Genomic DNA, 72089 nt, shown 5'->3' on the forward strand with positions numbered 1-72089 from the left:
ACTCAGCTATAACAAAAAAGATGAACTCTCCCCATTTGTGACAACATGAAGTTAACTGGAGGGGATAATGTCAAAATAAGTTGGAAGAGAAAGATAAATACCAGATGGACCATGATCGAAGAATATGAGTGCCTTGATGGAGGGTGTGTTGTAGGGACATACATCTGAGGAGTATGTACCTCTAAATCACAAACAATGATGCAAATAAATATTACCTCAATTTAAAAATATTGAGAAAAAGATCACTAACCTCCTATGACACAGGAGAGTGATCAGAGTTAATAGAGACATAGCAATTGAGTCCATGAATTGAACAGGTCTAGAAGTCTAGAAAAGTTCATTTTTTTCTTTGTATCTCTGTACATTCCCAGGTTGATCTAGTAATGGACCTGCTTCTGGTCATCAGAACTGGTAATCTGGAAAGAGAGCTGGGAGGGGAGTGAGAGGGATAGAAAACAATCAGGACCTGTTATCACCTGTCTTTCAGCATCTTAATGACACCCCTCAGAACATATTGGCTGCCACCTCACTTCTGCCTCCAGAATCTATGCAATTTCACTACCCCTGAGCCACACAGGGAAGGGGATTTCTAATCCACTCATCTGTCCTAGGGCCTGTAGGTTGTTTCCATAACATGGCTATTACAAATAGTGCTGCAGGGAACATAAAAGTGTGTATGTCCCTTCAAGTACCATGACTTCTGAGTTAATATTTGTGTCTGTTGTACTTGTTAGTATACAGAGATATTGTCTTTAATGCTGAATATATAGCCTGTCCCCATACAACCACACACAAACACACTGGTGATTTTCCTTAATAGAAAGTGCCTGTTATTCTATTTTTTATATACTTGTTTGTTCATCGTTAGGTAGCAGGTACTACACTGTTATGTCCACCTGCTGTTACCAATGCAAATACTAATTAATGAGGAAGGTGATCAAGTGGCCTGCTTGCAGCAGAAGGTAGGACTTCAGAGGTAAATCCAGTGAAATTTTGGGAAACTGAGATGGCTGCTCACTCTGTGACAAGACTCAGAATTTATAATCAATAACCTGCCTCTTTCTATGACCTGATATCTTTTCTCCTTTTACTTTGTTTTTGTATTATTCCACACATGGGAGCTACTGTTATCTTTTGTAAACTGCAATCCTTTCTAACGATCATGAATGGATGTAGTGTCTAGAATCGGGTGAATTGTAGGCTTCCATGAATTCCCCATTTAACCATGAATTCCATGAAGTCAGGGACCATGCCTGATGTGTTCAAAGCCACCTTCCAAGCATTCATCACAATTCACAGTGCTGAGCACATGATAGATTGCTGAATGAATAAATTCCAAAATCTTATCCTCTTTCAAATCTTTAATGGCAGAGGAGATAATGACAAGCTCCATTGTCCCCCACCCATGAACATCTATTCTAAATACACATAAATACACAGACCTGCATAAACTTTAATATCTGCCCTAGATGTCCTTGGGTTGGTTTATTTTCTGTCTGTCCCACAACACTAAAATATGCTAGTGTATAAACTCTGTTTTACTTGACTTTTTACCTCCAGCATCTAGCCATGATCCTAGTACATAGCAGATATTCAATAAATATTTATGGAAAGAAGAAATATAGAAGCAAAGAAAGAGATATTTAAATATATAACTACATGGTATAGTTGGAATTGAGTTCATAAAGGTATGTCAGGGGAAGGTTTTTTAAATTAAGAAAGTTGGTATTTGTAGTTTATAAATGGGCCAGGATCACCTGAGAACTTTTGCATTTTTAGTGCTATACAAGAAGCTATTTCCAAAGGAATGACAAAGTGAGGAACCCTGAAAATCCAGTCATCCATAGAAACAGTAAAAATATAGGCCAAAAATTACAAAAATTAACTTTTTTAGAACTCTGGAAATTAACCTAAGTCTTGAAACAATCCAAAGACCTTCTATTCAGGAAACATGGCTGAACCTTCATAGATACAGAGCTTTATGACAATTTACTTATCCTCTTTTCTTCCCCTGCCCTCAACTTTGTGATAGCCTAGAATTCTGGAATTAGATAGCAGTGATGATTGCACAATTCCAGAAAAATGCCAAGAAACACTGAAATATATGTTCCAAATTGACCAGTTGTATATGTGAATCATACAGCAACAAAGGAAGCAAACCATTGTTTCCTAGCATCTCTGTGAATAGGGATTTGGTGAGACCCTAATGAGTATGGGGCTTCTTTTTAGGGTCACAGTGATGTTCTGGAGGTTAACGGTGGCAATAGCTGCACTGCTGTGTGGGTATACTAAAACCCAGTGAATTGTACACTTTAAAGTAGTGGCTCAATATCTTGTAAAGAATATTTCAATTAAATTATTATGAAGGGGCCTCCCTGGTGGCACAGGCGGTTGAGCGTAGTGCAGTGGGGCTGTCCACAGCCTCTGCAGTGCTGGTTCGATTCCCGCTGGCCTTGGAGCAACCCATATGGCACAGCAGACCTCTCCTGTCTCACTGCTCCCCTCAGCAGTGTATTTTGTCTGTCTACCTGTTCTGTTCCCCTCCGTCTCTGGTGAATCCTCTCACCTCCCACGCATCTGGCCTGTCCCCCAGCTCTTGTATAAATAAAATAGATCTTTAAAATAAATAGATAGATAGATAAAATTATTATGAAATAGGGAAGCTGTTTCCTTAGACATACCAGGAAAAATAATGAGTACCAAAATATCTTTGAAATACTACACTGTATTGTTTTGATGACCTCAAAAGCCTAAGAACCTAAGAGCTAACTATGTAATCAGAGGATCTTGATAGTATAAGATCTAAATGAAACAATGTCAATTTGACACTAAGTACCTGGCGCTTAGTAGGTTTTTTGTCATTAGAAAATTCTGTTCTCTGTCATGTACCCAAATTCTTATGAGATGGTATAATAATGGATTCCTATTTATTTCTACTTTCTTACCTATGCTCTGACCACTTCATGATAGGGACCTAACCTAACACATAATAAGGTGGGGTGAGCATAATGATAAAGTGATAAATTCACTACCTGGTTTTGAATTTTGACTCCTCCACTAAGTTCTTAGCTATATGAACATCTGCTACTTAGTCTTCGTACCTTATCTCCCTCACTGGCAAATGAAGATAATAATAGTCCAAAAGTCCCAGGATGGTGATGATGGCTCATGAGTTAATCCACATGAAGTAATTGGACAGAGTCTGGAACATGCAAATAGTCAATAGACATTAGCTCCCGTTCCCTGCACCTCACACAGTGTTTGGCACATAGCAGGTACTTAGTGGAATTTTAAGTGAGTGGGCTGCATTTGTTATTTATTTTAGAGGGTGCATGCTAGAAGCTGAAGTGTTTGCATCAGTTTTGTTTGGAAACCTGGAGACTAAGAGGCAAAGCTATAAACGTTTCTGGGTCATCTAACTAAAAGCAACTCAGCAATCTCCGTAGGGCTGGGGTAGGGGTTGAATCAGCTCCTTCCATTTTATTTGATTCCCCTTATTTCTGAATGGTCCTGCATTTGCTGGTAAAAACATCATCTCCTGTTTACAAAGTTGTCTCAGTATTCACTTCTACTCCCTTAAGTGGTATGGCATGTGTATCGACTGTGACACTGAATTTATGCTGGATTCAAATCAACAATAGTTGTCATTATTGAAGCATGAAAAACCTAAAATGAACCTAACTGATCATTTTTTGTAGAGTAATTAAACCCAGGCAGAAAAGCAAACAGAATGTTTGCTTGTGCTAAGAGATATGTGTAGCTGTATTACATGTCACCTCTAATTGAGCTTAAAATGTCATGGTACATTTCCTTTACTTACCATATATTGCAAAAGTAACTTGGAAAGGACTCTTAATGTTTGTGTCTAAAGATTATGAATGTGTTGTACATCATACATCTGATAAGAGAATGATATTAAAGATCTACAAAGAGCTTGTACAACTCAACAAAAACAAAGCAAACAATCCAATCAAAAATTAGCAGAAGAGCTAAATAGGCACTTCTCCAAAGAAGAAATGCAGATGGCAAGCATAAGAAAAAAGGTTCATCATCACTTATCAGGGAACTGAAAATCACAACCATGATGAGATACCACCTCACACCTGTCAGAATAGCCCATATTAAAAAACAAAGAACAGAAACAAGTGCTGGTGAGGATGTGGAGTAAAAGGAACCTTCTTATACTGTTGGCGGGAATGTAGACTGGTCCAGCCTTTATTGGGAAAACATGTGGAGATGTCTCAAAATAATAAAAATGGATCTACCATATGACCAAGGAATTCCACTCCTAGTGTCTATCCAAAGAGCACATAAACCCTAATTCAAAAGGAAGCCTGCACCCCTATGTTTATGGCTGCACTAGTTACAATAGCCAAGATATGGAAACAAACTAAATGCCCCAGAACAGAGGAATGCATCAAAAAGATGTGGTGTACATATACACATTGGAATACTACTCGGTGATCAAAAAATATAAGCTCATACCCTTTGTGGCAACAGGGATGGGGCTGGAAGGGATTATTTTAAGTGAAGTGAGCCAAAAGGAGAAAGAAAAATACCAGATGGTTTCCCTTAATACGTGGAATCTAGAGAAACCAAAGGCTCAGACAAAGACAAACTAAATGACCCTTGAAAGCAGACTGTAAATCTGAGACATTCAGGAGTGGAAGAGGGAGACGCTCAGGTGGAAGAGGGAGAGGGAACCAGTAGAAGACAGAAGACTGGGTGGGGGTGGAGGTGGGGGCAGGAGAGCACAATGAACTGTGGTAGAGGACTGGGGTGCTTTGGTGGTAGGGAAACCATGGTGACCACACTTGAGGGGAGAAATCCTATTTCATGAAGAAATAAACAAGGATTTTTTTTTTTTTTTAAGTAGGTGAAGTCTGCTCAAATGATGAGGTTTATTTATTTATTTATTTTTTTAGTAAAGAAATCAAGTTCTCTCTTTGTACAAAGAACATTCCAAGTCTGGGATTGAGTGCCTTCCAAAAAATGGCTCAACACCATGTGCATTGACATCTACTCCCACAGTCCCCATAATTTATGGACATCAATTAGATAATGGGCTGCTTTGCCTGTTTTTATGAAAATGCCAATTTGAAACCTTGGCATTGATGGCAAAATCCTCTTCTGCTGTGCATGGAAGGCAGCCAGCCAAATGGTCTGTATGGAATTCCTTCATCAATCTGGAATGGCAAGCAGTAAATGATTCATTTTAAAAACTGTAATCACCTGGTAGGGGCTCCCCCAGGAGGTGTGCAGTTATTTATTCACAATTTTGCAGTAAGGCAGAACGCTCAAGGCTGTGTCCTTATGACCAAACATGAGACCCAGAGGGTCAGGGTCATGTCAGACCCTAGAGGTCATCCTAAATGCTGACCTCCAAGTCCTCCTTCACCCCGCCAACAACCAAGACCTGGTTAGTGTAATAAGCTCACAGTGCTTACATCCTTTTCTTGCAGAACATTCTATCCTAGGAAGCTCCTCAATCAGACTCTTCCCACCCTCAAAATATTTCTCATCCTTCCGGTTCTAATGGGATTCTAGGTTTTTCTAGACATACCCTGCATCCTAGCGGTAGATAAAACTTCAGTTCAATCTCAACCTCCTTACTTCCCAATGAGCTCCTTAGTCTCACACCCAATTTCTGCCTCTATCTTAAGCACATTCCTGCAGCTCAGCTGAATCACTTGCAGTTTACAGAGCACACTTCATTTTCTCATGAAGTCCCCCATGACTAGAAACATACTAATTTTTAAAGATTTCTCAAGAAGCACTTATACTCAAAAATCATCTCTCTCCATCCCATCTCATGCTCACTGCTCAGCACATGTGTACATGCCCCTGCATGCAATGCACAGTGTGTGTTTCCTCCCAGCCTGCTTACAGAGACACTCTTGGGTTTTCCATATTGCTTTCTCAACTCATCCTGATCACCGTCCTATGAAGAGGTACTGATATCACCTCTATGTGACAGACCAGGGAAGCGGAGCATGGAGAGCTTAACTGACTCATTTGAGGTCATTCACAAATTAGCATGTCGTGGAGTCAGGGTTGGAAGTGCAGTGTGAAGGGAGTTTGCAGACATCATCACTACACTATGTGGAGAAACTCTATCAGACATGTACACACATTTGGCACAAGTGACTGGAACTGGTGTAGCTCTTGTGGGAAAACAGACATCAGCATTTGCATTAAGCTAACAAAAGAGAGATAATAAATTGCCCTTGGGGTGGCCCAAGTGACTATCTCACAGCAGAATTTGTCCTATGGGTTCCAAGCCATTAACCAGGTTTGTTCCATTACATAGTCCTTGCTGTAGCTTAAAACACCTTGCCTTTGAAGTGACCTTTTATGAAACCACAAATGTCAACCACCATAAAATTCATGACACAATTCTAATCAGAATCATTGTTTGTTGTGTACATTTTCTCACTAAAGTGTGGGAAGGTCAAACTCTAACAACTTGAATTTAGAAGAAATAAAACCAAATAGAAAAAAAATCAAAAAATAAGACTATTGCAAAGCAATATTGACATTTTTTTCCTTACTGATCAATTGCATTCTCATTATAGCATCAAAGTAGGTAGAATGTCAAAACTCTGCCTTAACCCTTTGGATTCTCTTTGATGAATACCGTGGGGTAGAATAAATAATATTTCAATTGGCTCCTTGAAGACTTAAGTTTGGGGGAAATTTGTTTTGTTCTTCTCTGTAATGTCTTGGTATGGAATATAACTTTCAGGTATCTCGGGGGTCTGAATATAGGGATATAGAGAACCATGCAGAAAGGAAGGAATAAGGTAAAAAGCTTGTATTTCATTCGTGACATTTCCCCCCACATTTTGGGGGGTATTTGTGTTCACATATTAATATAAACTGTATGTCCCAAATAACAATCTTTTAAAACGTGCCTCTGGTGCCTATGATGAAAAATTCATCTGGAAGTGGGTGTATATGTTTCTTTCCTCTTCTCTGCCTTCTTGTGACTATTTCAACCAAAAGCGAGCAGCGCATGGGGAGGAAGGTGGCAAGTGGGGCACATTCAGTGGAATTAAGTGAAGAAACAAATATATTAAGCTAATGGCATTCAGGTTTTTATTTGAAGGGAGTTACCTTCATGGACAGGGAGAAAAATTAGAATGAACCCTGTAGCAGAGCATTGGAATGGAATCAGGGTTACAAAGTTATGGTTTTCAATATATAGAAATGGTATGAAATACATAAAACTGTAAGGTTGTATATGTAAACACCTTGAATACATCTATCATGCAGATCTTGGTTTCTAAATATAAATCTACATTAAAAGGAGTCAGGGCTTCCTGGAGAAATATCTGATTTCAGGATTGAGCAGAAGAGACACATGAGCTGGGAGCATCTCCGTGTGCCAAGAAGAAAGGTAATGTTCAAAGAATAACGAGTGTAACATCAAAGGGAAATATTCATCTTAGGCACTCAAAGGACCAAGTCTTAGAAAGTTTGAACATAAAGTTTGGTGTGAGGACAGCAACACAGTGAAGGCAAAGTTCCTATGAAGGCCAGTCAGAGCTTTGCAACCCACCCATACCATGATCACATCCATGTCATTCAGCACAAAGATTAGTTAATCTCTTCATCTGAGTTTGTTCACTATATAATCAAGATATAAATACCTTTCAGCTGGTTGCAAAACCCAGCAATGATGATTACGTAAAGTGACCAGCAGAATTTTAGAGGCATTCAGTAAACAAAAACTACTAGTAGTAGTATAAAATAATAACACAAATAATGTTCAAATTGTCAATGGTGATGAGACATGATATTTTAGTATGATATAAAACATGCTAGAAGATCCATATTAGAACATATACTTCGGAGTTTGGATTTCTTTTTTTTTTTTTTTTAAGATTTATTTATTTATTTATTTATAACATGCACTGGGTACAGTCAGAAGCACGGAAGGGTGAGAGAATTCACCAGAGCCAGAGTGGGAAGCAGAGCAGGCAGAAGGACCAAAGTACACTGCTGAGGGGAGCAGTGGGCGGCAGGAGAGGTCTGCGCGCCATGTGGGACCCTCCTCTGGTGGCCGGGGGGCAGCCAGGGATCGAACTGGTGCTGCAGAGGCTGCGGGCAGCTTCGCAACCCAGCGCTCAACCGCTGCACTACTGGGGAGGCCCAAGATTTATTTTTTCGGAGTTTGAATTTCTTGTAGTAATCAATGGAATTGAAAATAGAGTGAAGATACAACCTCACTAAACTAGCATGCAATTTCCTTCTTATAAAAACATGCTTCACTTTTCTAGACAAATTAATTGATTATACAAATAAGCAACTGTCTTGTCAAATAAGAGGTCAGTGCCATATTTTCAAAGGGTTTGGGGGGGTATGTTTAGTATTCTGTAACTACTTAAAAAATACTTCTTCCAATAAGTGTTTATTAGAAAGATGACAGCAAAATTTTTCCAATATTATGTAATTTGATACCTTAATAATGTGTGCTTTTTCTGCTCAGTTAAAATGATACTACCAGATCATATAATGGTATGATTGCAATGGGACTCTTCACTACAAGGGGACTTATAACTATAGGTGGTTATCTTAAAACATAAAATATTGGACTAGAATAATAAAAATATGTAACATTAACTGAGGATTTATTAGGTACCAATAAACTCTTTTATTCCCTTTACATGAATTAATTCAATCCTCACAACCCTGTAAGGTTTTATAATCGCAAGTTCACAGATGAGGAGACCGAAGTATACAGTGATTAAGTGGGTCACTCAAAGTCACATAACTAATCAGTGGTAAAATCAAGGTGAAAATCCAGACAATTGGGTCCCAGAATCTGTACTATATGCACTGACTATGCTGTTCACATTAATGTTTAAAAAGAGTGCTTTTGAAAGATCTTATGGCTGCCATGTTAAGAGTTATATAAGAGGAGACTCCATTGTGTCATTTCAATTTTGGCCAATGTTTATAATTTTCTAAGCACTTTGATTGCTAAGTGTTTAAAAGTCAAAAGTATGGAGGCTGGGTTTCATAACACATAAGCTCTTGAGTGTAACAAATCTGCTTCAAGGTAGTGGTGTTTTATTCCCTTCCAATGTCATGGAAATTGCCAGAAACTGTTGGAACCTAGCCTGTTTTCCTAGCTTAGTTCATAGATCAAACAATATCATCTAATTCTTTGCCATATGCAAACAAAAGTTCTAATAGAAATACTGTTTTTATATGAATATATCTTATAAAGATTTTTTTTATTTAAAAATTCATATAAAGACATAAACTCATTTATTTCTAAATTTCCAATTTTGCATTTGGAGCTTCTGAATGAATTGATTAAGTAACTATTGATGGATAGTGACATTGACTTTTGGAATGTATCAGCAGAATGCTTCAGTCCCGGCCTTTTTCAGGTTTGAATACACTTATTGAAATTAAAGCTATTCATCACATTAATGCTCTACTGTCATTTATAGTTAAGAAATAGAACTTTCCATTTTCTTGGAAAAAGCAACAAGGTAAAACAGACACTGGTATTGAAATAAGGCATCAGTCTGCCGCACTAAAAAAAGGAGAGTTCCTTCAATAGTAGGGATGGTATAGAATAATTCCTCATTAAAATACATTGCATTTCAGAATCAGCATTTGTCATCACCACCCCAAGTGCATACATAGTCCTCTGTAAATATCATTTTATGGACAACGTGAGGTATAGAATTGAAATAGAATGTTGCTATAAAATGATTTTTTGTGCCTCCCCAAACTTCTTATGTTGAAAGGTAACGCCCAATGTAATGTCATTTGGAAGGTAGTCATGTCATGGGGGTAAAACACTGATGAATGGGATTAGTGTTTTTATAAAAGACACCCCAGCCAGTTCCCTCATCATTTCAACCACGTGTGAATGCTGCAAGAAGATAACTTCTTGCTGAAGAAGGAAGCAAGATCTCACCAGACACAGAAACTACCAGTGCCTTGATCTTGGAATTTTTAGCCTCCAAAACTGCAAAATTTCTGTTCTTTATAAACCAGCCCATCCATGATATTTTTATAGCAGCCCAAACTGACAGTCATATGTCAAACCAGAGATTCCTATAAATTCTTTATCTTGGCATCACTTCTTGCCGCACTACTACGTTTTCCAACTTTTTTCCAATTATAACGGTCTTCTAACAATTTCTAGAACAGGTCAGTTTTTCATTGGTCTCAATATGTTTTCACTTGCTGCTCCCTAGGCCTGGAATTATCTTCTTTTTAACCAAGGTTATTCTTTCTCTTTATAAATTTCACCTTGAACACACCTTTCAGAGAGACCTTCTGTGACCATCCTATTGGAAGTACCTCCAATTTTACTGTATTATATCATATAGAACTGTTTTTACTTTTTCCCTTCAAAATACTTATCACAAGCTTTCTTGTGTCCACACTACATTTCTTTACTCTCTTACTAAAATGCAAGTTCATGAAAAAAGAAAATGTTCTTGGAGTTCTTATTCACTGCTATACCCCGATGCCTGTCATTTAGAAGTTATTCAGTAAATATGTACGTAGCAAATAAACAAATTTCCAACCATTATCCAAATGACTGTTCTTAACCCCTGGGAACCAAATTGTTTAGCTCTGACTAAATGTCTCAGACAGTCAATAAATCTTCATATTCCTCTGAAAGGATGGACTTATTATAGTAAAAATATTAGGGAAAGAAGTAAAATTTACCGAAGAATTCATAGGTGAGATAGAAGAGGGCTTTGCTATTTGACTTACTTTCTCCACACACACTCCACTGATCTTGAGGTGTATTATCTCCACTCTTTCCTTATGTGGTGCTTAATGTCTGAATCCTTCCACCATCTTCCTTAGGATTTCAATCTGTGGCTAAATCTGCATGCAAACAAAGTCTTGCCCAAAACTTCTGAAGGCAATTTGATGACTATATTATTAATTAAGCTTGCTACGAGAACCCACCAAGGAGCTCTCCTGAGAGGTATTCCAATGTCTGCAGTTGCTTTTTTTAAGTCTCAGTTTCCACATACATTCAGTGGAAATACACCATTCTATCAACTTCATGGGAAATCCAAGGGCAAAATGTATATTAAATCTTTAGAGAACCAATTTAAGGGATTTTTAATGAGCTCTCTGAACCACAGTGTTTGTTGATATAACCTCCGATCACTCTTTACTGTCTCATCTTAAGTCACTTGTTTGCCCTCTTTCTACTGGGAGCACTGACAAGTAAAATCTTTACTTAAAAAAATCAGACATTCATTGGAGATTTGGTTCAAATATTTATTCAATGAAGAGGAGAAATGAGGTGTAAACCTATATCATAACCAATGTTACCTCAGTTTTTTTTAAGCTGAGAAAAAAATAATTACAAAAGGAATGCAATTTCTAAGTAATATTAAATTTCTTCACAGCATAAACAGTGTCAGACACCATGGGCAACACCACAGAAAACAGAGAAATGAGTTATATCTGCTCTTTACCCTCAAGGGAACACAAGTCAATGGAAAGGCATATCATTGTTAGCAAGAGATAAAACATACCAATAAAAGTGATGAGCCAAGTTTGATTAGCATTTCAGAGGGAATGATATGGGAGACAAGGAATTGAGAAGACAAACATTGAGAAGTCCTGGTTTAACATCCCAATCTGCCTCTTGTTGGCTGTGTGATCTTGGGCCAGTCACCTAACTTCCCTAGTCTTCAGATTTCTTTTCAGTAAATTGGGGATAATAATAGCTTCCTCCACTTTAAATTTTGTGAGAATAAAATTAAACAAACATGGAAAATTTGTGCTGAATGAATTTTGCTAGGCAGAAACCACGGTATGGGTCTTCAATGCAGAAACCTTAGCCATATTTTAAAACCCGTGTCCTCTTCATCTGCTGAGAGGGCACAGTGGAGAATCAGACACCCCTGTGTCATTAAAGAAAATCTAGATGGAGTGAAGGAGTCTTTCACAATCGCACAAACTTACAGACAACCTACATGTGAAGCTGGGTCCTGGGCTTGCAAAAAATGACTCCCTGAGCTGCGAGGGCCTCTGGGAGAGTTCAATACTCATGTGCAGTGCTAGGTACTTAATGGGTTGTCCAGAAAGGGTTCAAAGGAATCAAGGATTGGAAAAGTCCATGCTGGGTAAGGAATCCTAAAATGATTGTTTGGGCCAGCACTGCTTCGCATATTACAGCAGAGGACTGACGGCGGTGACTCATGATAAAAAACCAACAGTGGGAGCTCTGAGAGAACGCTTCATTCTTAACAGCAGGATACCTGTGCTATTAAAATCAAAATTACTTATTTCAGCTGCTGAAAAACATGGCGTGCACCTTCCATGCTTTCTGGTAATGGTTTCGTTCCGAGGAGGTGGCGTGAGGTGTCTTGGTCACAGCTGTTGGCAAGTAATACAAAATTAAGTATTCCTGCATCTTCTCATTTCTGCCAGTGACCATCGTGTAATCATTTCTTTTTCAAAACAATCAACCTGGCAGGTTACTAGAAAATCTCTTCACTGTGCCGTACGTGACTGTAAAAATGAAGCACACAGCTCACCGAAAGGCTCCGACAGGAGGGGCAACGTGATGAGCGTCATTTCTACCTTTTAAGGAGCAGCGCTCGGATGATCTACAAGAGACAAGAACAAAATATGAAGTTAGAATCAAAAGGCACATCCCTGTGGGTGTGAGCTGGTGGTGAGAGTGGCGACCCGTGTGGAATCCGTGACTCACTAGATTTAGGAATTCCAGCAAAGTCAACTCTCCAAACCCCAGTTTTCTTTCCTTTAAAATGTGAACATTTAATCAGTCATTGCATGTGAAGGCACCGGCATAAAGCTGCACATGTGCGCGCAAGACCTTCAGCTGCTATTGCCAGGAGAGGGGAGTAGTGTTATTAGCCTACTATTAGCATATCATCCTACCCATTTATTGTGACCTAATTATGGCCCTGGAATGTGATGATGATAATGTCGGGAAATGTATCCATCCTGACAATTGGGCGTTTTTATACCATGGTCGGTAACCCCCTGTTTGCATGTGGTTAAATGTGGGCTCAAAGTGAGGCCTAACTGCTCTCAGGCCTCCTCATAAGGAAATGAAGGGAAAGACCCACATGATTCAGCTCTGCTGTCAGCTGCCAAGCATTGGCAGAGTTCCAGGTTAGATCGACTCCGACATGGATCCAGGCTAAGGTCATTTATGAGGCTTGGCAGATAATTCAGGGGCTTTTCACTGATTGAAACAATGGACACCAGGAGCCGTAGCAAGGGAATCCATTGTCTTGCTTTCTAAACAGTGTTCATTTTGTCAATGAGAATAAACAAGCATAAAGTCATCATCCCTCCCTGCGTTTCCTGCTCATCTTGTTTTCCCACCTTCTGCGTCTGCCCCCAAGTGGCTGCCATCAAGGTCCCACAGGTGCCAATTATAGCAAGCTCTGAGTGACAAAAGCCCCACCTACCTGAGGCTGGCTCCAGGCACAGAGCACACCTGCAAATTCACAGTGCAGTTAAGTACTCCCAGGATTTGGGTTCACAGGGGGTCAACAGATGAAATCAGAGATGGATGGCAAGGAAACATGTAGCCAGCTGTGAAATGACTTCCTCTTCTAAAGCCATCCCAACCTCCATACTCTTGCCAGAATCACCATTTCCATCCACTGCTCAGCTAATCTGAGTTCCTGCTTATGAATATTGCACGGCTTCCTATTGCTTGCAAGGTAAAATACCACCTGGCCCTGTTATGCCTTCCCCTCTGCAGTGCCCATGGTACTGGTCATGCACCACACGGTGTGTTCTCTACTCATAGAGAATTACACAGCATTCCTTGACAGGATTTCAGATTTCCATGTCTTGCACATGCTATTCCCTCTTCTTATAGTGTTCTCCTTCTGTTCATCTGCTTGATGATTCCCTCTCTTTTTGGTAAGGTCGCTAGTCATGTCTCCCTCCCCAACCTGTTGGTTGCTCAGGCTTTGTGAACAACAAAGTAGCACTTAGTATTTAGCTTTTTAATTATTGTCCTTTATTGTCCTTTACTTGTCCTTCAATTCAATTACATGATAAGTCTATGTGAAAGGCATTTTTGTACTTAGCTCTGATGATGAAAGCAACATAAGATCAGCATCGAAAGGTTGTCTATTATAAAAAAAAAAAAAACATAGCAAGAAATATTTACCTGCATCTCTATCCTTCAGAGATAGTCAGTGTTAATAGTTGGGTATTTTCATGCCCACACATGTATAGAAACACACACAGGATGAAATAACACATAAGCAAACAGCCTGGTAGAAAGAGAATGGCACGTTTGAATGACTGAAAGATGTTCAAAAGGCTGAGGGGTGGGGCGGGGGAAGAAGGGAGTATACGTTGTCCCTGGAGCTTTCTTGGAGGATGCATGAAACACACACACCTATGGAGGTGTGAAAAGGTACCCCCAAAATGATACAGTTATATAAACAGTAGATAATAAAATTTGAGGGGAAATAAAGAAATTGTCAATGTCCATGGGATAGTTGTGCTTGTTCTAGTAAGAACAGTATAGGAAGTTCAGTCTTATATGCATTTATATTATTCTGTAAGCAGCTGTTCTAGTTTGATCCTGATGGGGTGTTTTGCAATCTGAAGCCATGCTCATCCAGAAAACCTTATAAAATCTTTAAAAGAAAAGAAAAGAAATGTTTTCAGGTTTTCTATAACAATAACACTTCAATAAAGTTGTTAAAAACAAAAGATATGCATTATTATTATGATCCAGTAGTACACATATATAACTGAAACAAAACTTTCATGAAGAGTACTCTTACTATCTGAGATGAACTCTAATATTCTCTATTGTATTCTGTTCATTTCTTTAAACCAGTATCATTTTTTATTGTGGTATCATTTGTTTACAGCACTGCATATGATTATTCAAATCTGACTCATTTAAAAGAAAATGCTAGTCACGACCAATTCAATTGATTTCTTGACCCTCCTAATGAGTTGCAGTCATTGTTTGAAAAACTATGCTGTAGAAATAGGCAAGGGACATGTTGAGAGGTATTTCTATGTCATAGGAATGATTTTGAACTTCATACTGAGAGTAAAGGGGAGAATTAATGAATTGTGACCATGTGACTTTTTCAGTCTATAGGCAGAACCCCTGCCTGCTCATAAGTGATGGTTTAGAGGTATTGCTGCTAAGAGGTTGGTGGCAACAAAAGACTCAAGATTTGCACTAGAATGATTGTAGAGACAGAAATGAAAGGGTTGCAGAAACGTCAGAAGATCACATCTTCTTGATCTGTAGGTGTTTATGTATAGTCACTCCCCCAAGAACAATCAAAATTCAAGAAAATTTTGGCAGTCACAGAGGCAAGAGTCAAGATTCCTTTTTACATCTCATGATTCTGTGATTGAGAGGATGTTAGTGAGATTTACTGATATATGGAACACTAGAGGAAGAGCAAACTTCTGCTTTTCCTTAAGGGCAGGAGTGATGTGGGACTGCACTGAATGTGAGATACCTGTGAGACATTTAAATGGTGACAGTCCACAGCAGTTGAATGTTCACTGGACCTGAAGAAACATGACAAGATTAAAGGTTGTTAAAAATGGAAAGTGGGTTCAATTTCATGTAACAGAACTGCCAAATAACAGCGGGTTAAGCAGGAGAGAGAAAATCTTTCACACTGAAGGGTGGGGGTAGGCAATCAAAGGTTGATGTGAGGACCTCAATTATCTAGGATCCAGAGAACTTTTAGATTTATCTTCCTCCAGCACTTTGGTGTGGATCATGTTTTTATACCCAGCATGGGGTTCATGCAACCAGTCATTTTCTAAGCATCAAGATGAAGCAGTTAAGGTTCTCCCTGGTGGTGCAAGGTCTTGAGCACAGCACTGTGAAGCTATCTGCAGCCTCTGCAGCACGAGTTCAGTCCAAGACCAGCCAGGGAGCTATCCACATGGCACAGCAGACCTCTCCTGTCTCGCCTGCTGCTCCCCTCAGCAATGCATTTCTGTAGATCTTCCTGTTCTGTTCCCCACTCTGTCTCTGGTGAATCCTCTTACCCCCCACACCTCTGGCCTGTACCCCCAGTTCTTGTATGTATAACTAAATAAAACTTAAAAAAAAAAAGATGAAGCAGTTAAGAAGGAACCATGTGCTTTCCCTTTAAAAGCATGTCTGAGGCAATACACATTATCACTAGTACTTATTGGCCAAAACAAGGTTAGTTGCCACATACCTCTGAAAGGAATCTGGAAATTAGTTCTTCATCTGGGTGCCCTTGTGTCCAGCTAAACAGTGGGCTTATATTTGTGAAGATGAAGGGCAGGATATATCATGTGAAAAGAGAAAGCCCTGGGCAAATATAAGAGCACATGGCCACTTAAAGGGACAGGGTAGAGGAAGAAGAGGAAGATATATATTTTTACAACAAATATTGATCAGACAACTAGAAATCCACATGCAGATGAGGAATCTAGACACAGGCCTAATAATCTTCAAAGGAATTAACTCAAAATGAGCACAGACAGGGCCTCCCTGGTGGCGCAAGGGGTTAAGCATCACACTATGAAGCAATCCACAGCCTCTGCAGCACAAGTTTGATCCCCAGCCGGCCACGGAGAGACACAAATGGAGGGGCAGACCTTTCCTGTCTTGCCCGCTGCTCCCCTCAGCAGTGTATTTCAGTCAGTCTGCCTGTTCTGTTCCCCACTCTGTCTCTGGTGGATCCTCTCATCCCCTGCATCTCTGGCCTGTACCCCAGCTCTTGTATGCATAAATAAATAAATCTAAAAAAATGAACAGAGACATAAATGCTAAATGTAATGCTATAAGCTCCAAGAAGGCAACACAAGAATAATACAGAAGATGTTGGCTTTGACAATGTCTTTTTAAGATATAGTACCAAAAGCATAATCTGTGAAATAAATAACTGATAACCTAGATTTTATTAAGATTATAAACTTCTGCTGTGAGAAAAACTGTCAAGAGAATGAAAAGATATGTCACAGACTGGAAGGAAATTATTTTTTAAAAGATATATCTGATAAAAGACTGTTATGCAAAATAAACAAATAACTCCTCAAATTCTACAAAAAGAAAACAAGCAACCCAATGAAAATCAAAGGAATAAGGCCTGAACCTCACACAGTTATTCTTCCCTTTTCCCTCTTGAATGTAATGCTACCAGTTAAAGTTCTGCTGAAGTTAGGGGAAGACTGACTCAAGAGATAAGCAAATCTGTACTCAAATTAATGGTGCTCATGAGGAAAGTCTGACTTGTTGCAATTCTTCATGGCTAGAAAGGATCTTACATGTCATTACTCTCTGGCAGTTGACCTTAGATGAGACCTTCCCTTATCTACTGCCCACATGTCTAAAATTTACTATTTTCTTCCATATTTCTTCAGTGAGTTTAGACTTGGACAAGATATGATCACAATTGGATGCTATCCATCTGTAACATTGTTGGTGGTTTGGAATACATGACCAATTTCTCCAGATGAAACATTTGACTAGTTTAACTGTAGTGTGCTTCTGATCTAATTGAAATAGAAAGTAATTCCAAGGATACTTTCAGTAAATCAAATGTATAAACTTATCAAAATAATTTTAATCACCAGGATAGTTTACAAGAACAACAATATTTTAAGTTAATGCAAAACATCTCAAAGAATACTGGAGCCTATGGCAAAAAAAAATCATTTGTAACAACAGCAATAGTTAGAAATAAATTGTTGTTGGGATGAGTAGATGGCTAAGAAGTATTTCAAAGAAACTACCATACATTCTGTCATGTAGAGAAATGGAATTTATAACAAAGTCTACATTCTCTCTCTCTCAAGCTATTTTAATATTACTTGAATTATTTCAGCTGATATCTATGGAACACTGAATTGCAGTGACTGAAATGATTTTTCAGACATGATTGGGCACATTAAAATGATGAATTAATAATATATTTCTAAAACATGTTTGTGAAATGCTATATTTTCTATACGTAGTAATTTGTAATGTTTTTCAAACTTTGGATGCCAAGGTGTATAATAGAACAGTGTCCAAATAGTACCTCCAGTTAGACAGTTGACTTGTTTTCATGGGTATAAAGAGAAAATTAGGACATTTTTACACCGTACTTGACATTAATCCTTTCCCACCTTGAAGATGAAATTAGCACTTATCCACTTTCAACGCTCTTTGAAGGCTCCAAAGTTGGAGAGAATTCTATATCCCATATATTTTTGTTTCAACAACAAATGTTAGCGAGGTTGTGGAGAAAAAGGAACTCTCCTGTACTGTTGGTGGGAGTGCAAACTGGATTTGCTAGTTTTTTATCTTGAAATGAACATACATGGAATATGAAATTCTCTCTAACTTTGGAGCCTACTTCAAAGAGCGTTGAAAGTGGATAAGTGCTAATTTCATCTTCAAGGTGGGAAAGGATTAATGTCAAGTACAGGGTAAAAATGTCCTAATTTTCTCTTTATACCCATGGAAATAAGTCAACTCTCTAACAGGAGGTACTATTTGGACGCTGTTCTATTATACACCTTGGCATCCAAAGTTTGAAAAACATTACAAATTACTACATATAGAAAATATAGCATTTCACAAAACTTTTGTTGGGGGTGCAAACTGGTCCAACCACTATGGAGAGCAATGTGGAGATTTCTTGACCTACTAAACATAGAGCTTCCATATGATCCAGCAATTCCACTCCTAGGTATTTACCCAAAGGACACAGAAACATCAATTCCAAAGAGCACCTGCACCCCTATGTTTATAGCAGCACTACAATAGCTAAGCTTTGGAAACAACCCAAATGCCTAAAAATAGATGACTAGATCAAGAACATGTGGTACATATACACCATGGAATATTACCCAGCATTCAAAAAAGATAAACACATGCAATTTGCAGCAACATGGATGGAGCTGGAAGAGATCACGCTCAGCGAAATAAGCCATAAAGAAAAAGAAAAATACCAGATGGTCTCACTCATAACAGGAATCTAGAAAACCTAAATAAGGGACCAGGAAAAAGAACAACTATAAGAAAGAAAATATCAAAATCAACAAACAACTATGAACCAGAGACATTCTATGGGGGGTGGGGGGTGGGGAAAGGAGGGATTGGGGTCAAAATAAGGGGGTTGTAATTGTATGGGAATATAAAAATAAAATTTAAATTAAAAAAACAAGCAAATCAACTACGCAAGAGAAAGCATTGAGATGTAGGTAAGCAAGTTAATGTAAGTTAATGTATATGTTAGACAACCTTGTTTAAAAATATTGTTTTGCTGCATAGTCATCATTTTACTTTACAATACCATTTTACTGATCATAAGTAATTCTCAAATTTGACCCTTAAGCTAACACTGTGAAGTAGGCATAACAAGTGTCATGAATTCTCTTTCACAGATAAGGAATCTTAGGCTGGGGAGTTCAACCAAATATCCAAGATTCTAGGCAGAAAAGGTGATGCAACTCAGTCCGATGCAACTCAGTCCGAAGCTTTGTGATTTCTAGGGTAGTTATCCTTTTACTATATTGCTTATATATAATTCAAGGTGAAAATATTTAAGCGAGGAGAAAGTCTTGTGGAAGATCTTTGACCTTGTGGGGGATTTAGCAGTGGTAACTGCATTTAAATTTTAGAGGGGTTGCTGGCCGGGGGTTTGATCCAAAATTTTAACATGGTGTCTTCCTTTAAAATACTAGATTTGATAAAAATTTTAAATCTATTCATATATTTATCAAGTAGCCAAAAGCACAAGCTGGAGTTAGAAAGATTTACAATAACATGTGTTAAGAATCTGGGAAATGGTAACTCCATGAAAGATTAAAAGCATGGGATTCTCAAAAAAGAGAATAGAAGGGAAGATTTAATGATAGTCCTCCCATACAGTCTGAGATATTATCAAGAAGAAAATAATCTTTTTTTTCCTATTATGTCAAGGATAAAATGGGAAAAGGTAAGAGAGCTTAAAAGAATGATGAACTTTCTGAATGAAACAGACTTGTCCTGGGAGCTTCCTTCACTGGAGATCTTTAACAATAAATTGAAAATTATTTCAAAAATTTTCTACATATCTTCTAGGGAATTCCATTATGAAACTCCTTGAGGTAATGGATCTGATTAAATCTAGTCATGCATAGACAGAATTCAAGAAAAATTACTGGCTGGGAATATGAGCATTATAGAAATAATCAAGATGCTCTGTGATGGAATTATTCTAAATTGAGCCAACTCCACATGGTTGACTTGATCAAGCTCTGATATGTTGATCATCAAGGAATCAGTCAAAGTGGCAGATAATATTTGTAAGTAAGGGTGAAATAATGAAATCAGTTATATTCTGGTCACTCTAGTGAGGAGGCTGGAGCTGAATATTATAGCAGTAAGAAAAAAAAATGGGGATGTGAATAAAAATAGAATTGATAATAGAGAGGAGCAGGTGAAAGTTTAAACATTTAGTTTTTAAATTATCCAAACCTATGGAAATGTTATAAAACCATTACAATGAGCATTCATATTCCCATGACTTAGATTCAGCAAGTGTTATCCATTTGTATTTTACCAATCCATTGCAAAATAAATTACAAATTTATTTACTGTGCTTAAGTCCTAAGTGTTTCAGCAGATACCCTAAAGGAAAGGATATTCTCCTACTTAACTAAATCTCATGGTATTACCTAAAAATTTAACATTAATTCCCACATAAGTGCCAATTCCATAATCTGATCTCTCCAATTGTTCTCTAAATATCATCTTTTTTTCTTTTAACTTTTTAATTTTGAAATTATTTCAGACACAGAATAGGTACAAAATTGTACAAAGTTCAATTGCCCTTCATCCAGTTTCTCTGAATGTTAAAACCTTGTACATTTGTGGCAACCAGAAAATAAACATCCATAGGATGTTAATCAATAATGAAGAAACTTAAGATAATTATCACAACAGCATTGTGATATAGGTATTATCATCACTTCTCAGATAAGGGAACTGAAAAGGCAAGGCTGAAATATCTATCCCAAGGTCATAGAGACAGTGAAAGATGAGTCTTACATAATTATTTGGCCATAAAGTTCAGAACTATTCACTATACAGTGTTGTTTTCCCATTAATGTCTATTATATAATGGGGTCAAATCTTTGAAAAAGGAAAGATTATGACAAATAGTTTATCATTTATAGGTTATTATAAATCAGAACTAGAAGTTCTAGATGCTTAAAAATATCAATTACAAAAATTCATTAATACTTAAGCATTTAAAGAATTTACGAAATGTACTTTTTGTAAAAATAAGTAAAAGTATGTCCCTTTTTCACTGTCCAAGTAAAATTCCTTGTGGTCTCTATAGTTATATAAGTGATGGTAATAAATTCTGCTTAAAAAAATCTAATTTTCATAAAATTATAGGTTTTTTATTCAGGCACAGTAAAGATGACACCTAAAGTTTTTGAAGTGACTCAAAATGAATAAAGACATGATTGTAATACCTGAAACTATAAAAAATATTGAAGAAAAATAAATAAAACACTCCATGACATTGGCATCAGACACCTCTTTAGGAATTTTGTCTCCAATGGCAAGAGAAGAAAAAGCATACATTAGTAAAAGGAATTACATCAAACAGAAAAGCTTCTGCACAGTGAAAGGTACTATCACCAAAACAAAAGACACCCTACCGAGTGGGAGAAAATAATTGCATATAATACCCCTGGCAAAGGGCTGATAACCAAGATACATAAAGGACTCATGTAACTCAACAAAAATTAAACAATCCAATAAAAAATGTGCAGAAGAGCTAAATTGACAGTTCTCCAAAGAAGACTTAGAGATGGCTAATAGGCACATGAAAAAATGTTGATCATCACTTATGATAAGGGAAATACAAATCAATACCACAGTGAGATGCCATCTCACATCCTTGAGAATGGCCCACAGTAACAAGATCACAAGTAATAAATATTGGTGAGATGTGGAGTAAAAGGTGCCCGCGTACATGATTGGTGGGAATGTAAACTGGTCCAGTCCTTATGGAAAACATTATGGAGGTTTCTCAAAATATTTAATGTCGATCTACCATGTGACCCAGCAATTCTACTCCTAGGTATCTACCAAAAGAATGCAAGACACTAATTCTAAGGGATGTATTTGCTCCTATGTTCATTCCAGACCAATTTACAATAACTATGTTATGGAAACAACTTAAGTGCCCTACAGAGGAGTGGATTAGGAATATGTGGTGTATATAAACTCGACGGAATACTAGTTGGCTATAAAAATGGATGAACTCTTGCCATTCACCACAACATGGATGGAACTGGAGAGGATAAGACAAATACTGAATGGTCTCACTTGCATGTGGAATATAGAGAAACACAACAAAGGGTCAGTCAAAGCCAACCCAGTAATGGACTCTTAACATCTGACTGCAAAACTGACGCCACCAGAGGGGAAAGATGACAGGGTGGGAGTAGTTGAGGGAAGGGGCCCAGTGGAATATGATGAAGGATTATTGGGACACAGGTGATGGCAGGGTATGAAAATAAGTGTTTGTAGAGATTTAAACCTACAGCCCCCAAAGCAAATGCAAAGATGTAATCTTCGTATCTACGTTACATCAATAAACATAATATGAAAGAGAAAGAATAGCTGTTGCCATTTCAAATATTGTTTTGCAGGCTGCAAGTGAATTCAAATAAAAGGCATGATCCTGCTCCATGTTTAGATCAAATAATCAGCCTCAAAGTTATTGTGTAAAATTAATTAGCTGATTTTGGTTACTGCAGTCCCAAATTGTGTTTGGAATGACCAAGCTTATGGATTTCAAGTTGCAACTACAGAGAAGTGTCTAAAGATCTCATTTTCAAAAACTCTGAAGATGCCCAATGAGGGAAAAAAAAATTCTATCTCACCTCAATACAGAGGCTTGTTTACTTTTTGTTTCTGCAAGGAAATTCTGCAGTGATTTTTCTACCTCTGAATATACTCATCTGCTGTCACGGTGAGTAAGCTTCCCACCGGCTCTCATAAAAGTTATTTTCACTGTTATATTCTTACTTCAAAGGGCAAAAATGTCACTTCACAATAACCTTCTTGTCATGAAACACTTCCAGTGAGGACATTCTAAAGGGATAATCCATAATCAAAAGAACCCAGAGGGAATGTCTGTCCACTTCATGAAGTTGGAATAAAGCAACATAAAGTGTGGTGTGTTTATCTGCAGATTGAGCCTGTGCCATTCTTTCTGGGGGGAAATAAGTGGTGAGAATTGGACTGCAGTGTGTGCAGTGACTTGAAAGGTTTCATTTCATAATCTATTCCATGTTTGTCAGATGATATATCTTCTCTGATACGGATAAGTAGGAATGTGACCTGATACATCCTTTTAAATTGTAGTTTAAATTATGTGTGTGACATTCTGGAGCATTTTTATATCAGAAAAGATTTGTGATTATGTGTACTATTACCAGGTCCTATAATCATAATAATTTATGTGGTATGAAAAGAATGCATGATTTTCCTTTCCTCAGCAAAGAAAATGTCAAAGCATAAAAAAAAAAAAAAATAGAGATATCAGGTCTGCTGTGCTTCTAGCCTCTAAACCCCTTCTGTCCCCACGAATGAGGCAGATCACAGTATCATGTCCTCATGGACTGCGAGGTCAGGTCACTGTACCCTTAAAGCTCCTCAAATCTACTCAACTATCTAAACTCACAACAACAGTAATTTTTGCATCTGGCCCTTCAGGATGGGCCTAGCTTAATTTCTGGGACCAAAAGCCTCAGCAGCTGCCCAGATGCAGACATGATTCTGAAATCAGTGCCCAGTAGAGGAGGCAATGAACCCCAACCCTGGGAAGTGTTAAAAAAAACACTGTCCAAGTCTGAGGCTAAAACCAGTTGTTCACTCCCTTGAGAAGTCTGAAGGCTGGGTGACTGCTTAAAAATATTTTCCTCAATTATTAAATTATTAATATTTGTCCTCAAATATTAAAAATATTTGCCCTGGTACATATTAGAATTTTCTGAGGAGGAGTTTTATAACACTGATACCTGAAACTTACTCCATTACAGCTCAATGGAAAACTGGAGTCTGGTCCCAAGACAGCTGTGCCTCAGAGTATTTAATATGCCGTTAAGACAGCTGGGGCCTCCCTGGTGGCACAGGCAGTTGAGCACTGTTGAGCTGGCCACAGCCTCTACAGCGTGGGTTCAATCCTGGCCAGCCAGTGAGAATCCCACATGGCAAAGGAGGCCTCTCCTGTCTCGGTCGCTTCTCCCCTCAGCAGTGTATTTTTGTCAGTCTGCCTTTTCTGTTCCCCGCTCTCTCTCTGGTGAATTCTCCCATGCATCTGGCCTGTACCCCGATTCTTGTATAAAAATAAATAAATCTTAAAAAAAAAAAAGACAGCGCATGTTGATCTAGAAGAGCAGACACTGACTGGACCTTTGTCTTGTTCCAGATTCCCAGGGATACAAATGCTTTTGGTAAATATTAAGAGTCCATTGTGCTGTTTTAGAGAAGAGGATACACCTGGGAACAAAATAACAGCCCTTACTGCCCTCGAGGTGCTTAAATTCTAATAGACCTTTTATTCTGTTTTAGGTCTGATGGAGGACAAAAGAACCAGAGACAGATATCCCAGAGCTCCCGAGGATATCCAGGAGAAAAGGAAGTCTCCAGGCCCCTCACTCATCAACCGTGATGTCAGCTAGAGGCCTGAAAGATGAAAGCCTCCTCGCTCACTCTTCTCCCAGCACTCTGCTATTTAAAGTCAGGGTCAGATGGTTCATCGACCATGCACTGGTGATGCCAATCTTACCTTGAATGGAGACGTGGTGAGATAATCTGTGTATCCTGTAAGGTGTTTGTTTTTTTTTTTTTAATCTCAAAGATTTTATTTTTTATTTGATTTTTTTAAAAGGTTTTATTTGTTTATATAAGAACCGGGGTACAGGCCACATGCATGGGAGGGTGAGAGGATTCACCAGAGACAGAACGGGGAACAGAACAGGCAGACTGACGAAATACACTGCTGAGGGGAGCAGTGGGCGAGCTAGGAGAGGACTGCTGCGCCATGTGGGATTCTCGCTGGCTGGCTGGGATCGAACCTTGCTGCAGAGGCTGTGGACAGCTTCACAGCGCAGCGCTCAACCATGTGTGCCACCAGGGAGGCCCTTTATTTTATTTTTAATTTATTTTCATTTTTTTTAAAAAATCCTTATTTTTCATATAGGGTTTTACAGGAGCTCATAGCAACCACTACACATTGAAGTCACAATCTTACTTTTAACACTCTGAACTCCTCTGAATTTGTCAGCAAGAAGGAAATCTTCCCCAGCCCTTAACCCAGGCTAAAGAATCAGTGAGTATTCTTTAGAACTCTCTGACCCTCAGATTGTTTTTCAGAAAATGATAATACCTGTGTTGAATGATTGTCTATCAGAAGATCTCTCCTAAACTACTCAGCCTAACATTTAAGGTGTTCTATAATTTCCCCAGAACTACATACCTCCATGTGGCTTGTAATCTAATCACTCTGAACATGTCCATTTTCCACTTTTAAATAGTATGCAATAAACATGTGTACATGATAATAAAACATGCTATCATCACCATTTTGAAACATATTGTATTGCACTAGGTAGATTCACCAGACTTACTACTGTTAAATGCTGTTTCTTGTTTTATACAACTATGAATAATAAAGCAATAAACAATAATAGAATTAAATCTATACATATACCCTGATTAAATCAAACACCCTTCTGAATGTTCTGAGTCCCTTCTCTTTAGTTATTCCTCCTTATGTTGCTGATTTGTTAATAACGAGGCATGATCTTCCAAACTTGTTCTGATCTCCTTGATGGAAACATTGGATCATATGGAGTTAAATATCATTTCTATACTGAGAACTCCCAAATATATGCACTCAGCTCAGATGTTCCACTGTCCTCCAGAATTACATAATGTACTACTGCCTCTGGCTACTGCTCACTGCTTGGAAGTCAAATAAGCAACTATACATTAATGTGTCCAAAACCAAACTCTTGTTTTTCCAACAAAACAAATTACTATTTACAGACTTCTCCTGATAAATGCCAACTTTATTCTTCTAGCTGATCCAGCCCCGAATTGGATTAGTCCTTGCTTTCTCTCTATCACAAACTCGCTCATGCTTCATCTTCAAACTCAATCCTACATCCACCTGAATTTCCATCACTCTAATACAAGCCACCATCACCTTCTTCCAGAATCATTGCTATAGTCTCCTAACAGATCATCCTGTTTTTACCTTGTCGTCTCCCCACAGAGTCTGTTCCTATTATAGCACCCAGAATGATTCTAAAATATTTCATGTCCCTCTGCTGAAAATAATCTAATGATACAATCTCATTCAGAATAAAATGAAATTATTACAGTAATCTAAAGATTCTACAAAATGTGCCCCCTTTTAAATTGCTAGATCTTTAACCTCAAACTTCTTTTACAACCACCCCTGAGACTCATTGCTCCAGCTACACTGAGCTGTTTGAGATTTTCCGAACGGGGCATGCATACCACCTTCTCAGGGCCTTCGCACTAACTCTTGTACTTTTTGTATGGCTGCTAGACATCTTCATAGCTAGTTTCCTCACCTTCCTCAGAAGTTTGCACTACATAAAAGTCTTCTCCAAGCATTCTGGTTTTTGAGTGACTCATTTCTTAAACTGCTTTGTATTTTGAAATAGAAGCATAAGCATCTCATGTCCTGTGTATTTTACTAATTAATTTCTTCTTTGCAATCTGTGCTTCTCCACTAGGTTGTAGTTTCCTGATGGCAGAGATTTTTATTTATTTTGATCACTGTTATATCCTCAGCACCTGTATTAAATGATCATGCTCTAATAACATGCTTAATTTTTTTTATAACTCCTTTCACAATTATGACTTTCACTCATTTTACTATTTGGCTAATGTCTGATTCTCTGACCAATACAAGGATTCTGTTTCAGCAGAAAACACATTTGCTGATTGAATGAGAAGATGAATAGATACTTAAATGTCTCCATATTATAAAATATTAGAAATGAGATGCTATCAAATTGTATACAGGTTTTCAACTCATTCAGTCTCATTTGTATAGTAGTTTGCTTTTGTTATACCTGCTTATGTATAACTTTAAAAGTATATATAACAGCTTTACTTACATATAATTAATATATAATAAGATTTTTGGCTTAAATTGTATAGTTTCATGGTTTTCAGTATACTTGTGGTCATGTAACCATTGTCACAATCAGTTTATAAAGTTTACTATAGCTCAAAAGAAACCACAAACCCCTTAACAGTCAAAGCCACCCTCCTTTTCTTCTAAACACTTATCACCTGCCTAGTCCCAGGCAACCAGTATTTTATGTCTCTATAAATTTGCTATAATGGAGATTTGATATGAACAGTATCACACAGTATGTAGTCTTTTATGACTGGTCTCTTTCTCGGCATAGTGTTTTAAGGATCATCCTTGTTGTGTATATATCTGTACTTCATTTTATTGTTATTTTATGAAGTCATTGAGGAGCAAAATTAGCATTACACTTTTAAGTTAAAGACTGACAGTTTTAACCTCTCCTCTTTTATATGCCACAACGTACACATGTTCTATTGTATGGATATGTTATATTTTATTTATCTATCAATCCATTGATGTATATTTAAGTTGTTTCTTCTCTTTAGCTATTATGATTAATATTGGTATGAATTTTCATGTACAAGGTTTTGAATGGACTTAATGTCTTCACTTCTGTTATTAGTTATATACCTAGGGTTGTAGGGCAACTCTATGTTTAACCTCTGAAGAACTGCCTTACTATTTTCCAAGGTGACTGCACATTTTATGTGTGTACCACCAATATATGAGGTTTTAAGTCTGGTAGCTTCTGATATACAATAACCAAATTTTCCTAATGAAAGAGCTGTATTGATAGGAAACTCCAAAAATAAGTTTGAGGGAGATTTCTTGTTCCCCTGGAAACTCATGAATACTAGGTAATATAATTTATCTTAGATTGACAGTTTTATAGCAAAAAATATTACTCTATTGTTATTTTAATTTGAGTTAATTTAATTACTAGTGAATTACGCATGGCTTCATGTTTTATGCCATTTATTTAAAAGCTTTGAGAAGTCATTCCCATGTCATTTATCATTTTTTTCTCTTGTGTTACTTTTGATTGATGTTAAATAATTTTTCTGTAACAAGGAAATTAAATCTTTGTCAATAATATGTGCTTTAAATATTTTTCTTCTAGTGGAAAACAAATTCTTACATTTTAAATGATGAAATTTATACTATTGTGATGTTCTGGGTTTATTCAAGTAGCATACTTGAATACTTGAATAAATAATTCAAAGCTATCTTTAACTTACATATTCCTCTAATCATTCTTTTTTAATTTAAATTTTCATTTTATATGGAATCAATATTGATTTACAGCCTGAGGTAAGATTCTAAATTATTCCATCACATAACATTTTCAAAAGTTGTAGGAGGTGAAACAAAATAATTTTCAGTTTAACTCTTAATGAATATGAAAATTTAATGAGGCAGGGTATGTTAGGCTCAACACAGTAATTTCAATTAAACCAAATATACTTATAATGCTTTACAAAGATTGATTATATCTTCACCAAAACAGACCAAAAATGCCAAATATTAGTAATAGTGGCATTTGGCCAATTTGAATAATGTTATTACAATCATGCATATGTTAAAATATCAGAGATGCATTTAGCAATTACAAAAAGAAGAGTTTCTTAAATGAAAAAAAGCATTAAATCACAGAGTTCCTACTTGAAAAGGTAACAGTTCTGAGTACTTGCAATGGAATAAATATTTCTATATATTATTGGTGATAGTGTTAATGGTACCATCTATTCTGAAATCAATTCAGCAAGTGTGTATCAGAAACCTCTGATATATCTGTGTATAGTCTAACAATTCCATTTAAATTGAATCACTTATTCACTCAAAAAAAAAAAAAAGATTGAGTGAGTACCTACCAGAGTAACTACTCTTTTATAAGGCCTGGGTTATGGTGACCCCTACCTTTATGGAGCTCACATGCTACCTAAAAAAAGGGTTCTAAGAACAGACAGTAAATAACCGCACAAATAATTCTTTAGTTATAGTAGTAGTGTGTTATAAAAGAAAATTATAGAATGTGAGGATAGTCTACTCAAGAGTGTCTGACCTACATTTCAGGACCAGGGAACAGTTATCAGAGGAAAGGACATTGAATTGGGGACCTGGGAAGTGAGGAGGCGGTAGGCAAGGAGAATGTGGTATCAACATAGGCCCAGAGGATTGAGGCGAGTTTTGAGTCAGAAAGAAAACATAATTGGGAACCCCCTTATGTGGATAAGCAGTATAAATCCGGCCAACGAATGAATAAATATTACATCTGAAAGAAATTACTGAGAGGGCTTTCTTTTGTAACACGTTGAAAGACTCTTATCATAAATTAGATGATAATGTGTGGACCACAGCTATCAATAATTTGGGAATACTGAAACACAGGCCATCTGGAGTATTTAAAATATCAAGGAACTCAGAAGAAATGCCGTGTCCTAGTTCAGACAATTGAAACCATGCTCTCTGATGATTCACATAATGCCAGACTGTCCATTGCTTTGCAGCTACTCCTCATGTATGATGCATAGTCCACAGTATGATACTCCTCATGCTCTGTTGCCTGTCCTCTTCTCTTGTTGACACTCTTTCATTAGTGAACAGCACTACTGTCTTCTAAAAGACTTTGTTATATGACACGTTTGGCTCCCAAATGACATCCTTTAACCTGAACTCCCCAAAGCTGATCAGGTTGGAATTCTTAATATTTTTGTCTTCTCTCCTCCTTCCAACCTAGTTGAGATTTAATAGGACAGAGGCTACGTGTAATGTACTGGCTCTGAAGTCATCACACTCTATCTCATCTAAGTTATTGGTAGAGAGTTTACTCTGCTCTTAGGACCTTAAAACCAGGTTTGTATGTATGATGCCCTGTTGAATGGGAAGTCAGCAGAGAGCACAGTTAACTGTGTGCTGTGAAATGTCATTTAAACAAAGCTGGAAGGATACACTCAGAATCATTTTGTACTATGCTTTCTGGAAATGCAGCCATGGCACCCACTCTCTACTCTCCCTTGCTCTCTGACCTTGCCTTAAGGAACTTTGCCCGCCTCCCCACCCCGCTCCGTGAGTTACCATGGTTTAGCACTCACTAGTCTCTACTGCTTACATACTTAACTGAGTATGTTACATGCTTACATATTTAATATGCAGATGTTTTCATACTTAAACATCCCTGTTATTCATGGAACATGTTGAATGCACAAGCCACATCTTCCTTGTCAGTGGGTTTCCCCAGTGCCCAGTCATGTGCTTGAAATGTACCAGAGACCCAATAACTATTTTTTGATTGGATAAATGGTATTAGTTGAAATGACTGGTACTTAAAAATGTACAAAAATAACATCTTGGACTAGACAGTTTTTGCAGCTGTGCACTGATCTGGTTCCAGATCTTCCAGCCCATATGTGTTAGATGCAGGGGGCTTATGAGATGACAGTCAGAGGCAAAACAATAGTTCCTTCCTGGTTATTCTGTTGCACAACAAATTCCTCAAGTCACAGCATGGATATCTGTGTCCTCCATATGCGCAAGGTGTCCTTTGCAACTAATGCCTCTGGTATCTAGTTACAGTTGATTGACAGACAGGTTTTTTGGAAAGATTTAATTTACTGAGAATCGGGGGGAAATATGAATATATTTTGAGGGTTTTAAGTAGGCAGATGACTCAGTGTGAAGAAGCTTGTTTGAGGAGTTGCAAGCATTTGAGTGGTGACACATGCCACCATCCCTGGAGGCCCACACATGGCAAGGGATTTGATATGATACATAAAATGGAACTATAGCCACATGGTCTGCAGAAAATGCATGGGAATGTCAGTGCAGTAGTACGTAGGGCACTTGAGCCAAGCTGACATCCATGGTTTGGTACAAACTCGCAGTTGCTGATATCCAATTGTGTATTTACACAAGCAAATGTTGGGGATTTTAATTTGAGACCTGCTGAATCCTCATGTTGTGGCACTGTAGAAATATCATCTAAGAAACGGAAAAGGAAAATAATTGTGCAAATGTCTGAAAATTAATTGCTCACAGAATTACACAAGAAGAGTGATGTGCTCGTCACTCCCTATGGCAATGTGGCTATGTATTGTGTAAGCTTCTTCTGTCTACAAAAAAGCCCTATGAATTACAATATAAAATACTATCATTACTGGAATGTGAGGTTTTCAGGCCTAGTCTCCCAGCAAGGAACGGATCCCACACTGCGGGGGGGGGGAGGGGGGGCAGCGCTGAGCCCCAGCCACTGGACCACCACAGGTTGGTGTCTCACGAAGCCACAAAAGGAACTTTGCTGACACTCAGGCAAGCAAGCTAGAAGAGGCAGATTTGTTTAGAGAAAGAAAAGTTTATTGAGGAGAAAAGGAACAGAAATAAAGTGGGACTCCCAGGTGGGTGGAACCAGGCCGGAGGGGCAAGGAAACTGCCCTGGAGTCATGCTTCAGGGAATATGTACCTTCTCTCCCTGATTATTCTAAAGCCCCTCAGTCAGTCTCTTCATGACTGCTTACTTCTCAGTGGTCTCACTCACTCTGCCTTGTGTCTCTGGGCCCAGAACTACATTTTGCTTCAAGCCCTTTTGTTAAAGTCCTTTTCTCTGGGAATGTCCTGCTACCCCTAGTCAGGGTTGGGGGTCTGGGGGAATCTGATTTATCCCCTTTGGAATTTGCTGCCCTCATCTCTGGAGCCGTCCTTATTCCTCTGCAGATTTTCCCTATTCTATTACGACCCTAGAAGCGATCTGCTTGCCATGTGACTCTTTCCCCCCTCTATGGATGGAACCCCTAACTCTCTTAGGACAAGGGGCTTAAAGACTGGGTCTGTAACTGCTTCAGGAGAGCAACTTCCCTGGCTGCCACACCAGGGCGATTCGCCCTCAACTGGGTCTCAGAAATCCTCTTCTGCTGAGGGCAAAGAATGTCCTCCAGATGCCCGGGGATCAGCCCTCCTGTGCCTCTCCTGGATGGACCTCAAGGGCAGCATAGGCTCAAGCTCTTTGGAGACTGAAGTCCCCTAGGACTCCCTAGAACATCGCATAATAGAATTGTTAGAAAACAAAATTCATTAGAATAAATTCAAAGATCTAATTGGTTTTATTAAGCAATTCATGAATCAGGTACGTCCCATTTAGCAAGTAGAAAGGCACCCCAAGGGGTTGCACTAAATAGATTTTTACAGACAGAAAAAAGGTGGGACAAGGTTATTAGCAACAGAGAAGAAAGATTATTTCAGGCAAAGCCACCTTCCCTCAGGGGAAGTCAGGGAGGTTTTGTGATGGTGATGACCTGCTAGTACTAACCAGGAAACTCTAGATTGATTGGAAATGTTGAAACTGCAATTAGGTTGGATATTAAGTCTGAGTGGGAACTGGCTTGACTCCATTTTGGGCCTGTTTTTCTACTTTTAGCATAATAAAATAACAAAATAACATAATTGTACCATTTTATAGAAATTAAAACTTTATATGAATTATGTAATTATATTGTGGTATAAATATATAATATTCAACATTATGCATTTATATAATTGTGTAGATATTATAATTATATATATTTCATATATTCATAAATGCATCTATTCATGTTGTTACAGAGGTAACTCCACAAAAGATGGAGGTACCGTGTCCCCCACCCTCACTCTACAGTGGGCGGAGCTCAGCTGCATGGCCAGGTGAAGATGTATAATGTGGAAGACAGATGGACTCTAGAAGGAAAAGCAATCCCTCTTGTTCCTGCAACCTGACTTGCCCCTTAGAACTGCTGGGAAGGAGACATGAAAGGAGACACGTGGAGGAGGGACTTGTAGACCACGTGGAATAGACAGGTGGGTGAAAGACACTTGGGGAGGCTGACAGTGGCAGTGCGAATCACTGACCCTCCTTGTTCCCAGGGATATTGTCCTGATGCCCAGAGTTCCCCCTTGTCAGCTAGGTGTAGGGTCATGCAGGGGGCCCCTCACCAAGGGCAAAATCCTATTATGAAGAACTTACTGGGAAAACCAGTATCTGCTTAAAACAGCAGGCAGATATTAGAATAGAGACAATATGCTTTCATCAGCAGGAACAATGGAGCCCCCCAGGCAATAGCCCCTGGCCACCACCCCGCCAGCTCATGCCCCACACGATCCACACTCCCTGCATGCTTGCCCCACCTTTGTACTTGATGCTAATAAATACTGCCTGTGTAGCCCCTCTAGGCTTCTCATTGCTTCAAATGGACTTTGAGTAATTTCTCTCAGTCTGCACGACTCCCGAGGCTGCCATGGATGTGGCTGCCACCCTGGGAAGCAACAAGTGGCAGCCATTATCTTGATGTGGCATCTTTTGTCCCAGCTTTCTATCTACCTGGAGGGGCTTTAGAATGGCAAGTTTTCAAACCACTTGTAATTCAAGGTGATGGAATGTAAGTGTGGAAGATGGCCAGCTCCCCCTTTCATGGAACTGTACCTTTAAGAGTTCCTTAAGAAATTTTAACATATATGGCAAAGTTATCTATGTTAACCATTTCCTTAGCTTAGCCTTCAAGCATATTTACAAAAGAAACTTTCATTCAGCAAATTTGGAGTTATAAATTTGCATTGATGAAATCTTAATCCATGATGCACTTAGCGATCACCCTGCAGCAAGTATTATAAAGACAAGACATTATTACAGTTTACATCCACATTAGCTCAGGCTATCTACAATAAATAGTTTTTTTAATTATTATTCAACAACACTTATTTACTACTCATTATGTGTCAAGCAGTATATTCTATGTGCTTTATAATTATAAATGCAATTGATCATTGTAACAAGTCTCTGAAGTGAATAGTGTTATTATCCATGATGTAGAGAGGAGGGCACTCCAGAGGGGTTTTAAGAAAGTTGCTCAGAGTCACAGAGCTGGTAAAACATCGAGCCAGGAACTACATGAGTGCAATTTGATTCCGGAGTGCTAACTCTTAACCACTACCAAAATGCCTCATAGTGTATTTAACTATCACCCTCTGTTCAAATGACAATGAAAAAGACATTTTCAAATGATCCAATACTGCCTGCCTCTGAAACCTGATATGATATGATTAACAAGGACTCCTGCTTGTTTGACTTGATAAAGTATGAATTCTTACCACGCAATCTCAATTTTAGTTTGGGATGACTGGTTACCATATGGGAAACTGTTAAAGCTATAGGCCCGCTCATTAGAGGATCCATATAATTTTGTTGTGCTTTTTTTTTGAATTAAGTACTATGCACTAGTGTTGAAGACACTCTACATTGCAGACTAGGGGGGCAAATGTAAGCAAGCCTTCAAGTGTTTTGGTTCATCTGTCCTGTCTCTTTAAAAATTTGCTTCCTGCTCATCCTTTAGATCTGGGCCCGCCCTGATTTTTCCAGAGAAGCTTTTACTAAGTCCCTATCTGAAACTTTCCTTCTCCCCCTCACACACAAACATGCACACACATTGGTCTTCATAGCACTACTTATTATATGAAATCTTGTTTATGCTCTTATCCTGCCCTTCCCTAATAAAAGCCCCATGGAGACAGAATCTTCTTGTTTTTACTCACTTCTATATATCAACTATGTATCTAAGCACATGGGTGACACTCAATAAATATATTTTTGAATAACAAAATGAGACTAGACTGAAGAATTTCATGAAACAGTGTTAGCCTTACATAGAAGCAATGAACAAGATAAAACAGGGAGAGCAGAAGTGCTGTGCAACATGGATGCCTGTGCTGAATGAAGAGTGGCTAAGCATTCATCCTCGTCAGAAGTTCACACTCAATCCTGGGGCCATGGGAAAACTGTTCAAGTTACTTTCCAGGCGCCTGATGGTTGCTAAATCAGAAACCCTGAGGATTTACAATCTCTAAAAGACAGAACACCCCTACTGCTAACTTCTCTACTTTATCCTTCAGCTTAAATCTGTTTCTGTTCAGTGGAGAACAGGTAGTTGCTATGTTATCCGTCACAGAAATCTTTCCATTTTTTTCTCTCCAGTCTGAATGATTTCAGCTAACTCTTCTTTCTTATATTTCTCTTTGAGTAATTCTCTAATCATTGTGGTGGCTTCTCTATTGATTTCCATGTTAAGGTCTTGGGAAGAAGAATCAAGGACACAATAGAGTCACTATGGGTCTGTGTGGACCCAGGCCCTATTCTTTTTAGTTTTTATCCTTCTCTTTGAGATTTCATGGATTTGTAGCTTTTGCATTTCCACGGCTCTTTTCAAATGAACAGTTCACAGTCAGCATCCATTTTCATTGTTTGTTCTGAATGTTATTTCAGTAGGTTCTTAGCAATATGGTTCTCCTGAATTTCTCACTCTGTGGGAATGGTATCTCTGGGATTAACAGACTGTGACTCCCATCCTATGTTCTCTTGGGGCTAGGAACCCTGAATGAACATTTGTTTTTCAGATTTACTCTGCTCCTTTGAGACAGTTGGGATTGATTTTTTTTTTTTTTACCTTTTCCTTCCAGCAATCATTTACTACCTTTCTTCAAATATAATCAGTCTTCTCTACAAGATAGTGAAAACAAAGCGGAAGTTTGCATGCCATTAACTCCACAGTTGCAAGTCTCCCTTCCTTCACAGTTCATTCTCTGACTCAAGTCAGCCATTTTAAATGATACCAAGGTATTATAAGAAAGGACCGCCTTGAGCAAGAGGAGAGATATACTTATGGGGGCAGGAGAACCACGTATAAGTATCATAATGAAGTATATCTGACTAGTGAAAGGGGAGAAAACAATTTTCCCTTTTTGTTTAAAGGATATTGGAGACTAAACCTATTAGAACCTAGGTTTTAACCTTTCCCTACCAGGAAAGTCATCTAAAGTAGAAAATGCATAATATTTCTGGTATATATGGTAATGGAAGAAAGAATTGTAATTCATGAAGAAGTGTTTCCCATTCAAGGATAAACAAAAGTCTTAGCAAGGCTATTAGTCTGAACATACAATTGTATGTTCAAATAAAATAACTATAATATTGGTTGTTAATTCAAAATACATATCACTAAGGATGAGTATATATACTAGAGACAGTTAAATGCTATGGAAGAGTGTTAAATTGTACTTTATGTATTTTTATTATCCATTAAAAACATTTTTTATTTAACATAGAGTTAATTTAACTTAGCACGTAATTATTGGTTACCTGCTATGTGTCAAGCATGATTCCAGGTGCCAAGGTAGAGCAGAAAACAAAATTGTCAAAATCCCACTACCTTTCTAGTGAAGAAAGAACATAACACATGATCTGGAATGTTAGAATATGGTAACTGATATGCAGTAACAAGTGAGACAGAGTAAGTTAAGGAGGAAGAGGCGTACAGGGGTGGGGACAAAGAGATGCAAGTTGCAATTGTATTTAGTGTGTGCAGGTATTTCTAACCAAGAGGACATTTGAACAAATGCATGAAGGAGATGGGAGAGTGAGTAGTCAAGTAGTTATCTGGGAAAGGAACTTTCCAGGCATAGGGCTCCACTTGAAAAAAGTCCCTAAGTCAGGAACATGCCTGACATTCTCAGGGTAGCAGAGTGGAGTGAACAAGTGGGAGGATACTAGAAAATGAGATCAGAGTGGAAACAGGAAGGAGTGGGAAAGTGAGAGGGCAAGACTAGTTAGGGTGTAAGTTTCTGGTAAACCCGAAAACGTAAATGCAGAGAGCCTACTAGAAAGTCTGCCCGCTCTACAGTCTGGTCTGATCCAGTGGGAGGCCTTCTCTCTGGACACAAGTTCATGGACTCACTGTGATTAAAATGCTCATTTTTCAGAATGGGTGTTCCTCAGAATCTTCCAGTAATGCGATATACCAAAAGTGATCAGACGAGCTAATAATCTAACAGACTATGCTATTACTCATTAAGTAACATAAAACTCCTTATCCAGTCCCTGGAGAAAAAGGAAGTAACCAAGCAACACACAAAACAATAATTACAATCGCCATAAAATTATGTCTCTCATGAGATTCACTACCAAATCCTTCCAGTCATATTATGTACACATAAATGACTGACTTTATCAGTGCATTTCCCGAAAGTCTGGTTTTGAGCCTCTGAGTCACCAAGGGCTAATTTTGATAGAATCAATGTGTGAGGACCAAGGACAGGCTGCCCCAGGATGTGCCAAAGTGGCATGCTGATTATTTTGAATTGAAGGTAATTGAAAAACAGCAGATCCAAGAATGGTATTTTGCCCAATTATCTATCTCCTTAAAATAGGAAATAAATCTTTGCAGTGGTCCTGCAGGTGAGAGACAGCCTTATCACACCAGACTAGGGCTTGCAAGGTCTGTTTTTGATGCATATGATAACCCTGCACAACTCCCTCTTTTAAATTGCAAAGGCTTTTGTTCTGTTTTTCCCTCTCAAATTTATTATCCCCTCTCTAAAAACTATATAAATTTACTGTAATGACCAGATTACAGGTTTTTTAATATACATATGGGTTTCCCTGCCTCTGAAGTTTATCTTTTCTCTTGCTAATAACTCTTGTGACAACTTAGTTATTTTTTAGCAGAATGGACTTAAAAGAGTAGAGGATTAGCTTCATCCCCAGCAAAAACAGGAACAGGTGTCACTTAGAGACAATGGACTTGTAGAGTATTGGTGAAAAAATATAAAGACAATGCCTGAGAGGTCAAAGGCTCTTAATGACTTTGTCTATTTTGAATCTACTTACCTAACTCCACATTTGATTTGTCTTTGTCACATTCAAACAAAATGTAACAGAATTCTGGGAATATAAAATAGAAAACATATTCTCTGGTTGGTTAATATCTAATCTCCTGCTAATGCCATAGTAAGTTAGAGACTAATTTTCTATTCTGTCCTGTTAAAAGCTAATGGGTTTGGGGCCTCCCCTGGTGGCACAGCAGTTGAGCGCTTGGCTGTGAGGCTGCCTGCAGCCTCTGTAGCGCAAGCGCAGGTTTGTTCCCTGGCCACTGGCAAGGGTCCCACAAAAAAAAAAAAAAAAAAAAAAAAAAAAGCTAATGGGTTTGGGAGGGTATATGTGCGAGCACAACCTTCCTTTCCAGTGTTTTAAGGTAGAGAGCTTTATAGGGAAAGCTGGGGTGTTGAAATCCTAACCCCATATATATATATATATATATATATATATATATATGTTGTATTACAAAGTGGCACCTTTGGGAGGTGATTAGGTCAAGAGGGTAGAGCTTAATAAAGAAGATTAGTGCTCCTACAAAAGAGATCCTATGCAGCCTCCTAGTCCTCTTCTACCATGTGAGTCCTCCTCTACCAAGGGCCAGCTATGATCCAGTAAGTGGGTCCTCACTAGCCATCACACTGAATCACTGGCTCCTGACCTTGGACTTCTCATATAGAATTATGAAATAAATGCCTGGTGTTTATAAGCTATACAATCTCCATTATTGTGTCATAAAAGCCCAAACAGGTCAAGACAAACATCTTCTTGGCTTACAGATGTCAATGCCCCTGCTCCTGTCACATCTTAGACTTGGAGAAACTCAGATCCTGAGAGAACAAGGCTTAGACTGTTCTCATTTTTTTAGTAAATGAACGCAGAGTTATTTGGGTTAGCATTTAACACTTTTAATTTGATTATCAATATAGCACAACATTTTTTTGATGGAATTTGAGCCATTTTCTTGCTACCTATAGCTTTTTAAAAAATGTCTCTAATTCACCCATTATGGATAGCACTGAAAAATATTTTAGAGTGTTGGTCAAATAATTTGTTGAAAATTACTTTTCAGGAAAAAAAACATGACAGTACGATGACTTAGAAAGAAATCTGGCATGTATATTTCATGAATACTATTTCTTTCATGAGCTTGTCTACCAACTTCATTTCAAGAGGTAAAAAGAAATCAGTTGCATTTCAGAGCCTTGCAACTGAAGCACCATTTCATTTTCTCATGTTGTGGGTACAGTATCAAACTCTTTAAATTCACAAATCCTCTTTCATTTTTTGTGACATTTGCTATATTCTTTAATCTTCCACTTAGCAATTTTAATGTTCTCCTGCAGACTCCTGACATTAATGCAGCTGAGTTTAATGGTCCACTTCAGCTGCTGTCAAAGAGATTTCAAATCTACTCTTGTAAATGGGAGCGAAGGTCCACCAAATTTGCTTTAATTTGGAAATTTATTATTTAATCTTCTAAAAGTTATGCCAGAAATTAACGCAAGAGAAAAACTAAATCAATACTCACAAATGTCACAGCCTAGAACTGTGTGCCAATTAGGAAGAAATGTGATTTCAAAAGGCCACTTAAACTAATTATTGGCCACCAAATGGGAATGCACCAAAATAAGTTGAAATAGATAAAAATCAGTTCAGTACTAGCCCTGGGTTCGTCTCAAAAAGATTGACAATGGTAAAAGCAAATCAAAAAGAATTAATTCATACCAAAATAGTATATGAAGACTGACAAAGAAGAAAGAGCCAAATCCTAATTTCTGTTCAATGAGATTGGAAGTCTTTACTCTGACACAAAACGAATCACTCCAGAAAAATAAATTATTTGAAATTGAATTTCTTTCTTCTTATTGTGTCACTCTTAATTGGTAGATATTCCTCTGTAGTATTGATAGTAGAGCATAGTAGCTTGAGCAAAGGCTTTGGAGCCAGACTATATGAATTCAAATTCTGGAGCCATATCTTTACTGTCAGTGTGATTTGGGGTAAGTCATACAGCATCACTGCATTTTATTTTTATCATCTATAAAATGTACAAAAAATAAGCTGCACTCAAGGATTACTGTGTAGAGTGACTGAGTGAAGATAAATAACTCATTTGGAACAATGTCTAACCTTAGTAAGACCTCAGTAAAGTCTGGCTAACCTTTTAGGACAATAAATATATTATGCTATCCCCTTATGGTCTGCAAGGGTTTCCACAGAGTAATCCACAAATAATGTTATCAGAATTCCCTTATATATAATCCATTTTTCCTTGGACACTTTTAGTATTCTTTCCTTATCATTAAGTTTTAGTAGGTTAATTACAGCATGTCTTGAGCTGTATCTGTTTGATTTTTTTTCCTAACTCCTCGTACCCCTTGGATCAAGATACCTTTCTTTGCCCCTATTAGGGAGATTATTGGCTACTATTTCTTTACGTAAAATTTCTACCCCTTTCTCTTCTTGGACACCTACGATGCAGACATATTTTTTCTTGATGTTTCCCCATAGTGCTGTTACACTATTTTTTCTTTCTAATTCTTTTTCTCTTTTTGCTGGTTTGTTTGTGTGTTTTCTACTACTGTGCACGCAAGCTTGATAATTCTATAGCTGCTTCTGTTTGCCTACTGTTGTGCCCCTCCCTTGTATTTTTTCTTCAATTATAGAATTATTTAAGCCCATCATTTCCATTTGAAGATTTTTCATATTTTTCCTATCCTGTACTTTTCGTTTTGCCAGTTGTTTTTCTTATATCAAGATGTATAGTCACCTTTAAACTCTACTTCAGGTAAGTTGTCTAGTTTGGCTAGCTTTAGATTTTTACTGTTTTTGTTTGTTTTTGTTCCATCATTTGGGGTATATTTCTCTGTCTCTTCATTTTCAGGTTGTATGAGTTGAGCTAAACAGCTTTCTTTACTTAATGTTATGTGTTGATACTAAGATTACAGGTTGCAGGGTATGATTCTAAATCACCCAGAATCCTGGACGTAGGGTAGTGAAGTTGCTCAAGCACTTATGCCGCTGCCCTCTGTGGCTCTCACCTGCAGCCTTGAATGCAGGAGGCGCTTGGGAGCATGGGCACGGGGCACGCGTGACTGAGGGTGGACACCTGGAGTGTGGTGTGGGCATGCGTGAGCGGACACGTCAGTGCCCAGCAGGTCAGGGATATAGGCTCACAGTACTCAAGGACGGCTGTGGTGGAAGGGCTGGGAGGAGAGGATGAGTGACTCCTGTGAGAGGAAGACCCATGAGGTGACGACAGACACAGCCCAGAGAGTGGAGTTTCGCCTGGGGCTGGGAGGCCTGTTGCTGGTGTCTGTCTGCACCCCAAGTTAAGCAGCCCATCTCTCCTGCCTTGGATACTATTATTCTCCACAGGTAGGCCCCTTCCTTTTCCAGAGCTGGCTTAGGCCATCCCTCTCTTCAGTGGAGTCTCCAGGTTCTGAAGTCACACATGTAGTCATGACCTCTCAGTCAATGGGTCAGTATGCCAGCCAGCTTCCCTCTGGAGGGTTGCACTGCCAGGTCGTGTTCCAGTAAGATTTATATTGCAGGATGCCTACCCTCTCTGTTCTGTGGCTTTCCTTACTAAATGGATGATTTTCTACTTATCTTTCAGGGTGTGTCACTTTTATTTGTATATCATTGTGTTGTACATGTGGGGAGGAATTTATCCCAGCATCTCTATTCTTCCTCCATCTTGCTAGAACTAGCCATGTAGTTTTGAACTTGCTGCTCATTCCCTGAAGTTCTGTAGTGGCAGGATGACACAGGGCAGTATCTCTATGACCCGAGCAGATGGGCTAAAGGAGGAGAGTAAGTCCTGGAGCCCTCAGTGGCTTTTGCAGGCTTTTACTAGGATTTACCAGGCACGCGGGAGGCAGAGGTGCTGAGGAGGGGGGGAGCGGGGTGGAGGGGCGGAAGGCTGGCAGGCCTCCCAGCCCCCAGCAAGTCTTCACACTTTCTGGGCTCTCCGGTGTTCTCTGGTAGTCTCTGCTTCTCTGCTCCCTGCTCCTCGTGCTTTTGCTGGCGTTCTTGTGATGCTGCCCTTATAAGCCCAGTCTCTCAGCACAGGTATATCCAATTACGCATGCCCACATCCCACTCCAGGTGCCCGCCCATCAAGCATGCATTCAGGACTGCAGGGATCCATCATTTATCCTAAAGGCGGGAAGGCAGAAAAGCCTGATACTTTTTCACTTATCCCACAATTTCCTAAAATCATTTTCCTGTCTGTTTCCTCAGATTGAGGTGGCTCCAGGACAGTTTTTATAAAAAAAAAAAAAATTAAAGGTAAATATCTTTTGTTCCAGTTGGCAGCAGCTAATATAGCACATGGGGTAAAAAATATGCCCAAAGTCCTAGAAAGGAGGAAACTCAAGGGAAAAGTCCTTGGAGAAAAAAGACTGAAAATCTCCCACAATTTCTGGAGATTGTTGCAGTCTGTATGCCTAGGCCAAATTATTTCCTCAGAAATAATTTGGGGAACCCAAAAATCTCCCCACTCACTGACCTTCCAGCTCTTGGCAACCAAAAGGTCAAGGGTAAGAGTTTTAAACTGCCTGACTAAACCATGAAGGAGTCTACCCCCTAAGCCCCTGACATAAATCCATTCTGCAATGACAGGGAGAAATTTCCTTTGATTTGTTTGGTTTTGGTGTCAAGTGTTTAAGGAAATCACTATGAAATCACTAGCTGATTACTCAGCTAATTGGACATAGACTTCACTGGTCACACACAGGAATACAGACAAGCAGAACAAAGCACTAAAGACAATCCTATATAAAATTACAAAGTAGAGTGCCAACCTGGTATCAAGAATTATTTTAATAGTATAGTAATTAAGATATTGCAATTTGGTGCATGGCTAGACAGATTAAAGTAATGAAATCAGAGCTCAGAAACCAACCCACTTATCAGGGCATCTGATTTATTATAGAACTGACATTGCTGATCAATAGGAAAGTCATTGACTATTCAGTAAATAGTCCTCAGGCAATTGGATAGAATGTAGAAAAAATTACTGAAAGTGAATGCTCAAAAATCAATTCCAGATGTGTTAAACAGCTAAATATTAAACACTTTAATAGTTCTAGAATAAAATTAGAAGTATAGCTGTATATTATCAAGGATTTCTTAATCAGAACACCCAAAGGACAAACTATGAAAAAAGAGATTGTTAAATTATACATTGTTGACATTAAAACACATGGCATCCAAAAAAAAAAAAAAACCTCATGGCATCTATATTAAGAGTCTCTACATAGCAATACAAGAAAAAGAATTATGCAGTGAAAAATGAAACAAGGAAGAAAAAGGCACAGGTGTTTCACAAAAAAGAAATCCAAATGTCCAATAAACACATAAAACAGTAAATATGTAAACTCATCAGTTATTAAAGCAATGTGAATTACAACCACTATGATATATCACTTGATACCTGCCATATATGTATTTCAAAATTTGACAATAACTGTTAGCAAAGTTGTCCTAGTACTCCTGAGAAAAGAAGGCAAACATTGTAATAAAATGAAAAATAATGTAAAAAAAATATATAAATACATTTTAAAAAGTTGTCTTTGAAAGAAAGAACACCTTTACACTGTGAATATTGGTATAACTGCTTTGGGAAACGCTTTGGCATTATCTTACAAAGTTTAATATGCTTATAAGGTAAAGCTCAGAATTTACTCACTAGTATATAATCCAGAGCAGGATTTTTAACCTGTGTATTGCTAACATTTTGGAGCATATGAGTGCTGTGCAGGCTATTTTGTGTAGTGTGAAATGTACCTGACTTGTGTCCAACAGATGCCAGCAGCACCCAAACCCTAGTCAGAATAAAGAAAATTGTCTCTAAACATTGTGAAATGGTCCCTTGGGGTCAAAATCACTCCCACTTAAGAATCATTGCATTAAAAATAGTACAGCACATGTAGAATAATATTTGTAGTGGTACAATTTGTTGTATATATATTATATATATGTTACACACACACACACACACACACACATATATATATTACAAACCAAAGGACTGTCTTCATCACTGCACTACTATACAAAAGTGAAAATGAAAGTGCTGCAGCCACAGGAATATTTAGATCAACCTTTCCATCTATCGGTCTGCCAATTGATTAATATTGATACAGACAGTAATTAATATATATCCATATATATATATCTCACAAGCATAATGAGTAGATAAATGTAATGAAATAATGTATGAAATATGCTATTTATGTACAGCTTAAATGTACTTTGGATTTGCATATATACATAGTCAAAGATAGCAACAAGCAAGTTAAGGATTAACACACCGTTTTTTTTGGGTTTAGTGTTCTATAGATGTCTGTTAAGCCCAAATGCTCTAGGTCCTTATTTAGAGCTTTAGTTTCTTTACTTATTTTTTGTCTTGTTGATCTATCCATTGTTGATAGTGGTGTGTTGAAGTCTCCCACTACGTATGTGTTTTCTCTGATGTCTGTTTTCAGAGAGGACAACAGTTGTCTGATATATTTTGGTGCTCCTTCGTTTGGTGAGTATATGTTAATGAGTATGGAGAGCTGTGTGGAGATTTCTGGACCTACTAAACATAGAGCTTCCATAGGATCCAGCAATTCCACTCCTAGGTATTTACCCAAAGGACACAGAAACATCCATTCCAAAGAACACCTGCACCCCTATGTTTATAGCAGCACTATTTACAATAGCTAAGCTTTGGAAACAACCCAAATGCCCAAAAATAGATGACTGGATCAAGAAGATGTGGTACATATATACCATGGAATATTACTCAGCATTCAAAAAAGATAAACACATGCAATTTGCAGCAACATGGATGGCGCTGGAAGGGATCATGCTCAGCGAAATAAGCCAAAAAGAAAAAGAAAAATACCGGATGGTCTCACTCATAGCAGGAATCTAGAAAACTTAAATAAGGGATCAGGAAAAAGAATAACTATAAGAAAGTGAAAATCAAAATCAACAAAAAACTATGAACCAGAGACACTTTTTTGGGGCGGGGGCGGGAGGGAGGGATTGGGGTCAGAATGGGGGGGCTGCAATTGTATGGGGAATATAAAAATAAAATTTATTATTAAAAAAAAAAGAAGATGTGGTACATATATACCATGGAATATTACTCAGCATTCAAAAAGATAAACACATGCAATTTGCAGCAACATGGATGGCGCTGGAAAGGATCATGCTCAGCGAAATAAGCCAAAAAGAAAAAGAAAAATACCGGATGGTCTCACTCATAGCAGGAATCGAGAAAACTTAAATAAGGGATCAGGAAAAAGAATAACTATAAGAAAGTGAAAATCAAAATCAACAAAAAACTATGAACCAGAGACACTTTTTTGGGGGTGGGGGCCGGGAGGGAGGGATTGGGGTCAGAATGGGGCATGTGCAGTTGTATGGGGGAATATAAAAATAAAATTTATTATTTAATAAAAAAATGCCACACAAAAAAAAGGATAAACACAAAATACTGATTAATAGTTAACTCTGATATAGCGGGGAGGGGGCAGGGAGCTGTGATTGTACAGTGGAGTTTCAATACTAATAATTTGAAATTTAAGAAGAAGCAATAGTTTCTTAATAAGTTACATCATGCATCTATAACTTAGCGATTTACAAAACACTAATGTACAAGTCAAACATTCATTATTATCCCCCAATATTTTATAGGCAAGGATTTTGATTCTTGAAGTTTATCACTTGCACAAAACCCAGTTCGAAGATCAGAGTCCAGCCTGCAATCATTTTTTCGTATGAAAATAGTTACAGTTCATCTCTAATACAAATAAACCTGAGTTTTTCTCTGACTTCAAGTTTATGATGCATGAAGACATCCCTGGATTACTTTCAGACATTGTGATACACAGGATTTATCAAAAGAGAATCTTTCCATTTAAAAGTTGTTCAACTCTATGTTTCATTCTTTAGATTAGCATCTTTAGATGTCTCAACATAAAATTCATCAGCAGTTTGAGAGAGATGGTTTTGCAGCAGCAGTTTCCACTGACATTTTTTGAGATCAACACAAATTAACTCAAAGAGCCAGATAACATGTTCTGTCACTGTGTGCTTGTCAATGAATGGCACTCCTGAGAGTTAAAGTATTTCAGTATTCAGGAGAAGTATTAACGATGGAATAGCCTTGTTACCATTTTGAAATGAGAAGTGAGTTTTCTCTTCTCACTTGAATACATTGATGCATGTATTTTCGATGGGTATTCCTGTGACTTCCAAATAGGCCATTAAAGTGATGGAAAATGTTTTGAAACCACCAGCACTAATGACACATGGAAAGATAGATCAGCGTTGGGTGGTCTAGAGAATATAGGCTCTATCCAAAAGTATTTAAACACCTCAGAAAATGTATAAGACCTTCTGAGATCAATATTTTATAGTACCCAAAGTGATTTCTATGTATTTTTTCACAAGCTTGGTAGTGATATTTATATGTAACTTTTATTTCATCATGTTTATTTAGGTAACATAGGTTTATAACATCATATATGTTATAGGGATATAAATGTATGTTATTGCAACATGCTTACAACCAAAACTCTAATAACCCTCCACCATAGTCCATTGGGCACCCCACACACACATATTTATTCCCCTCTCCTACCCTCCACCTCTGATAGCTTCAGTTTTGCAGTTATATTTCTAGAGTTTGTTTCTGTCTGTTGCATTGTTTTTTTATATTTCACATATGAATGAAATCATCTGGTGTTTGTCTTTCTCCTTCTGAATTATTTTGCTTAGCATAATCACTTCTAGTTCCATTATGATCTCACAAATGCAAGGTTTCATCTTCTTTATAGTGGAGTAACATTCCACTGTGGGTCTATAGCACATCTTTTTTATCCACCCATTTGTCTTTGGGTACTAAGGTTGTCCCCATAACTTAGCTATTGTAAGTAGTGCTGCACTGAACATAAGATGACATATATCCCTTAGTGTTTTTGTATTCTTTGGGTAGTTACCTAAGAGAGATGTGCTAGATCATATGTTATATCGCCTTGATAGTTTTCAGAAACATCCAGACTGCTTTCCATAGGCTGGGGATTTCAATATGAAGATACCTTTTTCTCCACACAATTGCCAACACTTGTTGTTTTCTGGTCTTTTTTTATGTGCTATTTTCACAGGTGTGAGATCGTATGTCTCTTGTGGCTTTGATTTGCATTTCCTTGATAAAAGTGATGATGAGCATATTTTCATATACGTGTTGGGCATCTGTGTGTCTTTGGAGAAGTGTGTATTTAGCTCTTCTATTTTTTTTTTTTTGATTGGGTTGTTTTCTTATTGAGTTGTATGTTTTTCTTTTTCATAGAGCTTGAGTATTACCCACTTATTAGATGTATAATGTGCAAATATTTTCTCCCATTAGGTAAGGTATCTTTGTTTTAATGAAAGATTGTTTCACTGTACAAAAGCTTTTTAATTTGACATGTACCATTTTTTTTCCTGTTGTTTCCCTTGCTGTTGGAATTGAACACCCGAAGACTTCCCAGAAGCCAATTTTTATGGAGTATTTTCTCATTTCCCTCTATGTACTTTATGATTTCAAGTCTTTACCACATTTTGAGTTAATTTCGCATGTTTTATGATGTTACTGGTCCAGTTTTATTCTTTTGCATGTGGCTATCCAATTTCTCCAATGCCATTTTCTTAAGATGTTTATTTATTTATGCATACAAGAGCTGTGGTCTAGGCCAGAGGTGCAGGGGGTGAGAGGATTCACCAGAGACAGAGTGGGGAGCAAAACAGGCAGATCTACTGAAATACACTGCCGAGGGGAGCAGCGGGTGAGACAGGAGAGGTCTGCAGTACCATGTGGGTTACCTACCTGGCTGGGAATCGAACTTGTGCTGCAGTAGCTGCAGACTGCTTCATAGTGCTGACACCTAACCCCTTGGATGGCCCCTCTCCAACACCATTTGTTAAAGGTACTTCCTTTCTCCATTGAAGGTTCTGGCCTCCTTTGTCATAAATTGAATATCCATTGAACTGTGGGTTTGTTTCTGGGCTCTCAGTTTTGTTGTATTGATCTCTGTGTGTGCATTTATAGTTCAATACTGTGTTGTTTTGATTACTATTATTTTGTGGTGTAATTTGAAATCTGGGAGCATACTTTCTCCTATGTTGTCAGAATTGCTTTGGCCATTGAGGGTCTTTTGTGGCTCTATATGAATTTTAGTAACTTTTTTTTTTGTTTCCTTAAAGAAAACTATTAGAATTTTGATAAGAATTGCGTTAAGTCTGTTTGTTGCTTTGGGCAAGATGGCCATTTTAACAATGATATTCTTCTAATCAATGAAACATGAAATATTTTCCCATTTACATTTTTTTAAATTTCTTTTAACAATGTCTTATAGTTTTGATTTCATAGGACTTTCACATTCTTTGTTAATTCCTGAGTACTCAGTTCTTTCTGATGCAATCATAAATGTGATTGCTTTCTTCATTTCTTTCTCATCCAGAAATACAGCACACATTTGTATATTGATTTTGTAGCCCGCGTCTTTACTTATATATTGTTTCTATTTTTTTGTTGAAATCTTTAGCGTTTTCTACATATATTATCAAGTTGCCTGTAAATAATGATAGTTGTGCTTCTTCTTTTCCAATTTTTATTGACTTGTGCATCTCAAGCCATCTTTCTAGGAATGCAAGAATGGTTCAATATCTGCCAGTACATCAATATAATTCAACAAATGGAAACAAAAATATCATACGAACCTATCAATTGATGCAGCAAAATCACTTGACAAGATCCAACATTAATTTATGATTAAAAACCCTCAATAAAATATTGAATTAATATACCTGAACATAGTAAAGGCCATATTTAACAAAACCACAACTATCCTAAATGGTGAAAAATTGAAAGCCTTTCTTATAAGAGCAGCTACAATCTAAGGGTTCCACTCTCACCACTACTATGCTGGTAAGAAATCCTAGCTAGAGCATAATAATAGTGGAAATCCTAGCTGAAACAATTAGGTTTGAAAAACAAATAAATTAATCCACAGTGATTTTCAGAGGTATAATGCTAATTAAGATTTAAGAATCAGATCTGCCATTGATCTTTTATAAGTGAAAATCTTAAATCTAGTTTACATACTTTTGGTACTCAAAGATTGATACAATCTATATCTTACCTACTCTTTCACTTTTAGTTGTAATTGTTCCACTGTTTGAAAATTTTACTTTGGCTATCTCCTGGCATGGATTTATACTTTTACATATATGTAACTCTTTTTAGAACACTCCTTTCTGGGATGTCCTTACCACCCTTAGCCTCCCCAAATCTTGTTCATACTACCACTGTGAGTGTTCTATTTTGACTGATAAAAGCGTGGGCATCCAAAGGAGGTTTCACTGCCTTATCCTCCTTAGAAAAGGGGTGTGCATCTTTCATTTGATGTGAGACAAAAGCATCTCTTTTAATTTCATTTCCATCTAAATTGGAAGAAAATTCTGGATACCTTTCAAAGACAACATGATAGCTCTAGAATCATTTCTTCTTGTATAAGGCAATACCTTTGCCTTCTTTCCTTCCTTAGCAAGAAAAACAACAGAATAACAAGCTATTTCCTGATATCTTTCTTCCTTTTGCTTATGAGGATGTTCATCATTGCCTTAGTTTACATGTACACTAGTTCTATTTTGTAATAATTATTTCCAGGGGAAAAAGATGTTAATGTCAAGATACCTGGAATGGTGCAGAAAACTACAATGCTGATTCATAGGGGGCAACTACATGTTAGACACTCATAATGAAACAATAAACATTTCTTAACTAAGTTTTTGAAGATGCAGTGTTATAAGAGTCATCTCATCTTTCCCTGTGGGAGAGATTGTAGTGGTATGTTATTTAGAAGTTGAAAGTGGGAAAGGATTGTGGGATATAGGAAAAATGATTTCTTGGAACTTCATAAATCTCGGTCAAAAATCTACATCATTGAATACTCCTGAGTTGTTGCCTGCTCTATCTTCCTTATGACAGCTTCATGAATGACAGCTTCATTTCACGTACAGCTTCATGAGAATAATGAAATCTTCCACGTTAAAGAAAACCACATCGGTATTTGACTGTCTTGAAGTGTTTCGAGGACCCTAAATAACTGTAGCTGCTCAAATGGGTATCCTGACAAAGGAAACCGATGATATTTTAGTTATTTGGTTACATGTCTTATTTCTCTTCCCTAACTGTCAACTCTGCGTAAGCTTTGTACAGAATGAAATTTCTTCTTCACCCACTCAATTCCTGAGAGTTAGTTCCAAAATTACGGGCTTACAGTGTATAGAGACAAGATAGCATAAATTACATATTTTGTTGATGTAACTTTAGCAATAGAGTTTTCTCACAGAAAAGGAGGAATATGTGAAAATGCTCTGTCAGTTCTCTTCACAGTTATTTTTACTATCAGCAAGGACCTTTGGGAGCCTACCAGTAGCCTGCTCCAGCTTCTGTTACCCAAAATGATTCCTCATTTCCGTGACTCAGCTTTAATCTCAATTCAAGAACATTTTTAAATCTGAAGATCTCTTATTTGAGTTTGAAAATTTGAATTTTAAGAGTATCATAAGTAATTGCAAAGTTTCAGCACTGTGTTTTCTTCCAATACCCTATCTTCCAGACTTTTTATCTGAAACTAGTGGGAGTCCCTGATCTCATTAGACTCAGAACATTCCTCCCAAGATTTCACCTGCTTCTAGAACACATCCAGTGGACATCTTTAACCTGGTTAAAAAGGCCCAGAATTAGACCTCCACATGACTGTTGGCAGGACTGAAAGGATGGCCAAGAACTCTTTGCACAGGTAGTGAGAACCCTCCCTTCCTTGTCAACATCCACAGCCTCACATCTGTTGTTTACCTTGAGACCATTAAGACAGATGGCATCATGCCCATTTCCTTGATTTATAGTAATTACCCTGTAAGATCTAAAACTTCTAAGAATTCTAACCTACACATGAATATAGGGCAGTGAGGCAATACCCACCCTGTCCTCTCCTTCATTCCTCCCCGACTTTATTATTCCCCAGATGTGCTAAATGATAGGCTATGTATTTTGCTCATTTATTTGCTTAAAAATCTCCACTTGATGAGGGCAAGAATTTTTCGTCTATGCTCTTTATAAAGCTCTCTCTCCAGTTTAAGTTCCAATCAAATGTGACTGCACAGATAGTACCTACAATATTAAAATAAGTGTATTATTTTAACGTTGATTATTTGTTTTAGTTTTAGATGCAGGTGCCAGAGAAGCAGGTGCTTTACATTTGGGGGACTTTCACTGCAATCCACCAGTGGTTTTATTGACCAATATTTTAAGGCAGAATGCCTGTTTCCTTTCTCTTCACAAGGAGTTGATTCCTATTTATATAGTCATCTTATCTAATGAAGTGATTTGGATTTCCCTGTCGCATGCACTGGGACTTTAATGGAGAGAACATCAATTTTGGGTGTCCTGACCCAATTGTGCTAGGGTGTAATCTCCATAAAAAGGTTAAGTTCCATGTTCCCTGCCCCACCTAATGAAAGGTGCAGCTGAGCAGGGAGCAGAGATATGTGAGGCCGAAGGCCCACTTGCTTTTCACTCTTGGGCTTGCACCAGGGACTTAGGGGATATGGGAGAAGACACTTAGAACAGACATGAGTGAGAGACCCATGGGGAGACTGACAATGGCAGCCTTTATCTTGACTTGTATTTTAAGTTTGCTCTTTTCCTTCTATACTTGTCAGCCCCCTTCTGCCTCTTTCCTATGGTTCCCCACCAGAAGGTGGCTAGACCCTTAGACAGTCAAAGGATTTTGGGCCTCAGTGGCCACACTTTGGGCCAACCCTGTTTGACTAGGCATTTACCCTTGAGGGGATGGGTAACTGGGTGTTTCGTTGTGTAACTATCCATTCTTCTCTTTCTACTCACACTATTCTATTAAAGTTCTTTCACACTAAGTGTGTGCTTTGTCTTCATGTGGTGGATTGTGGAACTCATTTAGAGCATGCAGGTTTGGGGATCCCATGGTGCTCCTCAGTCTGCCCACTATTTGCATCACAAATACTTGGATTATGTGAAGAAATAAGCCTCAAGCTATGCTGCAATTGCCAGATGATCAATGTTTGTTACTAATTTTTTTTTAGATTTATTTATTTTATTTATACAAGCACTGGGTATAGTTAGAAGCACGGGAGGGTGAGAGAATTCACCAGAGCAAGAGCGGGGAGCTGAACAGGCAGACTGATGAGGTGCACTGCTGAGGGGAGCAGCGGGCACGGCAGGAGAGGTCTGCACATCATGTGGGTATCTCCCTGGCTGGCGGGGATCAAACTGGCACTGCAGAGGCTGCAGGCAGCTTTGCAGCCCAGCATTCAACCGCTGCACCACCGGGGAGGCCCGTTACTACTTTATGATCTATTTCTTTATCATGCTAAATTTTCAGGTTTTCAGATTTTTCTAAAAGGTCCAGATGTTGTCATACGATACTCCAATGTGAGCTTTAGATAGTTTCCATCAGAGTTTTGATAATACAGAGAGATCCAGAGTTTTCTTTTCCTTTCTCTCTTGCTTTCTCGCTTTCTTCCTCCTTTCATAATCAATTTTTTTTTATATTTTATAGATTTTTTCGTTTACATAATTGTTTTTAGGGGTTATAGGTTCAAACCTCTATAAATGTGTGTTTTCATACCACACCCACCAATAATGTCCCAATAATCCTCCACCATGCTCCATTGGGTACCTCCCTCCCCCACTCCCACCTGGCCACCCATCCTTTCTGGTTATCTAGGTTTTGCCAACAAAATTCAAGGGTTTGTTATTGGTTTGGTATTGTCTGACTGTTTTGTTTTTCTATATTCCACATATAAGTGACACCATCTGGTATTTGTCTTCCTCTACATAGGCATCCCTTTATGCCAATCTAAATCTTTAGATTTAATCAATATCTACTCAAGGTCTGCATTAATTCATTCAACAGAGATCTGCTGAGCATCAACTATGGTGTAGGTATAATGCGAGGAATAATATTTTAAAGATGCTTAAGGAAAAAAAAATCCCCTTATGGATTTTTTTTGTTGAATAGAAAGGACCAAAATTGTATAAATAAAGGTAGGCAAAGGAAGGGATTACCAAGGAGTAAAACATTCATTTGAAAACAAGCCGTCATTTTAATAAGAGTGGGGAGAATGTGAAGGGAGGAATGTAGATACCAGTTCCCTTGAGACCATGGAAAAGTGTAGTTAAATATGTATTTAAGTGTCTTTGAAAATAAGTATAATAAATAAATAAAAAGAGTCTGAAGCAAGCAAACAAAACAACATTTCGCTGTTTGGAAGTGATAGGTGAGGTCTACAAGAATGACCAAGATAGTAATGGGGGCCATCTTGAGTTTTGATTTGCTGAGAGGATCTCCAATTACAGTAATTCAGCCCTCGGCAACACAGGTTCTTGGGCTCCAGAATGCCAGTATCTGGGCTGAGGTTCTTCCCAAGGAGTGTTGTGGAGAAACTTGGTTAATCTTGATACTTTTGCTTAAAAGCCTGTGTATTTGACCTCTGGGTTAAGTGTACTTAAGTGGCTGATTTCTGACCTCAGTGATGTGGATCTTGCTTTTTTACTTTCTGACTCCGAGGGGAAAATGATTCAGCCATTCCAATAGAAGGAAACATCTTGGACTAACCCCTGTAACATCGGGATACCTCTAGTGGCAGTTTGGGCTTCTGGAAAGGCGAACCTGGCCTAGTTTTAAGTAATTACACATGAAAACGGTGTTGAAATACAACAGGCAATAATAGGCAATGTACTGACTCATTGAAACATCTTCAAGATGACAGTTTCCTCCCTTTGTCACATTCTGCTTGTCATAGATGAAACAAACTATTTTTCAGCTCCTTTACCATCACCTCAATTAGTTAAGCCTCCCTTACACCTTTCACAGAAATTATTTTTATTAATCAATTTAGGATTACCCAGCTACACTGTGTGGCACATGGAACCAAAAGGTATTTTATTTGCTGTTGTGTCCGTAGTATCTAGGATACCTCCTGGCATCCAGTAGCTATTACTAACTAAAAGAATGAATGCTTCTGATTACTTGTCAAATTTCCATAATACATTTTTCACTATATAATCAGTGGCAGGAGCTAACTATCACCAGACCATGTGCCTCAAAGGGCAAGGACTTTGTCTTTATTCCTCCTTTATCTAACACAGAGCTTGTGAATCCTATCCGTGAGTAAGATTTACAAATTAAATGCTATGATGGTCTCTCTGGCAATTGAATGATCAAAAATTATTCCACTATTGTCATTATGAAATCATTTCATTCAAATTATGGTAAACAAAGGACATATTTGAAATTGAGTTTCAATTTGACTATGCAAAACCATCCTCATCAATTGTATTCAGTTCTGCCAGGTCTTTAGAGTCATAGGATGGAGGAATTCTGTGTAATAAATAAATAATTTTAATTACTGAAATAAGCCAGTGAAACACATTGACTAGATTCTATTATAATACTGGCAATACACACATGGACACACATTTCTATCTTTTTCTAAAACAGTTATTGATTTTAGAGTTCCTAAATATAACTCCAATTACTGAATATGCGAATTAAGTTAAACAAGTCAATTCACTTGAAAATATAACTTCGAATATTACACAAATACAATTATTGAAGAAAAAGTGCAAAAAGTAGGGCATTAACTTCCCCTGCAACACCAAAACTTGGTTACTTATTTATACAATTATAATGAGTATGGAGCCATGCCTATTAACTATTTCATTCTGTTATTTTTGTTTCTTTCCAAGCTACCAAATATTCAATATAGCATGATATTAAGAGACTAAGTGATGGCATTTGATAGAACTAGTTTTGAATTTTTAGACAAGTCACTTATTTTGATCATCAATTTTCTCATTTGCAATGTGGAAAAATATTCCCTGGTGTTGCCATGAAGAATGAATGAAGTCATGCAAATAAGAAAATTAGCAAAATAAACAATCAATAAATTCTGTAGCATTTCTTGACATAAAACATCTCTCAGTTTAACTACTAACTACTCAAAGCCAATGAAACCAAAATCTGAATCACTTTGGTTTCTCAGTATGAGAAGCAAATCATATAAGTGTTCTTGCACATTTATTGGTAACTACTTGTCCAGATTTTTTTTTAGAACATATTATTTAGAAGTAAACTTGCTGAGGCAAAAAGGGTAGGAACATTTTCAGGACATTCTGTTTTGCTAAATTGCTCTGCAGTGTGGGTTTAGCAATTTGCATTGCCACCAGCAGGGTGTGAGAGTGCTTATTTCCCACCATTTGCTCAGCACTGGATACTTTTCATTAAAGATCCTGCCAATTCCACAGGGGGAAATGTATCTCTTATTTTCATTTTCAGTGCTAACCAGACTTATTGAGCATTTGTGTTTATTTTGTATCTGCATGTTATATTTTTTGCCAATTTTTCTCTTTATTTGTGCATTTTATTCTCCTACACACGTCTTTTAGATATCGAGGTTTACTTTGATTTTAAGTACATTGGAAAAATGTTTCTAAGTTTCTGATTTGTAATTCTGGTGTTTTTCATGGGCAGGAATGTTCATATATTTGAGTTAAAACTATTCAGAAAATTATATATCAGAAATAGTCCAAAGTTTCCCATTTACTATAAATGTCATTATAGTTTATAAAATTTCCCCCTATAATATTTGAGATATATATACACACATACATATATGTATTTATACACACATTGATGTCACATTGGTTTACATCATTGTTTGTGTTTTTGGGTACAGGCTCTACCCTTTAGGTGTTATTACTACACCACACACAGCACCATAGCACCCACAGTCCATCCCCATAGTCCACTGCAAGTCCTCCCCAATTTGTTCTTACCCACCCCCCTTCCTCTACCCCCTCCCCTCCCTCAGTTCTATAGTCAGATTTCTAGGATTTCTTTTTAGTCTGGCGTTATCTTTAGCCTGTGTCAGCACTGTTACCCTTCTCTCTGGCCTCAGACCCTCTCTCTGCTGTCTGCAGCTCGGCCTTGGGCTCAGGCCTGGTGTGTTCCCACAGGGCCTCAGTGTATCCCCATATCTGCCTGCCTTTTGTTTTCCCCAGAGTTGAATTTCCTCCACGTTTCTCTGTTCACTCAGTCAGTGTTGGTTCCTGGTGATCAGGAGGTACTCCAGTGTCACCCCGGGGCAGGGGACCTTTTTAGTTCTGTGTGTGTCTGGACTTAAGTCCAACTAAGAGTTGATTTTCCCCAGAGCAAAGCAGGGGACTTCTGATCCCATCTTCCCAGTGAGTCACCATACTTCTCCCTGACTGGAAATGTTGCCTGTTGGCTTTGAAGGCCTTCAGGTGATGGAAATGACTCCTCCAGCCTTTTGGTCAGTGGAGAAGAACATATCCACCTTCACGGGAGGCTTCTCCTCTGCAGTTGCAAGGAGAGGAGATCTCCACATCCGGGGACTTAACAGGGTGTAGTCCCGGCAGTGTCCAGGTGATTTTAGTAGCGTTACCCTCTCAACATGGGAACATAAAATGGCTCCTACTGTGTGGACAGTGAATGGAACCTATATTCCAAGGATACTGAGGCCTGGGGATCCTCACTTCTATATTGGGAATATTTTCAGTAAAACGGAACCTGTGTATTTTACTTTTATCCTCCCACCTAATCCATTTTTCTTAATGATAAAATGAACAATTGTAACACAGCCATTTGCACATCATTCCTGGCATTAACATAACATCAGGTTAAGTTAAATACTAAGGAATAGTCTTCCAAAGAATACGGTATTTATCACAAAAAGCATAATTGAATTTGGCCCCGCTAACCCAGACACTTTACTCTCTACTATAGCAGAAATAATTTCACTCCATCATCAACAACGGCATTGCCCTCTACCACATCTAAAATAATAATTTTTGACCATGATCTATTCAGTCATTCTTTCAGCAAATATATACTGAGGTCTATTGTCCCAAGCATTATGCTGGGCTCTGAATTAAAGTAACACACAAGGGTGTCCCCGGTGGCACAAGGGGTTAAGCATCTCACTCTGAAGCAATCCTCAGCCTCTGCAGCATGAGTTCGATCCTCGGCTGGCCAGGGAGCTGACCCACATGGCACAGCAGACCTCTCCTGTCTCACCTACTGCTCCCCTCAGCAGTGTATTTCAGTCAGTCTGCCTGTTCTGCTCCCCACTCTGTCTCTGGTGAGTCCTCTCACCCCCCCACACCTCTGGCCTGTACCCCAGCTCTTGTATGCATAAATAAATAAATCTTTTTAAAAAAATAAAGTAACACACCAGACAAGCCAAGTCTTGACTTCATAGAGTTTTTAGTGGTTTAGAAGTATATAATTGATGTAGACTGGAGCTCCTTTGAAGATTAAAAATAAAAATAAAAGAAAATGTAAAACAATTCTTGTGCTTATAAAAAGTATATTTTAAATTGCATAAGTGATACTGTTTCATAAACATATATGTTAACTCATTGTCTTAACTCTAAGAGGTAAGTCATAATAATTATCTTAATTTTCCAGATGTGGAAACCAAAGCATAGTGGTATGAAATAACAAATGACCTCTGTAGTGTCATACAACTAGAAAATAGACTGAGTTTCAAATCCATTGATTCTAGCCCCCACGTTCTTTTTCTTTTTCTTTTTTTTTTTTTTTTTTACAATTCCAGTAAGCCCTGAGGTATAGGGGCTGTCCCTTTTTGTTTGGAGCTTGGCCCTGAGGTGATTAGGACAGGGGAATAACAGCTAGAGTGTAAGAGCTCAATAAAGGAGGTGATTGGAGGGAATGGGCATTCCCTGCACAGTTTGCAAGGACCCAAGATGTCAGAAAATCAAAAATACAGAATAAAAAGACATGGCTAGTATGCGGGGCCAATGTCTTTTTATGTTCTTAATAAGTTTTGTAATATGTTCTGTAATATGGTGAAATATTTTTCTGTTTTCATACATTTTGAATATTTAAGTTATGACTTAAATGTTTTAATATTTATGATTTTAAAACATTCTTTATAATACTTCTGAGCTGATTTACTATGGAACACACATAAGTAAAATATTAATTATCTTCATTTCTTATGCTTAGATTGAAAGGATTATCTGTTTTAGCTCTTCTTCAAAGTACCTTTGACAATTCTACTTCTGAATACCTATAGTAATCCCTCCTTATTTATTACTTACATCCATAGCTTCTTTAAGTATTCAGAACACATCTGAAAAACCAGGATGTAAACAAACAAACAAATGTCTTCAGCAGCCAAAATAGATGGCATACGTTTATTCTTGAGGGAACGTTCCAGACTCTCACTCAAAAGTAGTTTAACTTTAGACAGAATTATAATAAGCTTTAATAAGCTTCAGCAGATCGAAAGTAGAGGGGGTTATATAGAAAGGATTTTGACAGCCTGACTAGAATGAATAATACAGGAAAACCATAAATATGTCATGGGAAAGAAGTCAAAACTATTTTCTGAGGCTACTTAGAATAGGGATAAACCATTATTGTATAATAACCAAGCAAGAATTCAGTCAATTTTGTCCAAAAAGTCAGTGAACTTTCACTCACAGTGACATCTGCTAAAGTGCAGTGCTGGTAATGACGTCATGAGAGCAGTGTTCTCATGGAAAGCACAGCTTTTATATAAGGTGGCTCAGTGATATTTATCAAATCATTACTGCCTTACCCATTTGCCTCTATTATGAAACTTATTATAAAGTAATACTCGAACTTGGGCCTCCCTGGTGGAGCAAGGGGTTAAGAGTCAGCACTATGAAGCTGTCCGCAGCCACTGCAGCACAAGTTCGATCGCTGGCCAGGGAGGTGACCCACATGGCGCAGCAGGTCTCTCCTAACCTGCCCACTGCTCCCCTTAGTGTATATCAGTGGATCCACCTGTTCTGCTCCCCACTCTGTCTCTGATAAATCCTCTCACCACCCCACATCTCTGGCCTGCACCCCAGCTCTTGTATGCATAAATAAATCTTTAAAAGAAGTAATATTCAATCTTTTTTTAAGCAATTTTAATATTTATCTAGGTTTTTCTGATTTTACCTGATCCTATTTAACTTCATGACTCAGAGTTATCTTTTATGAAAAAGAAATAGCTCCAAGCCTCACATGCTGTCTTGAAGTTCTGCAACAGAAGCTGCAGACTCACACATATATAATACTCTGATTGCCAGGGGCTAGCTAAATATAGTTTGCCAGTAATCTCAGGCTCATGATTGAAAATATCTTGTTGGTAGCTAATTTCCTGGAAGTGTTACCACAGACTTGTATGATACATCAGCTCCCAGGGATGCCTTCTTGTCCTGGGGTGTTCTCAGTCTGAAATGTTCTCTCAGTTATGTTCACCTCCATAAGTTTCCATCTATCAAAATCCTGCACATTATTATTCAAAAACCAACTCAAATGCCATCATCTCCATGTAACTTTTCTCAGCGCACCCAGTAAGAGGCAGAATCAGGTGATGAGTGTACTTAGACACACGTGGTTTCAAATTCTGGCTCTGACACCTACCAGTTGTGTGACAATGAATAAATTCCTCAGGTCCTCAATTTCGTCATTGGTAAAAGGTGACTAACTATAGGCCCTGCTTTATAGGATTGTTGTAAGCGTTAAATAAGATTGCTTCTGAAAGGTATAAATAATTGATAAATAACATTCAGTATTCAGATTGACTCAAAGAAGCAATGTTGAGATCCAACTTGTGACACTTGTGATAAAGTAATACGAGGAGGTTGGAAGCTGGGCAGCATCCTTAGGCGTATTTGGTGAGTGTCCCCGGATGAAGTTTAATTAGAAAACTGAAGGGCAGAAATGCATGAGAATTTGCCTGTTGTATGAGAATGAATAGGTAGGAGGCCTTCTCAGTGCCTCTCAGTCTACATGTCTACAAAGAATGATGTAGAATGCACGCATCATGTGTGAGAAAGATAACAGAGGGAGGAAAACCCTAGCAAGTGTGATCTGTCACATGCCACCTTTGTACTTCCCGCCATTTGTGTTGACTCGGCACTAAATTAAGGAGTGTTTGATTCAGCTGACTGAAAAATCGATCTGGCACAATATTTAAAGCTAATGTTAAATCATTTACTACTTTGGGGGTGAAAAAATGGTTCCTTAAAAGGCAGTTTTATGAATGCTCAAAACTATTTTTGGCAAAATATCTTGCTGATCATTTCAGTTCTGTTGTTTCCTCTCCCCTGCCCAACTCCGCACACCCTTGCCCAGACTTGGCTAGGGTGGGAAAAGGATGAGTCAACATTAGAACGAAGTGGTTCTGCTAACAAAGGGATGAAGGGGAGGGGACTTCGGGAATGGACCATGTGGATAGGTGAAGGTGAAGGATGCAGCAGAGGAAAGGCTGCCAATGTGATCAGAGACTGGATTCGAAAAGTGAATAAAAAAGAACCTTTGGAAAGTCTGCACTAGAGAAAATTAGCGGTGGACTTCTATGAGCCCAGGATAGTCACTTTCAATAGTCTACATCTTATTGTTTCCTCTAGCATGCACCTTCTCGCTAATGTCCAAATTTTAGTAGCATCTGTCATGCACAAGACCTTCGTGTAGTGATACTTGAGGAGATAAAAGGATCTAATCTTGTCCAACAGAGCATTTTTATAAGAAGATAAACCCAAATGGTGAATAGCCCTCAGCATCCTGGTTCAGGGAAATGAGATCATCTCCTCAGATTTTGGATCAATAGAGCCCTAACTTAATCCCAGGTCTGTAGACTCAACATTCTTCATGCTTTAAGTATTGCACATTTTCTTGTTAGGGGACTGCCCTTCCTGTGGTTTCTGCCAGCACTTCTCACCTGAATTGTCTCGTTCGCCCTCAGCATTTCTAACCATGTTAATAACAGTTAACTTTGCATAGGGAGGAAGTAGTTCTCTCCTATGAGATTATAATCTTCATGACTCCTTCCCTTCTTGGTTACCACAATGCACCCTGCAAAAGTCAAATTAAATATTTGTTGCATGAAAATAACTTCTCACACACTTATCTATTTTTGTGCTTGAAGGTCGCTATTACAATGAAAATGTGTATACAGTTATAAGAGGCATTCTACATTAAAAAGTCTCCCTTTGAATTCAAAGGCACTTTAGCAAGTACTTTCAGCTTTACAAGGAAACAGCTTTTTTGCATGTGCAAACTAGAAAAGCTCTGACTTTTCAGTATCATTGGCAGCATGATTCTTGGTTCATCACAACATAAAAAGTACATGTACACTGGGGCATCACTGTAAAGATAATGTTATTCTCCCAATTTTGTCATGGCAGCACTCGGGAATCTTATCAATGAATACAGATGCACACAGCTAAAGTAAGATAATGCCCATAAACCAATTCCTGAATAGATTTTTCATCAACCCCTTCAGACCTGTTTTGTTATATGATTTAGGGCAAGCCGAGATGCTTTGAAATGCAAAGTCTTTTATGAACTCAGTACCACATTTTAATCCAAGCTCAATGATTATTGTTATGCCCCATTTCATGATTTTGCAGCTAGAAAAAAAGTTGATGAAATAAAAAGATCAAGTTTACAATGACAATGTCAAGATGAACCTGGTATTGAAAAGTCAAATGAAATGGTTTATTTTCAACTCCTGCCTTTTTGATTTACTTGTAATGCACTTGAATCAGGAAACTTCCATAAACACAGTGTCTTCTCGCTACAAAAATTATTGCCTTTGATTTCACAAAATGACCACTTTCTGATGTGCATTCCCTTGAGTAAACCCATGTCAGCACAGAACATGCTCTATTTTACAGTACAGTTGCAAAACATGATTTGGACTAGAACTCATGGGGGGGGTAGAAGGGAAAATTCCCATTCTACCTCACATGCTACATTGTCCAATAGAATTATCATGCATGTCAGAAATGTGAGCTACATATGCAATTTCACAACTTTTAACCAAGGAAAAAAGGAAAATGCAAGAAATGAAGTTAATTTCAATAATATGTCTAATAAATATGTGGCCACGTTAATATACTATCAATGTAAAAACCGTCAGTGAGATATTTCACATTCTTATCCCTATCTTAATTATTCAAAATCTGTAGGGTATTTCACCTGCAAATTTATAATTGTTCTCAATTCGGGCTTAGTCTTTTCTCGAGTGCTCAATAGCCACATCCTCTATTGCCACCATGTAAACAGCACAGTTGAGCACTAGAGTATTTAGGGACTCTGAGCAGAAAGGAGATATGCCTTACCATCACTTCCCAGTGGAAATAAAACTCTGCCAGACACAAGGACTGGCAGACCTATGACCAAAATGTAGCAATGGCAGCTGAGAATCAGCTAAGAGTGACTATTCTGCAGAGAAAGAGCTTAGCACCTACATAACCATTAATTACTTTGTACAATGTGCCAATTAAAAAAAAAACAAATTTCAGCCAATATAAATAGGGATGTTCCAACCATCTTAATGTGTTTCTGCCTCTTTTCCCTAAGCACAAAATTCTCTTTACCATTTTCTCTTTGTTCAGTTTTCCTCTTCACAATGTATACATTTGTTCATTTACTCTTTTTTCTTAAGTTTCTCTGACTATATGTTATAAAATATTTACAAAGCTCCTAAGGCTGGTTGCCTCTCCTGCCAAACCTGACTTTCCCTCTCACTATCAGACCTTTTCTGCTCCATCAGTTTTTTCTTCTGCCCTTTTTTTATCCTTTCATCTAGCCAACTCCCCCTAGCAGAGGATTGCTGGTTGTCACTTTCTCGTGTCTTCCCTGCTTTGTCTTCCTTTCTGCCTTCGCCAGGCTAATGAAGGAATACTACCTTTTGAATTTCCACGAATGTTCCAGCTTCCTGAAAGCTATGATATCCACTTGGCCATATTAGCAGTGTGTGTTCCTGCTCAGTAACTAACTGAATATGCAGTTTAACTTGCATTACATAACAAGGATAATTTCAAAACAATAACATTATTTTCCACAAAGTAGTAGCCATCCAACTTCTCAGGGATGTAGACACTTTTTCTGCCATGTATTTTCTTGATTCAGTTGGGCTTCCCACAGATGGAAAGAACCCACCCTTACAGCCTACCTCCCAAGCTGTGGCTGGCAACAGACATTTGAGTCTATGCTTTCTGTTTAAAGACAGAAAATAAAGATGGCGTTGGTTGCTGACATTACATCTGGTGTGCATGAAGCATTTTGTGAAAGTCTATTTAAATTCTAAACTTGACAGCACAGTTGTTGGTTTGTCAAAGCATTGCAAAATGAAAAGAGTGAAAAGAATCTAAAGACCAGAATTATAGCAGGTTTTTTTTTTGTTTGTTTTGTTTTAAAGTAGTTATGGATCTAAAAGTATATATTTGATTTAGTCACTTTGCCCAGGGGAAGAAACACATTAACAAAATGATAATATCACAATGACCTTGGGACAAATATATTTTTGAGCCTTCTAAGCAGCAGGAAATTACAACTTGCCTTTGCCCAGAAAGAGATAGTTTCAGCCATCTACATTTGTGAAAAGTCGTGTCTTCCACTGTTAATTCAATAGCTCAATTACGTAGTGATATTTTCATATATGTTACGCATGCTGTTGCTTTAGTGTACATTCCAGTTCTTGGGAAGCCTGATCAGAACCCCCTGGCTGGACTTGTGATGGTATAACAGAGAGAGATTATGCAGTTGTTTTTTTCTGGAGTGGAGGTCTACAAGCACCCTACCTTCTTCATCCTGTTAATCAAGAAAATCATCATATCTTCTTCTTGAGAAGATACTGCACTCATCTCACAGTTGCTGAATTCTCTTAGGGTTTGTCAGAGAAGGGAAGCAATTTTGTTTCCAAGTTAGTGAAGCTCTCCCACAGTTGGGGTAGGTCAAGCAGAAAATATGGACAAGATATTTTGCTGGCATGTTGACTTTGGGTCTATGAATGTTTCATGAGTAAAGTAAAAATTTATAAACACATTACACCTGCTTCATTTAGTCATTTTTCATTTTCTGCAGATTTAACTCTTCAGGAAAATACTCCAGGTGACTAGCTGTTCTACTGTGGTTGTGAAAACAAAGGCCACTCAACTATGGCTATAGTTTTGGAATAAAAACTGCATTTATATATGTCTTTTTATTTAGTTTGCTTGTGTGTTTTGATGTATCATTAATTTACAATATTATATAAATTTCAAGAACACAACTTCACAGCTCTAAAATGTATGTAGCACACCACACCCTCCATTGAAGTTCCCATAAGATTCATCATTATCCACCCCTCTCCTGTTCTTCCTCCTCTCTTTCTCATTGTCCTCTGGTAACCACCAGTTATTCCTCAATCTGCTTTGGTTTGGCTGGATTTGCTCCTTTGCTTTGTTTCTTTATATTGCACATATGAATAAAATCATAAGGTGTGTGTCTTGTTCTTTCTGACGTATTCTGCTTAGCATAATCCCCTAAAGTTTCATCCACGTTGTCACAAATGGCAAGATTTTATCTTATAGATAGTAGATTCCATTCTGTATATATGCCATGTCTTCTTTATTCCATCATCCTCAATGGGCACTTACGTTGCTTCCACGCCTTGGCTTTCGTGAGTGAGTGATGCTGCAATGAACAGGAAGGTTCATATATCTCCCTTAATTAGTGTGTTCATAGTCTTCAGATAGATACCTAGAAGTGGAAGAGCTGAATCCTATGGTTGTTCAATATTAAATTGTTTTGAGAAATCTCCATGCTACCTTCCATAGAGGTTGTACCAATTTACATTTCCCCTAACAGTATATGAGGACTCCTTTTTCTTCACACCCTAACAACCCTTGTTTCTGGTCTTTATTAATTCATTTCATTTCCCTGATAATAAGTGGTGATGAACATTTTTTCATGAGCGTGTTGGCCATCTACATGTCTTTGTTTAGTTTTTAACAGTTTGATTATTCTCACATATATGAGTTTGATATATTAATTTGCTTTTATTTTCAATTGTGACATTTATGAAAGTCAAATAATTGTGAAAAATTAACTGAAATTTAACTTTTTTACCATAAATTTCTTTCTAGTTCATGGAGGGCCCCTGGGATATATCTCATAAGATTCTAGGAGTCTAAACTAGAGAAAAACCATAGCAGGCCTTCCCTCTGTTGTGGGGCATGGAAGCCAGGATTATTTTTAATCCATGGAGTTTCCAGGTTAATCCCAAAGTAAACAATATGGCATGGGACTATCTAATCTCTATCTGGCAAAATCAGAAGGGTGGAGGCTCAAAATTAAAAACCAAGTTGATCAAGATTCTTAGGCTGGAGATATAGGGAAAAAAGAGGCTGAAGCTTGGGTGTTTAGGGAAGATGAAACTTGAAGGAAGGTCCTAAATCTGGTTGGAGGGGTATAGTTTATTTAAATGGTACCTATGATTATAGGTTTAAAATGGAGAAATTTACAATGTATTTCCAGTTGACATCTTAGTTAAAATAGTTTCAAATGAATAGATCAGATAGCACAGAGCAGTTTTTAATGGCGTGGTAACATTAGGGAACTCTTTGAGTAACGGTTGGCCTCTGAAGAATGAAAAGATTCTCAAATTGCAAAGACACTGAGAAAGGAGAATCCATGTAGATGAGTTATATGATCATAGGAGCTAAAATTCTGTTTTGATGATTAGCCTCTGATTCTTCTATGGAAGAAACAGTATTAGTATTGATGGTATATGGAGACTGAAAATCAAATGAAACCTGTATTCATTGTACACAAAACAGAGTTGCTCCAATAACATTTTCATTGTATCCTGACCTCTCTGATCCATAGGTCATGTGTATACATTCATTTTACCTGCTAAAACTATTTTAATTAATCTGGGTTCACAAGAATTCTCTAGTAGGCTTGATGGGATTATTATGACACTTGTAATCTGTAAAAGGGTACTCTAACAGTATTACAAGAAGAATCTTTTTAAAAATCCCTAAAGCTACACTTACAGGAAATTCCAACTATAAGCAGAGTGAATTGTGTGCTTTGGAGAGATATGGGCAGGGCACTAATGAAGGCTGACTCTTTCCAATGGCAATAATCCATTCCACACCAAAGTTCAGGTTTATCTCAAAGTTGCACAGAGAACCTTCCTTTGGGGGAAAAAGTCTCCATAACATGTCTTTGAAAGTCATTTTTGTTGCTAAATACAATTTTAATGTTTCTCTGATTTAGCTGTGATTTTCAAAATTAAACATGCCTCAAAATAACTTGTGGAGCAAGTCAGTGGAAGGACCCAGGAATCTTCATTTTTAATGACTCCCCCTCAGATCATTGTGATTCAGATACTTAAGGAATCATGTTTCTAGAAGAATTTCTTGAGCAGAGGCTCTCCCTATCTAGAGCACACTTACAGCAAAACTTTCCTGATATAGTCTTATCAAGTACCCCACTCCCCTGCCCAGAATACATCTGATTTCATAGGCATATTCTATATAATTTGGTGTCTACATATATTATTTTGGGGCTGTGTGTATGTCATTTCATCTACTGAGTGGACCATCCAGAAGTTTGAAGCAGCCAGTCAGCCTAACTACATGCAGATATACAACTCTGGGAATTGAGTCCAAAAACCTGAAGTGATTTCTTGTTACTGTTTCTTAAAAGATCTAATAATCCCTCTCCCCCATCCTCTCTCTCTCTTAGATTCTTGTCCAGTTTTTCTTTTTTCTTTCCTTTGTTTTCCTTTCTTTTCATATATTAAAGAAATGTAGACTAACAAAAACAGTGTTACTATAAGTTTGTTAGAACATCAATTCTCATATACATTAACAAACACATGTGTCTCAAACCATCATTTAATAGTAGATCATTTTTGTTTTAGTTCCTTTGCCATCAAAACAAGTCAGAATAGTTTCACAATTGTTCTGGCTAACCTTTCAGAGTAATTACAATATGCTTGGAATCTCATGGGACATATATGGGGTATACTGGGTGCAATCACTGCCAAAGAAAGAGATACTGGGTGGCATAATGTTTATATGCATCTGCCATGACATTTGATATTGTAGATTCTATCAGGTTGGCCTACAACAGTATAAAACTTCTTTGTCTCCACCAAAGTGTGTGTCACACTTCTCAAAAGTAGTGTGCATGAGAGACTTTGAACTTATTCCACTGTGTTGAATTCCCCACAGTAGTTTTGTCATCCTGCTCTACAGTGACAAATGGCAGGCTTTGAGGAAAAGTGGCTGACCGTCAGAAGGCAAAGATGAAACAGTGGGATTTTCAAAAAGTGGGCACAAAGGTTTCAAGACTAACAATGCTGAAATTCCAGCAGCTTTGTAGCACACCATCTGCTAGGATTTTACAAATAGGTTCAATAACTTTAGAGACTATAAAATGTAGTGGATAAGTAGAGATGCCACTTACTACAGATGACTAGAGTTGAGTCAAAAGATCTGTAAAATATGGATAAAGTAAATAATCTCATTCTCATTAGATAAAAAGCTAACATTTGACTCCAATAATTTTTGAAAGGTTTTAGAAAATGATAACCATCATATGATACTGTTGGGAATATAAATTGGCATAAACCATTTGAAAAATAATTTTCAGGAGCTGGTCACATTTCAAGTGCACATACCCTATAATCAAGAGCTCTACTGCTAATTGTATCTCCCACATGAGCCCACCTTGCATGTGTATAAAAAGAGATGAATGAGATGGTGTTATGGAGTGTGTCTCAGTGAAAGGGGGAGGAACATCTCAGCACCGTGAGCAGGTAACATTTCCCCAGCCCTGCTTACAGGCAGCTGCCTTGAGTTACAACTCCCAGCACAGTATGAACCAAACTTCCTGAATGGGGGGCACCTGGAGAGGAATGAGGTGGATAAATAAATGGAGGTGGAATGAAGGAGAAAGGAGAGACACTTGGGAGAAACTCTTGGAGGGGAGACATACGGGTGAGAGAGTCAAGTGGGTGAGAGGAATGTGGAGAGGCTGCTCCTGGGACGTCAGTGTTTTGGTGCAGACAGTAGCAGCCACTAGCTTCACCTTGCAGTGGGTTATATGGAACATTTTGAATTTTGGTTCTCTCCCCCTGCCCTATTTCTCTGGTACCCGCCTAAGCCCATTCTTTGGGTTCCCTGCCAGAAGGTGTCTTAGACGTGCGGCAAGCTTTCAGAACTCAGTTGCTCAGCTTTGGGCCCAGCCTGTTGAATCCTGCATTGCTTTCCTGTTGCATCAGAATGTCCTTAAGTCAGCATCACTTAGAACTAGAAGCCCCACCTATCAACAATAATTTGTTTAAGATTTATTTTATTTATGCATACAAGAACTGGCGTGTGGGCCAGAGGTGTGGGGGGTAAGAGGATTCACCAGAGACAGAGTGGGGAGCAGAACAGGCAAGTCAACTGAAATACACTGCTGAGGGGAGCAGCGGGCAGGTCAGGAGAGGTCTGCTGCGCCATGTGGGTCAACTCCCTGGCTTGACATCGAACTTGTGCTGCAGTGGCTGCAAATAGCTTGATAGTGCTGAGACTTAACCCCTTTCGCCATCAGGGAGACCCAAGAATAATTACTTTCTTAATGTCAGTGCCTCATTCTCCTTACCTATATGAACAAAATTCGAACGTGGAGCAGAGTGAAATGTGTGGGACTGCTGCCTGGGTTTGAATTTGCACTTTGATTATCTAGTACATGTTTTGTGTGATATTGTTGACACTTTTATTTCAGTTACCATGCCCCATTATTTTTCATTCACACTTCTACAGAGTGATATTTGCATTTCCCCAACATGTTTGGTATATAGTACATTTCTGGGACACTGGGCATACTATTCGCTATGCCTGAAATATTTCACTTCCTGTCTTTAAAATTCTTTACTTTCTAACACCTTCTCATCTTTCAAATCTCAGGTAAGCTGTCATCCTCTATAGGAATCCCTTCCTGATTTCCTAAATTTGTCATGGTTTTTCTCTTCTCTGTGCCTCACTGATTTCCAGTGCTTCCCACATTGAATCACTTATCAGGCTGACTTGTCTTTTATTATTTATCCATCTGACTGCCCTACTAGACTCTGAGCTAAATCCTGTGAAAGCAGGGATTGACTATGATTTATGTACTGTAATGTCTCCAGTGCTTAGCACAGTGCCTGCCACATAGTAAGAATCCAGCTAAAATATGCTGAATGAAAGAATAATATCAATTGTTTTCTGTAAGGTACAAGATTAGCTTTTAAGACAAATCTCAAAAATAAATGGAAAAAATAAACCTTACCTTTACAATTAGCACATACTGTGAGGGGAAACATTCTCTTTACATGCCTGTTTTCTGGAAGGCATATTGAATAACCAGTCTCTTTTTTTTTTCCAGGCAAGTTTTGTATTTCTGGTGAAAGCAAAATTGCTGTGAGGATGTTCTGAAAAGTGTGAGTGCCTGCAGCTGCCAGAAAAATGTCTTTTGAAAAAGTAATCACCACTGCAAATGTGTGTTTTCTCATAATATGGATTTTTGATGCATGCGTGCACGATAGGTTTCAAATTCCATAAAATATAAGAAAGTGCAGTCTGGCAAAAGTTACTATTGCATTTTAATTAGTTTTTTCATATTTATGGAGGCTGTAACATCAAGAAGTTTTGTAGGAACTTTCTTAAAATAAAGCAAAGGGTCCAAAATGTGAGGCATGAGTTTAGACTTAGCAATTGAGGTGTTCATCAAAATAAAAAAGAACTTGAATGATTAAATGTGATTTTTTAGTCTTCATATATGTTTCCAATGGATTTCAAAAACACAATACTATTTACCTATTTCAAGCTGAACATTCTGTGATATGAATATATTGTGTTTTAGGAATGTGTCAACTGCTCACAGATGGGGCTTCTGAGATGACCAGCAGCAACAGTCTGAAGGATGAACAGTACCAGTTCCTTGACCAGACAAAACACAGGTAAGCAACACCAAAGTGGTTCTGATGATCAAATAAACAGTTCTTCGAGACACCACACCAGGGCCTTCTGTACTACAATAATATAAGCATACAGTTAAATTGGCAACAAAAGGAGGGTTGGATTATGAACCACCAAGGAAAGTTTCCAGAGACCAGTGTATGATAGAGTGCCTTTTGGGTTCTAAGATCCCCTTGAAGTTTCAGCCCATATTGCACATTACAGTAAAGATCAAACTCAAATGAGGAAAATTTAGAAATAACAGATAATGTATTTGGGATGTAAATGAGTAACAAATAACATTAAGTATGCATACAGAAAAATGAGGAACACACTTCACTAGTTCATAAATCAAAAAAAAATATGTTTAGCAGAAAAACTTAAGGTAGAATATTTATTGAAATACCGAGTAATTATTAAAGCACATAACAAGCTTATGTAGAAAAAGTACTACTTGGAAAAAATTGTATTCTTAAATGCTTCTCTTCAGACAGAAAATTCAGATGATCAGAATCCGAATGAAAAAATGGCAAAGACAACAGTGTAATAAATGGTTAAATAAGATACACAAAAATGCAAACTATAGAAGGGAAGAATGTTCATGTTAACAAAATTCAAGTAATCATAACACATTGAAGATGGGCTATAGTCAGAATTGTGTGTACTAAGACACTCTGTCCACAGAAGCTTCTACACCAAATCTAGTCTCTAGGTAATAGCATGTGAAGGACAGGATTTTCATATGTCCGTATAAACAGGGGGATTTGTAATAATATGGGCAATTCTTTTAAAAGGAGATTGGCACCAATTTTGTTGATTGATAAAGATACCAATCCTCCTAGAATGTTAGTGTAAATATAAATTGGTGTAATCCCTTGGAAAATGCCTAACCGACTATGATTCAGTCATTTTATTTCTAGATATTGCATGATAGAGAAATTATTGTACACATGACCAAAAGACACGGAGTTGACCCTCTCTTGCATCACTATTTCAAATGGGGAAAATAAAAGTAACATAACTGTCACTAGGAGTATTTGTAAATAATAAATCATAGTATATTCATAAGTGGAACCAAATGCTATCATTGAAAGGGAATGAATTATATCTGCACACTTGGTTAAATCTAGAACACATGAATGGACAGGAAGGTAGAGAAAGCTATTATTACTATATTTAATATGTTAGGAATATTTACCTCACAAAAGGGGAGCCATGAAAATCAACTTTGCAGTCAAGTTGACCTACAGATGATCTAGCAGTTATAATTTCACAAAACTAGAATAATAAAGTACCAATTATCATGATAGACACTGGTCTCACTGGAAGGCAGAGAAGCATAAATGCATAAAAAAACACATACAGGTGGTTAAAGTTTCAAGGGAGGCTTTGTTTTTCAATCATAAAAAAAATATTATTGTTGAATATTTTATTGAAATAATTTTGCCTTAAAACTTTATATAAGTTCTAGGGGTGCATTGTTGAAAATCAACATGTATATATATATATATATACACTCCATTAAATTTACCTTTAAAACCTAATTCTATCATTTACCATAAAAATTGCCCCTTAGTTTTAATTCCCCCTTCTCCCTTCCTTTCTGATAACTACTAAATTGGTCTTAAAGGTCTGAAAGTTTATTTTTGTTTTATTTGCTTCATTCATCTTGTTTCTTCATTTGTCTTGTTTCTTTATGTAACATATATGAATGGAATAACACAGCATTTGTCTTTCCTGTCTGATTTATTTCACTAATCATGATACCCTCTAAGTCCTTTTATTTTGTTGCAAATTAGCAGGATTTTGACTTTTTTGTAGCTGAGTAGTATTCCATTGTGTATATTGATATATACCACATCTTCTTTATCCAATCATCTGTTGATGGGAAGTTAGGTTGAACTCTTGGAATAGAGAATACTGCTGCAATGAACATGTCGGGAGCCTACCTTTTTGAATTAGCATTTTTGTATTCAGGTAAATACCCAGAAGTGGGATAAAAATATCATTTGGAATTTCCATTCTTAATCATTTGAGGAATCTCTATACATCTTTTATGTAATAGCTGCATAAATTTTCATTCCTACCAACAGTGTGTAAATGCTCCCTTGTCTCTCCATGTCCTCTAACATTCATTGTTTCTTAACATTTGGATAATAGCCATACTCACAGGTGTTAGGTGATAGCTCTTTGTAGTTTTGATTTGCATTGCCCTAATAATAACAGATAATGAGCATTTTTTTTCACGGATCTCTTGGCCATTTGTATAGCTTCTTTGAGGAAGCATCTATTCAGATGCTCTACTCATTTTTAATTGGATTTTTTGTTTGTTTTTGTTTGTTGT

The 72089-nt window shown here is 37.8% G+C and overlaps 1 long non-coding RNA gene across 1 annotated transcript; it reads left to right on the plus strand.

Moving 5' to 3' along the window:
- The first annotated feature begins 24692 nt into the window (after positions 1 to 24692).
- On the plus strand, positions 24693 to 33008 carry LOC119246502 (uncharacterized). Its single transcript, XR_005125509.2, has 3 exons — positions 24693 to 24825; positions 25224 to 25352; positions 32751 to 33008. It is a non-coding gene; the product is annotated as an uncharacterized LOC119246502 (long non-coding RNA).
- The last annotated feature ends 39081 nt before the right edge of the window (positions 33009 to 72089 follow it).

The sequence above is a fragment of the Talpa occidentalis genome, unplaced genomic scaffold (assembly GCF_014898055.3).
Source record: "Talpa occidentalis isolate TD23 unplaced genomic scaffold, MPIMG_talOcc4v2.1 talOcc4.15, whole genome shotgun sequence".
In the NCBI taxonomy this organism is placed as follows: Eukaryota; Metazoa; Chordata; class Mammalia; order Eulipotyphla; family Talpidae; genus Talpa; species Talpa occidentalis.